Source organism: Camellia sinensis, chromosome 11 (genome assembly GCF_055761805.1).
Source record: "Camellia sinensis isolate YWXY chromosome 11, ASM5576180v1, whole genome shotgun sequence".
NCBI lineage: Eukaryota > Viridiplantae > Streptophyta > Magnoliopsida > Ericales > Theaceae > Camellia > Camellia sinensis.
In genome coordinates this window covers 136,029,147-136,101,235 of record NC_138971.1, presented here as the reverse complement: position 1 = coordinate 136,101,235, position 72,089 = coordinate 136,029,147, and the positions used below count along the sequence as shown (strand labels likewise).

Here is a 72,089-nt window from a genome sequence, read left to right as displayed (position 1 = left end):
TATTATGCATTATGAAATTGTATTTTTAAAACTAGCAATACACGTTTGCATAGTGCGTTGCACACTGGTCTTCTATGTGATAATCCATAGTTTTTGAAGACATGTCACGTTGGTGTTGTTATGTCGGTGTGACATAGGTGATCCCGCAATTAGTTCATCAATCTTAATTTACAGCGCATCCTTGAAAGATTAAATTGACGAAGCACACTTACCATTTGAAAAGTGTATGTTTTGCCTATGTGACATATGTCATTTGACACACGAACCAAATCTACACAAACCACAAACCACCACCTGAAGTCGCACTATCCGTCATGCATAACACAAATGACGTTGTAATGGAAATTACATGACCACATATTTCACAAACCAATCACATAACAACGTACCCACATTTCAAAATACGTTCACAAATGTGCCACCAAAGTGCTTAATGTAAACGTAACTAATGTGACACATGCCATCCATTGTTTAGTTGGATCAGCATTTTCGTTTGTAAAAAATGGGTTCACTATATACTTCAACAGTGAGAATAAATTTTAAATCGAATAAAATCGTTTAGAATTCACATAACAATATTGTTTACAAAGATTTAAAAAAATTTAGAACTTCTAGTCTTGGAAATTGTTGGAATTGTAATTTGTAGCCAAAAAAAACGAACATCGTTTCCAAACAAATGTGATTTTAACTATAATATTTTTTTACAAAAAAACTAAAAATGTGATTCGCCAAACAAACCTTAGTGTCATTGAACAATATGACCATATGAACGATAATGTGCTACATGAGGGTGACATATAATACACTATGAATACGAATGTGACACCATATAATATAAGACAATATGCAAATTGACATACACCAACAATGTCGAACATGATATAACAACATATAAAATAACGGTACACATGCTGATTTATCGAACAATACAATAGTATAAACGAGAATGTGAGGTGCAACGATTAATGTGCGACACACACCCAACATTAATGTGATAGCACATATACTGAGTATATGACAATTTGAAAATGTGACACATTTAAACACAATGTGACATTTGATATTTGAAATGTGAATCAAATCTGCCTAACAAAACTCATCACCCTCAACACCCTGTGACAAGTAAGAAACACTCCAATACATTCACATTCACACTCACAATCTAAGTAGTAGACATGAGAAGTCAAATTTGGTTAGAACAATCCACCATCGACACGTAACGTGAATGTCAAAACTAACAATTTAGATAACCTAGATATCAGATTAACCCGTATAATGTGCTTTACAAAAAATCTAAGTCAAATCTTGTATAATACTATTCAGATGTCAGATCGTCAATCCTCAATCATGTTAGTTATATTTTTCAACTCCCTTTGACAAGTAACAAACACTCCCATACGTTCACATTCACAATCTGGGTATTAGAGATGGGAAATCAAATTTGGATAGAATAATCCACCATCGATACGTAACGCGAATGTCAAAACCAACAACTTAGACAACCAAGATTCGTACTGACATTAACATTCCTACTCACATTACTAACTGAGACATACCGCCTTATTGTAACAAACAAGTGCACACAAAAAATTATGAATGAACCATTATAACATATTCCCAACAAAAATGTATGAATCCTCAAACCGGATTGACAATGCTACCCAAAATATCCGAAAACATGATAATAACAAAATTTATTTAATGTCAAACGTATTGTGCCATTCAAAAACTAAATAAACGTGAATTTAGACCCAAAAAAACAACGATGCACCCATTTGGCACCTTTGGAAGATTGTTCCGATTGTCAACTGTCATAAACAAATGACCTTTTTAGGTCGTTCACAAATGACTTCACCATAGTGGCTCGCATCGTCTTGCAGCTCTCTTCTTCTATTGACTTGTCCACATCTAGGTGATGCACAAGTTGCTTCATAATGAAGCATACTATAATTCCACAATCAGCCATGTCAAGAATATTTTAGACATTAGTAAATACATTAAAATGAACCACATGCAATGTATGGAAACATCAATGGCATTCATTACAAATAAAAATAATTCACACTTACGAGTCAGCTTTTTGTTGCGGACAATAATCAACCACTAAAAGTTCCTTCACCAAATCTTATGTTTCAACTACGCCAACCTTCAGTCTCCGCCTTATGTAATCCTCAAAGTATCCCTTCTACGTTATTGTCAAATTTATATTATCAAGTAATTAGTATTGTTGTCAAATATAAAATACAAAGACCAATGAAATTAACTAATTCACGTTTACTAACCAACAACCATGTTTCCCAGTAATGTTTGTCTTTCCTCCCACGTCTTGGTTTCATTGAGTTGTAATACATCCAAAAGCTGTCTTCGGTGTCATAAGCCATTAGTGTCCAATGGTTATCTAAGTGGATTGGGAATTGAATATATCTAGCTTTGAGGGCATAAGGGGCACAGACCGCCAAGTACCTGTCAAGTACATCTTTGACCATATCTCGAATTGTAGGATGCACGCATTCGATTTTGTGTTACATACCACAAACATAAAATGTCTAACAACAATTTACTAAACATCACATCTTACCAAACACAAAGTGTTGAAAATATATGATTTCTCCTCATTTGTGGCTCCAGGTGACATGATTTGCTACTCATACATCAGCATTTCCGCATACGCATTAATTACCTATGTGCACAATTAAAACATCTATGACTTTACTTGCCTCATATACATTTCTGTTATTAAATTGTGTCCGCATGTTCACAAGCTTCAGACATTGCAAAGATAATTAGGGATACCATACTTATATTGCCTTGTAACGTCAGTCCCTTAACGAGTGCCCGTATGTCATTGAAATAGACATAATTGGAACCATTCTACCCAGTCCAAACTTGCACACTAGCAATTCAACAAGACATCATTCAACACTAAATTCATGTACAAATGCAAATTGGTAATAGTAAGTTTGGAAACGTACCTATCCCCGCATTTCTCGTAAGTTTCTTTAAGCTTGTCTTTCTCTTGTGTTGATAACAACTTCCAAATCGGCAAGCGATTAGTCAAGTCAAATCGAGAAAATGTTCTCTCCGGTTCTGCAAGGTCATCAACCTCTATAATATCATCATGCATGATATGTTTATGGGCACACTCACCCACATTGACCACACCACCATCACATGGTTTCTTCAACCTTCCCAAAACCAAGGAGAACTCATACTCCGGCAGTTTGTGCTCCTTCCTATTTTTATTTTTAATGTTCCTCACAAGCGAGTTCTGCAACATAATTGTTATTCCACTATCCACCCCTCGTAACTCTGCATTCTTATTCACGTCAGCTGGAGACGACGCCGACAATGGCATAATGTCAAGTATGTGTGTCTCATAATGGTACATGTTCGGATGACTTTGTTTCATATCCTATACACTAGTAGTTGCTTGGGTGTATTCATGCACTGCATACTCTTCCAACTGATCCACGAGCTTGGCGTTTTTGTCGTTAAGCTCAACCACTAGTTGCTTCATTCTTTCTATCTCACAATCCTTCTAGTTATTGCACAGTGTGTATTCATTTGCTAACTTCCTACATTTTTCTTCGTTTGATACCCTCATTGTTGATAGTTGTGTCTCTAAATTAGATATGACATCACATTTATAGCGGAGTTCTAACTCGAGCACACCAATTTTACCCAATGCTTTATGGTATTCTTCAAACGTAGACGCACACTTACTACAATGACCATTACTATCAGCACCACCTCTGTTCACACCCCTTTCATGACGTATATTTTCTTTTACATTGTCGAGCCCATGGACACGAATACCATCAGTCGAACCCAAAATGCTGCCAACTACAATTGTTCCAATACTTGAACCTGTGTTCCCACCAACCCTACTACAATACGAACATTCGGCGTTTGCTCCAAATTCCTTCACCTTATTCGCCTTCGTGATGGTCCGTTCTATTGAACATGTGACGAATGATGCAGCCAAGTGTTTTCGTTCAACATGACTCATGTGCAACTCTCCTACTACAACTTACAAAAAAAATAAAATAAAAATATCACAAATATAAATTGCCACATCTCATATTTATGCTAACACTAACACAAATGCATACTTGAACATCATGCGGCTAATCGATATCCACAGATCTTATCTTTGTGACCAACTTGCTAAAATTTCATTTCATGCACCTCAGAAATCCATCTCTACGATCAGTTTTGATCAAGTTGGTGTGCTCACATATCCAAAATTGTATAACCATGGGCAAAAAAATTAAGTTGTCAAATTTATTCGAAACGAATATACGTACCAAAGCTACCAAAAAAAATAATAATTAACTAAATCTATAAAAAAAAATTTACAGAGCACTTACAAGCAGGGCAGTTACACATCCAATAACTTTCTCAAGCTTAGAGTAGAATCCCTTAATTTACTCCATCAATGTTGCGCATATTGTTCCCGCCCAATCATATGCTTTCATGTTCTCTAGATCCTCAACAACTCGGACAAATCCCTATCCCACGGTCTCACCCGAAGTGGTAAAGAACAACTTTCCACATAAGTACATGTGTGGGTCAATTTCCGACCACACTGCCAATCAAGCACTCAGCTGGAGAACACTGGCAGAATAGATTAAACCCGAATGACCTGTCACAAAAAGAAAAGATTCCGGCAGTGGCTCGTCCACTCGGGGGCACTCCGACGATCAAGTCAGTAAAATACCTCTCAAAAATAACCAATAGTGCTTAACTCACTAGACAGAGCATAAAAGACATACCTTAGACCCATGGGGGTGCCTCTCTTTTATAGCCAACACAATCCTAGTCCCAATAGAAGCCTAACTTCAATGGACTCAGGATTACTGCTAATCTTGGATTCCCAGTAGGATTGGAATAAACTCTCTAAGAGTTTTGTCTTAATCCAAACTGAAGTCTTCTCCCATTCTAGGACTCTTGTCCCTTATCCACTTATCTCAGATTTTGGCATTCTCGCAAATAACCTCGGCCTAGCCGAGATGATCTCGGCATCATGACCAGGGCATGTGGCACCTCGGCTGGCACTTCGGTGACACCTCGGCCACGTGTTGTCATTCAAAATTTATGTCCTCACAATGGCCCCTTAGGTTCTATTACCTCGACATCCTGAGGTGATGGAACCTATATCATTTCTTCCATTTAGTACGTCGGCGAAGCTCGCTTCATCATCTATTGCCGAAGTCAGAACTCGTCGGCTCAATATGACCAAGACCTAGAGTCTGCTTTCATCAATGCCTTAGAACCAACGACCAAGTTTGTTCAAGTTTCTCAGCCAAAATCGTCCTTCTAGCCGAGGTATTTGCTTCATTGAATCAAGAACTCCAAGAGTTCCAGAACGCGTATGAGCTGGCACGCACAGTATTTCAACCGTTCTTACCACGCGTCTTTCCCCTACTGGACCGTACCTGATATGCGCTATCAAGTTGCATCACTTTTGCGTGCGTTGTTTGAAAAGCACGTCATCCAAGGCACCATAATTGCCATTTTGCTGCCATTTCATGCTTTTGATCAAAATCAACTCTCTCTTCGTCTTTTCGCTTCTGCATCTTCGTTCTTGTTCAAACTTTCTCTCTCAAATCCTTTAATTCTGCTTTTGCGAAGCTTTCTGCAACCAGTTTCATTCTCTCCCTCCGGTGAGGCTTTCGTTGCACTTCTTTGCTTACTACCACCGTCTAACACTGATGTACTTCACACCAGCCTTTTTGTAATCTAAACAATCTTTCTTCAATGTTAGGCCGAAGTGCCTTCTTTCTTTTTCTGAATGCATTCTTTAATTTCTTCTTTCAACGTGGTTGTATGTGTCTTTTTTTTATTCTTGTATGATTTTATACTTAAAATAATTTGCATGTCTTCAAAATACACCTTAACTGTGCAACCTCCTCGGGGTGTAACACCTCGGTTGTGCCCACTAATCGGTTTATCTCAACCTCGGCTTAACACTTGAAAATATTATTTACAATATTTTCACAAGTGTTATTTACAACTCGATACTTCACTCTTGGCAAGACTTCTGTCTTCAAATTTCTTCCAAGTCTTGGCAATATGGTAATCTCGGCAAGTATGTAGATATTTCTTTCAACATAACCTTGGCTTAACTTGTAAATTTTTCTCAAAATTTCAACAAGTGTTAAACCAATCTTCTTTTAACATGACCTCGGCTTACTTCAACTTGTAAACTTAAATTTCAACAAGCGTTAAACGTGACCTCGGTTTAACTTCAACTTGTAAATTTAAATTTCAACAAGTGTTAAACACGTCCTCGGTTTAACTTCAACTTGTAAATTTCAATTTCAACAAGTGTTAAACATATCCTCGATTTAACTTCAACTTGTAAATTTCAATTTCAACAAGTGTTAAACATGACCTTGGCTTGAAAATTCCAACTCCCAAGCATCATTCTTTAACCCTTTGCCCAACTTAAGTTTCACTTGGGTTCTCATTAGGCACGTGGATTTGACCTCATCGCCGATGCAAGATTTGAACAAAGACTGGCTGAGGTTATTAACCTTGGTCTCTTTACTAAGGCACTTAGCTCCAATTTGTGTCTGATTTTGCCGATATGACAAGTCCAGGTTAACCCAACTTAGTTCAACTCTATTATATGCAAGTAAAGTTTCTACTCTGCCATATAATAAGTCTAAGTTATTCGTCATGTTTCAAACAGAAACATGGTAATAGGACTGGTCGGTCCTATCGCACAGATTTCAAAAATCAAACTAGCACTTTATTATTGCTTCAGCCATTATGCCCCATTACCGGCAACCTTTCTCAGGCTGAGGTCCCTAACTTTGAACTCTCTTGGGCCGACCTTCTTGTTGTAAGCCCTAACAAGTTGTTGCCGGTATGCCCCCAGCCGAATTGCTGTTCTATCGCAAGTTGCAGGTGGATTTCAAAGCATTTTCATGCTTTTTTACATAGGCTTCAGCTTCCTTTTGCATATAAGGCCAAAAGAATCCCTACGATATTGCTCTATGGGCAAGGGATCTGCCCTCTGCATGGCTTCCACATACTTCTTTGTGGACCTTATATAAAAATTCTTTAACTTAGGCCAAGCTCTTCTCTCCTCGGACTTAATCATCTAGGCCGAGATCTTGTCTTCTGGGATCTGGGATCTGCTCACTTGGGCTGAGCTCTTGTCTTCTCGTATCCAGTGTTATCTCGGCTTCACTTCGGCGAACCATTTCTCTTCTCTTGTTTGGACGCCTTTGTCCCCGGCGTGTCCTCCTCGGCTCTGGCATACTTTTCTATCCTAGCCATCAGCTTCTCCATGCTTTTTGGCAATGTCTTTGCCAGTGATTTTCAAAGCAGGCAATCATCCTTCAAGCCGTTTTTAAACGACACAACCGCCACCTCTTAGTTGCATCCTAGTATTCAGTTGAATACCTCATAATACCTTTTGGCATAGGCCCTAAGGGTTTCATCCTCGCCGATCTTCAGTGCCATTAGGGCATCCACCCTCAATGGCTGTAGGTTGTTTGTTACGAACCTGGCCACAAACATCTTGGCCAGGTCTTCCCAAGTTTTCATAGTTCCTTTCGGCAACTTGTGAAACCAGTCCGATGCAATTTCTCCGAAGGATGAGGGGAATGCCTTGCAGAGCAACGACTCGTTCCCGGTGCACAACGCCATCGAGTTCAGGTACAAGCCAACGTGAAAGTTGGGGTCTGACTTACCGTCGTAGATCTGGAATCTCGGCATGCTAAACCTCTTTGGGGCTTCGAATTTGTCCAATTTTACCGAGAACGGCGTTCTCGGCTTGACCGGGGAGATTTCCTCGGCGTCTTGTTGCTTCTTCTGTAGGTGATCCCCCAGATCTTCTTTGGTCCGTCCAGGAGCTTGGCTATCTCCCGACTTCAGCCTTTTCGGTGCACTACTCCCAGTTTTATTATGGGTCCTTTTGGACTTCCCTCCATTGGTTGCGTCGAAGTATAACTTCTGCCCTTGAACATGCCGATGCTGTTTAGGGTCGGCTTCCTTGGTGCGATGCATCCTCCTCGATTCTTCCCTTCTTGACTCTCCTCGCCCGACCTCCCTTGAAGGCCAGTGACAGTGTTTTTCAGTCCTGGTGTGCTGGGGGACTATAGGGACTGTTTTCTGCCCCTCTTTTCGGGCATCCTCCTTTGCCGCTGGAATCGGCGTATCTTGTAGTGGGAACGATGGCTGCATGATGTTATTCTGCATCATGAAATTGACCACTGTTTGTAGGTCTGCCAATTTGTTCACCATGGCCTTTACCTCATCGTCCCTCCGTAGACATCTTTCTTTCCAAACCTGGAGGTCGTCCTCGTTGTAATACCCGCTCTGGTCCATTTTCTTTGCTACGCCGCTCTCCTGGTCGACGTCATTTCCTTCATGATTCTTATCGTGAGTCTCTTTGTTGTAGTTGTCTTTTTCGATGTCAAGGTCTACAGGTTTCCCACTCCCATTAGGAGTGTCGTCCCCAACCTTCTCTTTCTGTCCGTCGTTGGCCATCTATTCTTCTTTCGTTCCCACAGACGGCGCCAAATTGTGTGGGTCAATTTTCAACCACACTACCAATCAAGCACTCAGCTGGAGAACACTGGCAGAATAGATTAAACCCGAATGACCTGTCACAAAAAGAAAAGATTCCGGCGGTGGCTCGTCCACCCGGGGGCACTCTGACGATCAAGTCAGTAAAATATCTCTCAAAGATAACCAATAATGCTTAACTCACTAGATAGAGCATAAAAGACATACCTTAGACCCATGGGGGTGCCTCTCTTTTATAGCCAATACAATCCTAGTCCCAATAGAAGCCTAACTTCAATGGACTCAGGATTACTGCTAATCTTGGATTCCTAGTAGGATTGGGATAAACTCTCTAAGAGTTTTATCTTAATCCAAACTGAAGTCTTCTCCCATTCTAGGAATCTTGTCCCTTATCCACTTATCTCGGATTTCGGTATTCTCGCAGACAACCTCGACCTGGCTGAGATGATCTCGGCGTCATGACCAGGACACGTGGTACCTCGGCTGGCACTTCGGTGACACCTCGGCCACGTGTTGTCATTCAAAATTTATGTCCTCACAGTACAAACACAGTACCTTTGCAATATCTTGGTGGTCCTGACTTGTGTTCCCCAATAATGTATCCATTAACAGTTCCTTAATGGTCTTCAAGTTTATGCGCGCTATGTTGGGACACCTCCGTTGGATAAAGTCAGTTGGAAGTCTTGGCCCATGTAACACATCTAAACTCTGCTTGCCACCATGGATTTCAAATATTAGCTGTATATCAATGCTCGTTAACTCAATGTGTTTCCCATCAATCATGAAAGCGAACTTCTCTGGAACAAATGTTTGAATGATCCTCATTACAATGTCATTGCATTTTTGGAAATCATTTTGATTTAACTCAGTTTTTCGCATTGCATCAAACAGAAGCCAGAACGGTGTTTTCTGAAGATGATGCAAATGCTCATCTTTCAGATTTGACGCTGCCACAACCTTCACAATTCCAGTGATGTTAGACCGGTAGTAAAATCTAGGTGGTTTGGTCAATGGTTGTTGAGGTTCGTATTTGACCTTCTTTCCTTTTCCAACACTGCTTTGCCTTACTACATTCGCATTCCGTGACAGAGATAGACACCGTCATCTTTTAGCAAATGTAGTCCCTTCACGGGTGTTTACTTTTGCATTGGACCCCTTTTGTGGTGTAACCTTAATTGTACCTCTTGATACACATGCCACAAACATTTCACATTTCGTATACAAACAAATGGCCAATAATAACTAAAGTGAATATGGAAATTAATAGCAGTATGTGACAAGATGAGTTAATATGTTCATTGTGAACATTGACATATAATAGGATAAGATGTGATAGTATGTGTTTTCAATTCACACCCATTGACAGACCCACACCATACATTAACATCCTAATTGGATGACAATATAATATTTCAAACACATTCAATAAGTATGCCTGAAGATATGTTTTTGCTTCATTCGATAAACATCAAAATTAATTACAACATTTTCACGTGTCATTACGTTTCACTTGTGTTAGATAAACATGCCTTTTCTTAGCTACACAATTTAATGCACGTTATTTTTTAGTATGAATGTTCTTATAAATCATGTGAACATAACCCAAAGGGCACAATACCGTTGTGATTGAAAGCACCACAATACTATTGGTTTATTAGGAAAAATTAAAAATGACGAACCTGTGTTTATGGGTGCTAACGTCTTCAGCACAAAAACAAACAACATATATATCAAATTTTACAAAACATTATGCAAATTGACATATACGGAACAATGTGTTACATGATCAGGCCCGGCCTTGAGATTTTTGGGGCCCAAAGCCAATAATTAACTAATAAATTTCTGGGGCCCTTCACATTTGTTTTTTTCATTGAATGAAAAAAAAAATAAAAAATAAAAGTAATGGACAAAAGATTTGTGTCAAAATCACAAAAAATACTTAGTATTACATTACAACAACTAAAAAGTATCGTTTAATCCTCGCTCTTCTTGTATTTTTAGAAGTAAATAAATCAATAATACTTGCATAATCTAATTTTTTTTGTAAAATCATTTTCAATAGATGACAATGGTAATTATTTTTAATGGGTCTTTCAATGTTTTAATGGATCAATTTATTTTAAGTTAATTTTGGCCTTCCTTAATTTCTTTTGGACTTAAAATATACTTAGGCCTCGTTTGGGAACAAGCTAATTTAGTAACTTTTTGACTATTTGGCTAAAATATGAGCTAAAAAAAACTAGTATGTTTGGGATGACTTTTTGGCTTTTTACGAAAAGATGTGCAAAAAGTAGAGAGAAAAGAGAATCTTTGACTTTTTGGTATGGGTTGTTAGCTTTTTGGCTAATTTAATAACTTTTTGACTAAAAAGTTCGGTTGCCAAACGAGGCCTTAATTTATTACACTAAACTATAATAGGAGAGGCCCCTTTTTTTGGGTCTATTTGCAATGGATAACAATGCTAATTTTTTTGAATGGGCTTTTTAATTTTTTAATGGGTCAATTTATTTTAAGTTAGTTTTGGCCTTCTTTAATTTTTTTTGGATTTAAAATATACTTAATATATTACACTAAACTATAATAGGAGGGGGTCCCTTTTTTGAGTCTATTTTGAGGGGCCCTAGGCCATGGCCTTGTGAGCCTATGCCTAGAGCTGGCCCTATACATGATATAACACAACATATAGCATAATGTGGCGCATGCCATTTTATCAAATAATGTGACAATAAAAGCCATAACATGAAGTGAAACGATTGTCGTGTAACACACCCCGAACACAAATGTGACCACATTTAATGGATATGTGCAACTTTGTAAATGTGATGTTGTGAGAGACAATGTGACATGGAAATTGAAACATGAACCAAATCTACCCAACACAAACAACAACCCGTAGGCGTATTATTTATGCCGCACAATACAATTGATGTTGATATGGAAATTACTCCACCACATATTTCAAAAATTAACACATAACTATGTACCCACGTACTCACACATGTTTACAAATATCACACTAAAGTATGCAATGTGAAAGTCAATAATGGGACACATGCCAATTTGTTGAATAATGTCAAAATATAAACGAGACTAAGCTGTGTGAATATTGATGTACAACACACTACCAACACAAACACAAACGTGACAACACAAAATGTGCAACTGAAACCACAACCACAACCCGATGTCGTGTTATGCACATTATTCAACTCACTATGACAAACAACTAGCATTCTCCTAAAAATTCACATTCACATTCACATTCAGAGTTAAAACATATTTTATTCATCCTGCGGAATACACTTGACGTTGTAACGAAAATTACCTCACCACACATTTCACAATTAAGCCGTAATTATGTACCCACATACCCATACACGCTTAAAATATATGACGGTAAAGTACTCAATGTAACCATGAATAATGTCACGCATGCCAGTTCATAAAGTAATGTGAAATAAAATATAAACAAAAATGTGCTACGTGAATCTTGACGACCAACTCATTACGAACACGAACGTGCCAACTTCAAATGGTGACATGAAACCACTGTAGGACAATCTTCACTGTATTTAAAAAGATTAAATTCTGTTGTGTACAAAACAACAACAAGAATAAAAGAAATAGAGAAAATGAGAGAATTTGTTTGATTACAAAAATCAAACTCAAAATAAAAATAAATAAATAAAACCACAGATTTTATTTTGTTACAAAAACAAAATTAAAATCTGATTAAATAAACAAATAAAAACAGAATTAAATTAAACAACTTACTTGGTTAATTTATTTGAATAACTTTTCTGATCAAGTCTAGTGTTTAACACTGTGTCCTTAAGACAGATTCGTCCTCTCCACGGTGCTTTCAGAATTTGGACGTCTATCTCCCAGGATGAAATGATCTACCACAAACAATAGCAGCACTACAAATTGTTTGCCTTACGAACACACTAAGTGTTTACACTCTTTCTTTCGGAAATAAAATGCAGCAAGATGAAGAATATAATTAGCAGAAGTGAAATACGAAATTTCTGAATGAAAAACATCAAATGAGGGTGGTCCTATTTATAGATGTAAAGGTGACTCTTGGTTTTGAATTGAACAGGTATGATACCTGTTGGTTTTGAATTCAAACAGATTTGAATCTGTTAACAATTCAAACAGATAGCAAAACGGGAAGGGCCCTGTTTGGGTGTGCACTAATTCCAAACTAGTTTATTTCTGTTTGAAAACGGGAAGGGCCCTGTTTGGATGTACAGAAAATCCAAATCAGTTTAATTTGAATTCTGGATTTTATGTTACCAAAAATAAAATTAAATTCAAATGTTTTTGGCCCAAAAAGATTAGAAGCCCAACCCCGCCCGCCCGAACGGACGGCGACGGCGGCGCGCGCGTGTGTGGTGATTTTTGGGTCCAATGGGTCTAGCCCATAACCTCTCCCTCTAAAACACTTGGGTACCCCTTGGGGCACACCCCAAGTATCTCACTCTAAGCCTTATAAACCCTTTCAAAACTTCCCACCAAATCAATGTGGGACAAGCCAATTTATCACCTTATGGAATTTCCACCAAAACTCCATTTCCATGGAGCACACTTTGGCTTCAATTTCCCATTCACTCGGTAATGGTTTTAAGCAACCAAATATACCACGTGAATCACAACGCGGCATAGAACGCGTTACCACTTTGACCTGAGTAAATCGACACTCGGGGCCCACCTAAAAAATAGACCGAACTTGAGGAAAAATTCTGGTTTTACCCAGAATTTTTCCCACCATTTCCAACAATCCCCCATATGAATGGAATTTGATGACAACGGAAATGCAACAATATGCAGACTTAACGAAAGAGTATAAGTCGAAAATATCTTGCATCAGGATAGGTAGTTTTCGGCCTTGAACCTTCCCTAGTGATAACCTATCGGACTTACTGGCTAACCAATGGACGCGATGCCTTGAATTGTTCAGCCGTTTGTGTAAGCCAAGACAATAGATTTCACACAAAATATTTTCTAACACATCGTGGTTCTCACTGTTGTGTTCATTTTGGCCTTGAACGCATCTGGTTTTCATGAGTATTTCTAGAGAATGTAGCCTTTTTCATTCTCATAGAACCGGCCCCAGCTCAACACTCATATAGGTGATTCTTATTGTGAGTATCTCCTTATACTCGTCTTGATTTTATACTTTAATCAAGATATAAGTAATCATTAAAAGCAAAGCTTATCCTTATACCCCTGCAGACAACATATGTTTGCAGATATCACTCTCACCATAGGAATGGGTAAGAATGTTAAGCCCTTGGTGATTTCTGGCGAGCCATACATAACTTAGTTGTCCCTTTGAACTTAGTTCTTGGGATCTCCAGTCATATAAGTAGGGTTACCATTATGACGACTCTTATGTAATAGGCTTTAATCCCATCCCCTTCGATGAACTATACACTAGCTCTTTTGTCAAACCTTTTGTTAACGGATCCGCAATATTCTCTTTAGATTTTATATAATCTATTGAGATTATTCCGTTTGACAACAATTGTCTTACGGTATTATGTCAACGACGAATATGTCGTGACTTACCGTTATACATGTGATTCTGTGCCCTGCCTATTGCAGATTGACTATCACAATGAATGCAAATAGCTGGCACAGGTTTTGGCCACATTGGAATGTCTTCTAAGAAGTGACGAAGCCATTCTGCTTCTTCTCCTGCTTTGTCCAAAGCAATGAACTCGGATTCCATTGTGGATCGTGCGATGCAAGTTTGTTTCCAAGAAACAGCAGCGCCTCCTAGAGTAAAGACATATCCACTAGTGGATTTTGAATCTTTAGTATCCGATATCCAATTTGCATCACAATAACCTTCGAGTACTGCTGGATATCGAGTAAAGTTCAAACCATGATCACGAGTAAATCGTAGATATCTAAGAACTCGAATGATCGCTTTCCAATGGTCTTCTCCAGGGTTACTAGTGTACCTACTCAATTTACTGATAGCATAAGCTATATCAGGACGAGTACAATTCATTAGGTACATTAGGCTTCCAATGATTTGGAAGTATTTTAACTGAGACACTGCATCACCTTTATTTTTCGATAAATAAAGACTGATGTCTACAGGTGTTCTAGCTAAATTCAAATCATCCTTGATAAATTTATCAAGAATTTTCTCAATATAATGAGATTGAGATAATGCATATCCGTCAGATGTTTTAGTAATTTTCATTCCTAATATAACATCTGCGACCCCCATATCTTTCATATCAAATCTTTTGTTAAGCATTTGCTTAGTTGATTTGATCATGTTTTGACTGCTTCCAATGATAAGCATGTCATCCACATAAAGACAAACTATTACATATCCTTGGTCAGTGTTTTTAACATAGACGCATTTGTCACATTCGTTTATCTTAAACTCATTAGTAAGCATTGCATGATCAAATTTTTCATGCCATTGCTTAGGTGCTTGTTTTAATCCATAAAGGGATTTTACAAGTCGACAAACTTTCTTTTCTTGCCCTGATACTACAAACCCTTCGAGTTGTTCCATATAGATCTCTTCATTTAGATCACCGTTTAAGAAAGCTGTCTTAACATCCATTTGATGTATTTCTAAATTAAACAACGCTGCTATAGAAATAAGCATGCGAATGGATGTTATTATTGTCACAGGGGAATATGTGTCAAAATAGTCCAGACTTTCCTTTTGTCTGTAACCTTTAACAACAAGTCTTGCTTTATACTTGTCAATTGAACCATCTGCTTTCATTTTTCTCTTGAATATCCATTTATATCCAAGAGGTTTAGAACCTGGTGGAAGATCCACCAATTCCCAAGTATGATTTTGCATAATGGATTCAATTTCATTATTAACAGCCTCTTTCCACAAAGGTGCTTCAGGACCTGTCATTGCTACCTTAAAGCTTTGAGGTTCATTTTCTAACAAGTATGTCAGAAAATCTGGACCAAAGGATTTTGATGTTCTCGCTCTTTTACTTCGTCTTGGTTCATCATTAGTTAAATCCTGTTGGTCGAGACTATTACTAGTCTCTTTTGTTTGATTGTCATTAGTCTCTTGACTTTGTGTACAATCATAAGTTCTTTTCTGTGAACTTAATTCCTGTCCTTTCTTGTAAGGAAATACATGTTCAAAAAACACAGCATTCCTTGAATCTATAATAGTGTTCACATTTATATCAGGTATTTCTGATTTATAAGTCAAAAATCGATATGCACTACTATTCTGAGCATAACCAATAAACACGCAGTCTATTGTTTTTGGTCCAATCTTAGTCTTTTTAGGAACAGGAACTTCAACTTTTGCCAAACACCCCCACACTTTTAAGTATTTGTAGGAAGGTGGTCGACCTTTCCACAATTCATAAGGAGTGCTGTTGGTTTTCTTGTGGGGTATTCTATTAAGAACATAATTAGCAGACAATATTGCTTCCCCCCACAAGTTCTGTGGTAAACTTGAACTTAGTAACATGGCATTCATCATTTCTTTGAGGGTTCTATTCTTCCTTTCAGCAATTCCATTTTGCTGTGGAGAATAAGGGGCTGTAGTTTGGTGAATAATGCCATGTTGTGCACAAAATTCATTTAATGGTGCATCATATTCACCACCCCTATCACTTCTAACCATTTTAATGGTTTTACCAAGTTGATTTTCAACTTCTGTTTTGTAGAGTTTAAACATTTCTAAGGCTTCATCTTTACTTCTAAGTAAATAAACATAACAATATCTTGTGCAATCATCGATAAATGTTATGAAATACTTTTTGCCACCTCTAGTTTGAATAAATTTTAGATCACATACATCAGTATGAATTAATTCTAGAGGTTCGGTTTTCCTTTCAACCGATTTAAATGGAGCCTTAGTTAGTTTCGCTTCTACACAAATTTCACATTTATGATTAGGATTAATTTCAAACTTTGGTATATAATCTAAACCAATTAATCTACGCAAAACATCAAAATTCACATGTCCTAATCTACCATGCCATAAATTTGACTCAAGAATATAAACAAAAGATGTGTTATTCTTATTCATAGCAACTTTCGGTACAACTGTCATTACATTCAACTTAAAGAGACCATCACTCATGTATCCCTTACCAACATACATACCACTCTTTGTTAATACAAATTTATCAGACTCAAATATAAGCCTAAAACCATTTTTACTTAACAAAGACCCAGAAACTAAATTCTTCCGGATGTCAGGTACATGCAGTACATTGTTGATGGTCAGTTCTTTCCCTGATGTCATCTTCAAGATCACTTTCCCTTGTCCAGCCACAGTAGAAGTAGAAGAATTTCCCATGAAAAGTTGTTCACCATTTGCAGCCTCATTGTAGGTAGTGAACATCTTCTTGTCTGCACAAATGTGACGAGTTGCTCCAGTGTCAACCCACCACTCTTTGGAATTTCCAACCAAGTTAGCCTCAGACACCACAGCAGAAAGGTTGATGTCATTCACTCCGTCAGAGATGTAATCCAATTCTGTTACATTGGCCTGATTGGTGGTCTTCTTACTTGTACTTCCATGATCCTTCTTAGGGCGGCAGCAGTCAGAAGCTCGATGTCCAATTTTGCCACAGTTATAGCATTTTCCTTTGAACTTCTTGCTACTATCACCTTGTTTAGGACCATCTCCAATAAACTTTCTCTTTTTGTTATGTGGTTTATGAACTTGTTCAACCACATTAGCCTTGGACTCAATGGGATTTTTCCATTCCTCTTTTCATCCTTTCGGTTATCTTCTTCAATTCTTAATCTTACAATCAATTCATCCATAATCATCTCTTTGCGTTTATGTTTTAAATAATTTTTGAGATCTTTCCAAGCCGGTGGTAACTTTTCCACTAAAGCAGCGACTTGGAATGACTCGCTAAGAGACATACCTTCTGAATGAATATCATGCAAAATTATTTGAAAACTTTGAACTTGAGATATTACCGTTTGGGAGTCTACCATAACAAAGTCCAGAAATTTACCGACGACAAATTTCTTCGTGCCGGCATCTTCTGTCTTGTATTTCTTCTCCAAAGAATCCCACAATTCTTTTGCTGTTTTCAGAGGACTGTATACATTATACAGCATATTGTCAAGGCCATTTAGGATGTAGTTTCTGCACAGGAAATCTGAATGTTTCCAAGCATCTACAGCGGCAACAACTTGCCGATCACTTTCACCCTCTTTAAGTGCTGGAGCCTCTTCATGGAGAAACCGGGCCAAATTAAGAGTTGTAAGATAGAACAGCATCTTCTGCTGCCATCTCTTAAATTCGGTACCGTTAAATTTTTCCGGTTTTTCTCCATGATTGATTGGTACATGAACATGGTTCTGAATAGGGACCGATGTAGGTGTAACAATAGGAGTACCACTGCCAGATGCAGTTTCAGTTGTAGTAGCCATAATCTCTGATTACAAAAAATCAGAAAAAATTAAAACACAAATTAATTTTCTAGTTACTAAAACTAGAAAATAAATTATAACAAAAAAATAATTTTATTTTCCTTGTTACTAAAACTAGAAAAATAAAATATCACAAGAATTTTCTGTAATACCAAATAATATTCTGAATTGTTAATGACACCAGTATCGTACTACTAGTTGTTGTCAAAGAAAAGAGACAGTATATTACTACTATCTGTCAAATAGCATAAATCACTATTTGTTTTTCCAACCAGAATATTAATTTGAAAACACAGAAAATTAAATACAATGAAGATCCCCAAAAAGGAGTCTGTCTTAAGATTGTAGGACAATCTTCACTGTATTTAAAAAGATTAAATTCTGTTGTGTACAAAACAACAACAAGAATAAAAGAAATAGAGAAAATGAGAGAATTTGTTTGATTACAAAAATCAAACTCAAAATAAAAATAAATAAATAAAACCACAGATTTTATTTTGTTACAAAAACAAAATTAAAATCTGATTAAATAAACAAATAAAAACAGAATTAAATTAAACAACTTACTTGGTTAATTTATTTGAATAACTTTTCTGATCAAGTCCAGTGTTTAACACTGTGTCCTTAAGACAGATTCGTCCTCTCCACGGTGCTTTCAGAATTTGGACGTCTATCTCCCAGGATGAAATGATCTACCACAAACAATAGCAGCACTACAAATTGTTTGCCTTACGAACACACTAAGTGTTTACACTCTTTCTTTCGGAAATAAAATGCAGCAAGATGAAGAATATAATTAGCAGAAGTGAAATACGAAATTTCTGAATGAAAAACATCAAATGAGGGTGGTCCTATTTATAGATGTAAAGGTGACTCTTGGTTTTGAATTGAACAGGTATGATACTTGTTGGTTTTGAATTCAAACAGATTTGAATCTGTTAACAATTCAAACAGATAGCAAAACGGGAAGGGCCCTGTTTGGGTGTGCACTAATTCCAAACTAGTTTATTTCTGTTTGAAAACGGGAAGGGCCCTGTTTGGATGTACAGAAAATCCAAATCAGTTTAATTTGAATTCTGGATTTTATGTTCCAAAAAATAAAATTAAATTCAAATGTTTTTGGCCCAAAAAGATTAGAAGCCCAACCCCGCCCGCCCGAACGGACGGCGACGGCGGCGCGCGCGTGTGTGGTGATTTTTGGGTCCAATGGGTCTAGCCCATAACCTCTCCCTCTAAAACACTTGGGTACCCCTTGGGGCACACCCCAAGTATCTCACTCTAAGCCTTATAAACCCTTTCAAAACTTCCCACCAAATCAATGTGGAACAAGCCAATTTATCACCTTATGGAATTTCCACCAAAACTCCATTTCCATGGAGCACACTTTGGCTTCAATTTCCCATTCACTCGGTAATGGTTTTAAGCAACCAAATATACCACGTGAATCACAACGCGGCATAGAACGCGTTACCACTTTGACCCGAGTAAATCGACACTCGGGGCCCACCTAAAAAATAGACCGAACTTGAGGAAAAATTCTGGTTTTACCCAGAATTTTTCCCACCATTTCCAACAACCACAACCACAATCCCAAATCATGTTACTTGCATTGTTCGACTCACTGTGACAATGTACACACGGTCTCTCACGAATATTTGGTCACATTCACAAATCTTAAAGTACGTCAAATGTGCCACATTCAACAACTTAATTTTTTTACTAAATGCAAACAACCAAACGACATCGTAGCACAACGTAACAATTTACAAATAGTCCCACTAATTCACGTTCACATTCAGAAATGGGATCATGTTAATATTCACAAAATATTCATATGGGGTCCAATTCCCATTTGTAACTTACTTACATGGGGTCACATTCACATTCAAAAGTAATTTACCATTGGATCACTATCACATTCAGAAATTGGACAACACATAACACAAGGACGTGGCACCAGTCACATCCAACAACCTACTTTTGTTAGTTAATGCGCACAACCAAATGACATCGTACCACAACGTGAACCCCCAAAAATCAGACTACCAAACACAATCATTTGCATGGTTCCAAAAATACAAATTAGCAAATAGACCCCATAACCGGCAACATAACAACGAATCATGCATAAAACACCCAATTTGACAACTCGCCAAACCCCGATCCTAGAATACCAACAACTAAGTCACATAACACACAGTCGACAACCCCCACATAAATACTATCTTCAAACTGAGAACTATAAAAATCTTTAATTCTCATAAAACTCACAATATATACAACTACCATTACATCTTTTGACTGAAAGAAACCGAAATTATCAAAAATCTCATATTTACATAAGCCCTAGTTATGGTTTGTTAACCAAAATCAAATGAATAAACATTGCAAAATAGGGGGAAAGCCTCACTTACGTTTTGGAGCCATCCTTCCTCGTTGTTCACCGGAGACGGTATTTCGTTGCCACCCGTCCCGTCAAACTTGGCTGTCGAATCGCGCCCCTTCTCCTCTCGGTGGTGGGTTTCAAAATGTTCTCAAATGAACCAGTAGTTTACATTAGAATAAAGACACAAAACATATCTAATTTATTTTGTTTCAAGCAGAAATCTTCAAATATCACGTGTATTTTGAATTTCAAATTCACATCCACATAAATATGATATATGATAACATTCAATTTCCTATATATGGTTTTGCCATTATTTATGATATTAACAACTAATTTTGAGGGTAAATGTGTCAACCAACTTCCCGCATGACTTATGAGAATTTACTTAAGAACATGTGTAGCATAAGTCTTTATAATAGTGCTTATAAATAATTTTTCCATTTGACTCTCAAAAACTATTTCGCAAAGGATGTGACATAATAAAATATCTATTTTTGATTTGTTATACATTCAAGCATAGTCTTACTAACATTATTGTGAGTTCATTAAGGATTAGTGTTTTGAAAAGAATATTATGCTAATTTTATTTTAAAATAAATTACTTGCCCCATCACCAAAGGACCACCGTCATTGTAGCCAATTGCCAGCAACCCAGCACCCTCGCGGCCGGCCCCTCCTCCCTGTACAATCCCAGCTCCATAACCCCAACCCTACCTCCCGTGACCCCATCATGCTGTGCATGCACAAGAGCCAGAGAGGATTCCATGGAGTGTGTGAAGGGGCTAGAGATGGCAGCAGAAATGGGTGGCGACGGCTAGGGTTAAGGTTGAAGTTAGCATTCGAGATTGGTACAACTTTCGCTTATAGAATACAAGATAGAAACAACTAAAATAATTTGGAAAAATAAATCATCTGAAAACAAGAAAATAAAAAGGAGCTTTACGCTGTTTTTGATTGGAGAATTTGAAGAGAGATTTAAAAAGGAAAAGGAAAAGGAAAAAGGTGCGTGAAATGAAATAAAATATATGTATGTTTTATTTACATTTCACTTACCTTTTTTATTTCTCTTTCCAAATTCCTTCTCAAATCCCCTAACCAAACACAGTATTAGTTTCTTTTACTTTTTGATGAGCAACTTTCAACATAGATAAAAATTGCACCACACAGACCCGAAAGAAGGTAGTAGAATAAAGCAAACACAAGCCAAACTCAGCAGCAATACTCTGCTTTTCCTTCAATTTATTCTCAACAAAGTTGAGCACAAAGCTAGTAAGTCGAGACAATATATCAGCCGATCATTGTTCATCCCAACATCCAAAATTGTGCATCATATTACATGTATAGATAATAGAATCATCACAAATAGCACTCAATTAGCTCACATTTCATTCTATTTTGTTATCTATTTATATCTCTCATAATCCAGGCAACGGAAATTGGGTTGTCAGATCCTCGACTCTTCTTCTCAAATCAGACACTCGGTCCATCAAAGAAAAATATGGAGATCCCACGAACTTCATGAAGTCTTGGAGCTTTGAACCTGAAACTGACCGCTTTGCATCAAGAGTTATCTGCACGCCCTCATGAATAAGATCAGCAGTTGCTATGAATTCCTTTTCAGTAAAACCTCTTGTGGTCATAGCAGGTGATCCAATCCGTATGCCACCAGGGACTAGAGCGCTTTTATCACCTAAGTAGTTCAACGCGGAATAGTTTAACAAGTATAGGAGGAAAATAAGGATAATCACAAGAGTTTTCATTGATAAAGGTCACCGTGGCAAGACTCACCAGGTACTGAATTCTTATTAAGAGTGATAGAGGCCATATCAAGAACTTTTTCCACCCGAGCGCCATCAAGGCCCTGTTTTCAAGTGAAAAATCTCAATCGACTCAATGCTGGTAATTAAAAACAAGTTCATCTAAAATATCAAAAACCTTAGACAATGACGACAAATGCATCTCAAGCTTCTTTAGAAAAACTGAATTACAACCAATATTTATAGCAATCCTAAACCTAATCTATAATAGGAAATAACCCTATACAATCAATCAAATATTCACAATCAACGTAATTGATATATTTCCATAATTACATAATATTCTCACAAGTGGGCCGTGCTAGACCATTTGCTTCGACTTGACATATCATGTTAGAACATTTTATTAGAATTATATCAATTAATTCAACAGCACTTCTTATATCCCCATGATCTCCCCACGATCTACAGCATAGCATCAATACAGTTATCAGAAACTTACTAATGGCCTGAGATCCACAAGAACCAAGTGGTTATCACTTCCTCCAGAAACAAGTTTGTATCCCAATTCGATCAAGCGGCTTGCAAGAGCTCTACAATTAGAAACCACCTACAAGATGAAGTAACCATGTTAAGTTACTAAATTGAAAAAACTACGCTAATTTAAGTCGGATGAAAGTTGTGCTATCTTTTGATTGTGAAAGTGAGAGTGAAAGTTGAATACCTCGTTTTGATAAGCCCTAAAATCTGAGGATTGAGCATATTTCAGGCAGACTGCTAGCCCCCCAATTGTGTGGTTATGAGGACCACCCTGTAAAGATAATTCATTGCCTTTCATTTTAGTTTTTTCTGTACTTTCTTTCTTTGGTCAAGAAAAAAAAAAAAAAGAAATTGCACAAGCTAAACGTGCATTCGAAAATATGTAGGTACATAGAGGGGTAAAAAGATTTGGAACTAATTTGCATGCATGATGACAGAGCGAAGGAAAACATCTAACCGACCTGTAACCCGGGGAAAACAGCATTGTTAATGGAAGATTCTAAATCAACACCCAGAACTGGATCCTTCTTGAAGAAGATCATACCACCTCTAGGTCCTCTTAGAGACTGCATAGAAACATCTCACTTTATCAGATTATGTTTATGCAGATCAAATTACAGAAATTAAGCATATTCCTCAATAGATATAGATAGATATTAGTCAAAGATTTTCCTTGTGTTCATAGAATCATTATAAACAAATTTTCTCCTCTTATAGTCACAGAATACTTTATAGGGCAATCTCATGAAGACAAAGAACCAGATGCACAAGTCTCCAACAATTTGAAAAGCTTGCAAAAGGAGAAGGGGTGGAGGAGGGGTAAGAAACCTTATATGCTTGTCAAGAGTTCGAACAAAACAAGTTAAACTAATTCTCATTTTTTTTCGTTATGCTTGATCATCTTTCAGAAAAGAGAACTGAGCTATAAATTGGTATGCTCCCACTCAAATGCGTGGCATATGAAATTACTAAGAAATCAACAAGACTAACAAGCATTTACAGAGCCCCACAGTTGCTCCACTTCAACGTATGGTTCTATATTGTTGAAGAATTAGTGTACAAGGTCAAAGTTTTATGTTCTGAAATTCAACTTTCTGATGTTAAATTGAATGTGAGATCATAATAGGCACCTCTAATGAATTTATGGATTTGATCCATCAAATGAATACATGTTATTATGTCCTGAGACTCAAAACTGTGATCCCTATAATGAAAATTGCACTGTTGAAAAATTCGTGCACAAGGTCAAAGTTTTATGTTATGAAATTCAATTTTCTGAGGTAAATTTGAATGTAAAATCATAATAGGAACCTCTAATGAATACATGGATTTGATCCGTCAAATGAATACATGCTATGTCATAAGATTCATAACTGCCATCCCTATAATGAAAATTGCACTGTTCTTTTATTTCCCGTTATCTGTGTAATATTATTCGTGCCTTTGTCATTCAAATCATCACACCTTTTCCTTAAGGATATGTACCCTTTTTCAGGTTATTAGGGAGCATTAAAGCCTTTAGTTAAAAAATTGCTTGAAATGAACAGATTGGAGTCAAATGATGCTAGATGGATAGGTTCAACTTTGGATCCACTTGATTGTACAGGGTTCAGTTGAGAGGCTGAGTCACCACACACACACGCCAAACCAGAAATCAGCCCCATTAAATTTTACACATCTTTTGCTTTGGAAAAAGAAAGTTCAACAATTGAAAAATACTCAACTTGATTCAACAAAGCCTTAATTCCAAGTACTACAAGTCCCCTACAATCCTTCTTCTGTGGTCAGATATATCCAGAGCAAGATTCTAATAATCATTTTAATGAAGTTTACATATTACTCCAATGTTCAACACTGCTTTGAAAGGGAAATAGAAAATTGAGGAATAATCTTTTACTTACTGATGAAGGTGGGTTAGGTAATTAGAGATGTATACAAACATATGAATTACATTAACATAACAGCTTTAGAAGTTGGATTGAAGTACAACGCTTTTTTGGTAAGTTGACGATACACTTGATGGTAGAAGTCATAATTATTAACAAGAGCACAGTCATACTGTCAAATTGTAGCATGCATAAGATGAACGATAACAAGGAAACATTGTCAAAACTATCTTGATAGATCTCATAAAGACAATGAATGCACTAACACAGAATTCAGAAGTTTGAAACATGGCGCGGTCACGAAATTGGAAAATGAGTAGGAAAACAACAATTGATGAATGGTTCGATCATACCTTGTGTGTTGTTGTTGTTACAACATCGCAGTACTCAAAAGGATCGGCAACCACAGAAGCAGCAACAAGTCCACTTATGTGAGCCATATCCATCATGAGAAAAGCACCAACAGCATCTGCAATCTTTAAATGCATATATGTAACCAATTAAACACTAAATATGAAAAGAAGAAAAAATTTACACATAGAAAGAAAATTTCAAATTATTTATTGCCAAGTAACAACTGTTGAAGAAAGTAATAAACAGACAAACAAAGAAAAAAAATACTAGAATTTGATAAAAGGCGCACCAAAAAAGTTCCATACCTTCCTCATCCGAGGATAATCAAAATCTCGAGGATAAGCACTAGCACCAGCAATAATGAGTTTTGGCCGAAAGAGAGTCGCTGTTTTCTCAAGCATGTCATAATCAACATGGCCTGTTTAAAAATTGAGATAAATTCATAATCATCTTCACGAGTGAACTTCTCGAAATCATCTATTCCATCTTTAACAAAAATAAATTGCAGAATGCAGTACCTGTAGATTCATCGAGTCGATAAGGCATGGATTCAAAATAAATGGATGTGCCTGATACCCGTCGTTTAGGAGTCATGAAACCATGAGACAAGTGTCCCCCATGGGGTAAGTCCAAACCCTAAGTCATTTTATGTGTTAAAATCTTAATTTAGGTCCAAAACTTTCAATACAAAGATATCTAATGACCATAGCCCAAATGAAGCAAAAATATAACTCACCATAATACGGTCATGTGGATTAAGAAGTGCAGTATAAACCTCAAAATTAGCAGGAGAACCAGACAATGGTTGGACATTTACACCCCACTTCTTCCCATCCAAGTGAAATGCAACCAAAGCCCTTTCTTGACAGAGAGTTTCTAGCTCATCAATGTACTCATTGCCACCATAGTACCTGATATACAAAAGTAAATAATTAACCCCAGATAATTATGATAAATGTAATAAACACATGGCCAAATGGTCTTCCCTCTCATAGGCAGAGCTTACCTTTTGCCAGGTAGTCCTTCTGAATACTTGTTTGTGAGGCAAGAACCAACAGCTTCCATCACTGCCCTAGATGTGAAATTCTCGGAGGCAATAAGCTCTAAACTTTTGAATTGGCGTTGCTTTTCTTTGTCAATAATTGAACGTACTTCAGGGTCAGCATCGCTGAGGCCATAGTCTACAAAGCTGCTCTCATTACCTGAACAACATAATTTTTAATATGCAACAGTTAGTCTGGGCAAGTTCTGCAATTTATAATTTGTAGAGATGGCACAAATGTATTTATTGTCATCTACAAGTTTTAAATTCTAAGTAAATCATAAGCATGTAGTAATTGTGAACCAACTGTGAAAGGAGACATTCAGAGACTTAGAGGTTCACTAGAGAGTAGCAAAACACCTCAGAGGCACCAGAAACTCAGGAGAGTGACTGAGATAGCAATGGAGTCCAACTGATGAGAGAGAGAGAGAGAGAGAGAGAGAGAGAGAGGCAGTGCAGAAACAGAGGTCGAGTCAGCACCAACAGACATTAAAGATTGATTGATGTGCCTTACAAACCATTGCCATCCTAATGTCTTTCAATCATTCGGCAATCTTTTTAAATTTACATCCAATTCCTGTCTGCAGTGTGTTCAGTATTTTATATTAAAAAAAAAAAAAAAAAAAAATAGCAATATTGATATTAACTATTTGGCACAGCCCAAAAAAAGATAATTGCAGTGGTCTTAACTAGTGAATATTTCAGACAGTACTAGTTTATACAATTTACAAGTATCTAATTGGTTGTTAATGTTCGCAATTAAAAAAAACAAAATAAAAAAACAAAAAAAAAAACAGTAGAATTTGAACTATAACAAAATAAATGGGCATGGCTCATCAAAATTATATTTGAAGAAATCAACAAACATTCAAGGTCAACACATCATCATCGATGATTTTTCCAAAAAGAACTTATCAAAAATGTTAAAGTATACAATTTGAACATGACACTAAAAAACACCAGCTTCTGCCTTCTGCTTTGGATGGGTATCATGACTATGCTTAATGCTTATGGTTATTAAGTTCACAACCTTCATAATTATATTAGAAGAAATTCTAGCATTCTTGTATGTCACCTTCAAAACAGAACCAATGACCCACCAAAGATACCCCTTCCATCCGACACTTTGTGCCCGCCTGCAAGGAGGTAGTTTGGAGTTGTGTGCTGGAGACAGAAACCTATATTTCACTAGAATTCTCCAGCCAACACTTGTCTTTCGGAAGCAAGAGTAGCACAGTTGAGGCTGCCAAAGTAGCCTAGTCACTACACCCACCCTTTGTACTTGGTAAAGCAAAGCACTAGCTCACACTATATTCAGCACCCATATATATCCCCAACAATTCCAAATATGAATTCACAGATGTTTGTACATGCACACACATGCATGAAATCAAAATAAGCCCAGCAAGCCAAAAATCCAGACTACAGGTCCATTCACATGGAGAAGAGCATCACCAGCACAAAATCTAAATAGGAAAGCATTGTTACCTCCAATTTCTGGCGCAGGGACAGACACAGAAGAGGGTGGCCTCCCAGTGATCAAGCTCCCTTCAAGTTGAGAAGATCTACAGGGTTTAAGCAAATTGAGTTTAGCCTGATGGTGAAATCCACTAAAACCTGACCCTTTTGGAAGGAAAGCCTTTGCCCAAATGGGCTGTTGAATGGAACCCATAACTGCAGTCCCACTACAAGCCTGCATAGTGGCTTCTAATATGATAACTCACAAGCTTCCTACATGTTAAAAGATATCAAAATTGAGTACAAGAATTATGCAAACAAACTAAAAACACATTAGAATCACTGAAAGTGCTTTGAATATACATTAAAAGAATATGATTTATTCATATATTCAATATTTATTCAATTATTTAATTTTTACCATAAGACCAACTTATATAGCTTGTATTGTACCTCCTCATGAATGCATAATAATCAAAGTATACCCAGAAAAAAATATTCCAAGAAAACTCAAATTCCCACATACCCAATTGAAGTAATAGAAGAAATATGAAGAACTGATAAAAGCAACCATCCAAAGAATTGGGTTTTTTTCTAGCAACTACTACTTTCTGTCGGAACAAACAGAGGGTGTAAAAGCTTTTTCAATGTTCAACTAATAATCAACAACATGAAATAAAACATTTAAAAGAAATATCATGAAAAAAATATAAAGAGGAGCAATAGGGCTGAGTCCGAACCTCCGTTTGGTAGCTCAAAGCCAAGAAAACTATAAACTCAATCAGCAAAAGATGGTCTCGTCTAAAATGCGTTGTCTTTGTTTTTTCTCTTTAAATTCTTTTCCTCTTTGGGTTTTGTACAGATGACGAAAACACAGAGCGACCAACTGAAACAGAAGTTGAGTGAGATTTGATGAGTAGAAAACCCTAGGGTAGAAGACCGCGAGCCGCTTAAATTTTTTTTTTTAAAAATAATTAATGCAATATTTAGGTAGAGGATTTGAAAAGGTATTTAGACCTAGTTTCACATCTCTAAAAAAAATTTAAAATTTAAAATTTAAAAATTTATTAAAAAAATTAAAAAGTTATCACTATATACATATTAAAAATATAAAAAATTTAATTTATTACATATTTTAATACAAAGACATGACTGGTACTCAAAATTGATGGAAAGGCTATCAAAGGAGAAAAAAAATTAGGTCTATATATTTAGGCCAAGTTTGGCATGTCTTGAAAAAGTTAAAAAGTCAAAAAATCACTATTTTATTTAAGTTATATCATCTTATTTAAGTTACATCACCTCTCTTACACATCATTTCAAACCCAACCCAAACCCAACCCATATTTCATAAAAAGTCAAAAAGTGCACTTATTTAGATCATCCCAAACAATCCCTTATTAAATTAGAGGGTAATGTTGGGCCAGTGGAGATCCACCACGGGTCCCGTTTTGATAATCTGAACCAGTAATGTGTAGAACTCGTCGAGTACTATATGTCTGTAAAAAATCACATTAATCGGATATGGATAGCTACATGATTAAATCAGTTTTGTATAAAAAATAAATGGTGTTATAGTTAACGGTTGACAAAAAACTAACACGATCAGATAGCTATCGATATCCGATCAATGTGATTTTTTGTTAGCATATAGTACTCCACAAGTTCTACATATTGAACGGTTCCGATTAACAAAACGGGGACGCGTGGTGGGCCCACACGGGCCGAACAACACCGTCTAATTCAAGCTCGAAAAGGAGACAACCATTTTCCATCTCCTAACAGTCGACTACACTGCCTAGGTACTGTACGAGCTACTCAATTACTTTTCCTATACAATTATTTATATAATTTTTTAATACATATTTTTTCACAAAAAGTTAAAAAGTTAACCTAAACATTCATCTTTTTTTTCTCAACTTTTTAATCCAAAAAGACAAAAAGTACACTTATTTAGGACACCCCAAACAACCCCTTAGAAAAGGAAAAAGAAAAGGAAAAATATTATGAAATTAGATAAAATGTAAATATATTTTATTAATATTTCACTTATTATTTTTATTTTCTTTTCTAAATCCCTGTATAAATCTCTAACCAAACATAACATGGAATTGAAAATTTTATTTATAAAACTCATGTATTATAGTCTCTTTGGATGATCTAAAGAAATATATTTTTTGACTTTTTATTAAAAAAAAATGTATGGAAAAAATAGAGAGATAATGTGACATAAATAAGTGTCCTTATATAGTGTTTTGAGAAATTGGTAAGAAGCTGACTTTTTGACTTTTTTAATATATTTTGTCTTTTTATAGGTAAAAAATGTGAGAGATAATGTGACTTAAAATGAGTAAAAAGCTAAAAGTTAGCTTTTTTTTTTCCTTCCCAAAACACCCCTATATAAGTTATGCCAAACACCCTATAAAATTTTCTAATGTTCTATCAAGTTTCATATGTTCAGACTTATATTTTAGTAGGGGGGTTTTTTTTTTTTCCATACTAAAATTATTGTGTGGACTATTTTACCTTTATAGACTTTTATTATATGATATATATATATACTAGTGTATGCCCGTGCTTAAAGGCACAGTATAAATAATGTTGAGATTAAAATGCAATTGTAATTTATACATATCATGTTCAAATTTGTAGAGTCTTGTCAGTTTTTGATAAAGATATTGAAAAAATATAAAGAAGTATTCTTCTTCTTAAAAACCTCATAAAGAATTAGCCTCTTTAATTCTACATCATTAGAGGTGGAATTAGAGAAGCAAAATTAGAGGATGAAACACACGAGGTTTAATTTCATTTTTAGACTTTATTTATTTTTAAATAATAAGAATTACCAAAAAATAGGAAATAAAAATAAACAAAAAATACTGAAACAATTCTCAAATCGGAAAAAAAGACTGAAACAATTCTCAATCTTACCTTGCGAGTGCGAGTTCGAAGGGTAATTTCAAACTGCAATTTCATACATAAATAGTATAAACAGGAGTACTAAGTTAAATCTATAATTTCAAATTTGTAATCTCATATTCTCCAAAAGGAAATCTTATGTCCTACATATTTAGCAATCATGTTTAACATTGAATCTCGTGATTTACAGTATAAACAGGAGTATTGAGTTAAAATCTATTCAGCTACTAACAAAATGTTGAAAATACAATTTTTTTTTTTTTATAAAAAAAATATGAACTTCGGTCACCAAAACCCCAAATTGTTTTTCCTTTTTTTTTTCCCCTTTAAAATCTCAGCAACCAAAAAATGCACCAAAAGTAAATTATCTGAAAAACACCTCTTCTTCGTGATTTTTGATTTCAAAATCAAAACAACAGTGACCAAAGCAACCAAAATCAAAACAAACAATCTTACCTTGCCAGTTCGAATTGATTTCGTACACGAAAAAGAAAGAGTTTTAACTCAGCATCAATCTTACATAAACTCAACAATCTCTAAGATATAAACAAAAGTAAATAAAGCTAAAATCAACTCAAAGCTAGAAATACATACACGCACAAACACCAAAAAAAAAAAAAAACTCACCTAATAAATATGACAGCATACACGAAAGAGGAAGAATTCAACTCAACATCAATCTCATATAAAGTGAACAACCTCCAATCCAAACATACTGTATAACCCACACTATAAAATGATGAAATAAAGCTCTTTCCACCTCAAAAACAAAAACCCAGAACTTCAGAGGAAGAGTTTTAACTCAGCATCAATCTTACATAAACTCAACAATCTCTAAGATACTTTAGGAATTCAAAATTTAAACAGAAGCAAAGAAACAAATTAATTGGCGATAACCCTCGATTAATTGGCACTTGAACCCCACTTTCAAATATGGCAGCAAGATAACAAAGAACACCCACAATGATAATCTAAGTCAAATCACACAATGAATTCCAATAAAATTACAGAATACAGATTCAAATATTACACTTGTATAAAAATCAAACAGCCAGTTTGGTGTGAATTTTTAATGTATCAACACTAAATCCATCAATCCACATATAGAATAGACACCATACACAAATTAACTACCATCAATATATCAACATAATACCAAACCGGCAACCATAATATAAACTGTAAAATTAAATATAGGCATTAGCAATCATTTTATGGTTCAGAAAATGATTGCATACAAATTACATACTCTCCAAAAAGTGTAAACAAATTACATTTTGTGGAGAGCCAAAAACAAATACATCGTTACAGTGCTGCTGAGAGAGAGAGAGAGTTAGAGAACCCTCGAAGATACACCGATACATAAAAACATGTACATATTTGCCTCGTAATAGCTGAAGAAGATACAACGTTTGATTGGAACAAAACCTAACTTGGATCATCATTCGTATATCATCATCAACCTGAAAAAGTGAAACAAAGAGAAAAAAGATTCATCAAATACCAATTTTATTATAAAAATAAAAAGGTGTTGTTTTTTAATGGATAAAGGGAAATGAGTGGTAATAAATCTTTCAACCCAATTTCCCATCTCTCTAAACACTCACTCCCACACCCCTGAGAAAAACCACCATTTCCCAATTTCTCGACTGCCAAACAAAACCTATTTCCAAATCCTTTGTTTTTTTCCAAATCAGTGGACTAATCACCAAAACCAAACACCAAGGATATGGGGGGTAGATGTCAATCCCATGTCCATTATTAGTAGGTTAAGAGAAAACTGTGTAACTATACCTTAGCATCATTCCAACTTGATGTAGATCAATTATAAATGTTGATTGTTCAGCATTCATAAATTTGTTTCCTATGGCACAAAATATCCTATTTTTTGGAATTCTAGTAAGTTCTCGTAGTAAAATATGCAAAAATGCAGTACCAAAAAAATTAATGACACCAAAAGGCCAGGGATATAAAAATCGAACTTGTCAGTCAAACCCACAGTAGCAACATCTGTAGGTACAAAACTTCCAATATGGGAAAGGAAAACAATTAAAGCTACCTGAAAGAAAAAAAGAAAAAGAAAAAAAAAAGTTATCTTTCAAGATGTGTCCAATAAATATTTCTATTTATTATGGATTAGTGCATTTATACAGAACATATATGTAACATTATTATAGCGATCCCGGTTCTCCCTTTTTGTATCCGTTGTATTCCGGACTTTGGTTCCGTGGAGTTGGTAGTTGTATCTACCTTGTTGTCGTCCTTTGATTCCATTTGTTTGAGTTATAGGTTATATTGGGCTTGGTTGTTACAGGTTGGTAGAGCTTTGGCTCCCATTGTTGTTGCCCAGTTTTTGTATGGTCTGCTCGAGCAGGTCATTCTGCGCTCGAGCGTGGTTTACACCCTTCCTGTATTTTGTGTCCCTGCAAAAACTTCTGCAGGTGTGTTTTCTACACTCAAGCGGGTTTACTGCGCTCGAGCGGGCTTTCTTGCGCTCGAGTGGACCTAGTTTTTTGTTCTTGACGCTCGAGCATTGTGTTTTCTGCTCGAGCGGGAATGTCATATAACAGAGGGCAGCTGGGCATTTTTGAATCATTTTTCTACTCTCTCTCTCTCTCTCTTACTTTTCCAAAACGCCATTTGAGAGCCTCTCTCTCTAGAACCTTGCCCTCTCTCTAGGTATTGATCTAGTAAGAGTTGTTTCCTCACCTTTGGCCTTTACAAAAAAGTTGTTGATCGTCGAGGGCTATCTTTTGATCCAAAAATCTCGAGATTTGGAGCATTTCCATTTTCTTCATCTTCTTCGTTGGGTGTCAACTTTTGAGGTAGGGATTCCTACTCACACTTATGGTCTTTGACATAGATTTTTGGTTATTTTGATAAAGTGTTGAAGTTGGCTAATTTTGGGACTTAGGGTTTCAAAATGTTAAAAGAGGGTTTTGTTATTTTGATTCTAAAATCTGTATTGTGAGTTTCAGGATAATGATATCGTTGTTGGTTGTTGATATTTAGACCATTGGGTCAATATTGGAAAATAGGGTAGAAAACCCTAATTGGTAGTATAAATCAATTGGTATGATTAATTTGGAAAAATTGTGGTTATATGGAATTGAGTTGGAAATAATGAAATTGGTCCATTATATAGTAGAATAGTGGAGTTGGATTTATTAATCGCTCACTTTTGAAAACATTGATAATTTATCTGTTGGAACTTTTATTATCTGTTTAGAAATAATTGCTTGGGCTACCGGTGGAGGGTAGTTTTGATTGTTGTAGACAATACATGATGATTAGGCATACTAAAACTAATCAATTGGATATGTCATAGAGTATGACGGTTGATAAAATACATTAACGTTATGTATTGATTGATTGTGTATATGACCTATGTGTATATACGTTGTGTGTGTGGGAGAGGAGATAGGGGATGTACTCCACGGTTTAGGGGAAGATAGGGGATGGACCTCTAAACCGGATGTTGTTTGGGAGGAGATAGGGGATGGACTCCACTAATACAGCTCATATGCTTGTCAGTTAACGTGTTGATATAGCTTATATGCTTATCTATGGAAGTGTTGATACAGCTCATATGCTTATCTTTGGAAGTGTTGATATAGCTAATATGCATATCTGTTGAAATGCGGATACAGCTTGTATGCTTATCTGTTGAGATGTTGATACAACTAATATGTTTATCTATTGTAACATGGGAAACGTTTAATATGAGTCACTGTCTCATATAAGTGGTTGGCCAGGTTCTGAGCCGTTGATGTAAATTGTGAAATTGATAAGAAATGGAAACTGAAATGCAACATGAACATAGTGGTCATGAAATGGAAATGGGTTATGAATTGATTTATAGAAACTGAACATTTATCAATTGTTAATGTCTTAGTTATTGCTCATACTGTGTTTAGTATATTTCTACTGGGCGTTGGCTCACCCTATATGGGACATTATTTTCAAGTACAGGTAGTATGCCACCTCCAAGGACATAGCTTGGATGATGATGAGAGTTGAAGACTGTTTTTGTTTATTTTGTTTGTATTACATGTATATCAAGCCAAGGGCTTATTTTGTGTAGAGTTAGTACTCTTTTTTTGTGTAACCAGGTGTTGACTTGGAAAGCTGTAAGCCCATAGGGCATTTCCTTTTGTTGTTAACATGTAATACTGTTGTAAGAACTACTCTGATGAATAGAAATGGTTGGTTTCTTTTATATCAATGCATGTCTAAAGTGATGGATTTTATGTATATTTTTGAGGGCGTTACAACTTGGTATCAGAGCATATCGGGTTCGAATACTTTGGGTACGTGGGAAGTGATTAGGATCACAATGGGTTTGTCTCGCTTGATAGAAACTTAGATGTAGTGTTATGTGCTTATATGATAACATATTTATGTGACTATGTGGGTATGGAATGTCGTTTCTAAGATGTTGATTGGATCCTTGGGTTTCTGAGAGTCTTGTTGGAAAAGCACTTGATCAATGCTGTTTCTAACCGGAACTCTATTAACGCCTTGGGACTATCATTATCCGGGAATGAAATTCGTAATTGCTTATGTGATTATGTGTTTACATGGAGTGAATTACAGTTGTCCATGCATTAGGACGTGAGTGTTATAGCTTCGGTACATTTGTGAATGTGCTAATGGTCTTCGCTACCTTTATTAGGATGTCAGGACAAGGACGTGGCAGGCATGGCAGGCGTGGTAGGCAGGAGATGCCTTTACCGGATAATATTCCGGCACAGCTGGAGGGAGTTGGTCAGGCCAATGTGGTCGAGCCAGTGGGTCAACAGGCTATGAGTGCTTTGGCCCGAGAGATAGCTGGAGCTTTGGGTATTCTCAGAGCTGGGAATCAGGAACAGGCCCACGCAGCTGAGGCAGGGCCTTCCTTCTTGAAGAGGGAATTATTCCGGTCCAATCCGAACGAGTTTGTTGGGGATCCGAAGGAGCCACTTAAGGCTGACGAGTGGTTGGAACAGATGGAGAAGACGTTCGAGATGCTTGGCATCGAGGACGGGGCTTTAAAGGTGACCTTGGTATCCTTCCAACTAAAAGGAGATGCGGGTCAATGGTGGAAGTACGAGAAGGGCAGTGTTGGTGGTGCATGGGAGGCGTTTATGAATGCTTTCCAAGAGAAGTTTTTATCTTCAACTGCTAGGGAGAAGCTGAGGAAGAAGTTTTGCCAGCTTAAACAGCAGGGCTTGTCAGTGGTCGAGTTTGAGGCAACTTTTACGAGTCTGTCCAGGTTTGCACCTGAACTTATGGCGTTCAAGGAACGCCGTTGCTTTGAGTTTGAGCGGAAGTTGAGGCATGGACTCAAGCTGAGAGTTGGAGGGTCCTTTATCCGAGAGTACAGACGTTTGGTTGATGCTGCAGCTCATATGGAGATTATGATGCTGGAGGAGGATAAAGGGCAGAGAGGCTCCAAGAGGAGCCAAGATGGTCAGGGTGACGGCAGGAGACAGAGGGGTTCTAACCCTCAGCAGTCTCAGGGTAGTTTGGCTAGATCGACCTTTCTAGTGCCGAGTGCGGGCTCTGGGAGAGGTAGTCAGGGAGGCTTGACTTGTTTTGCGTGTGGCCAGCTGGGTCACAAGTCTTCGGTTTGCCCGCAGAAGGGAGGGGGTCAGCGAGCTGCTTCTTCTTCAGTTAGACCTCAGGGCCAGAGTCAGGGCAGGGGCCAGCCTTTGTCTTGCAATCAGTGTGGTCAGCCTGGGCACCTGACGAGGTATTGCCCACAATTGAGTGCCACTTCAGGAGCGTCTAGTTCTAGGCAGACTTAGAGTTATCAGCCAGCTCAGTCTATGCAGGCCTCGAGGGCCAATCCGGGAGCTTCGTCATCCCAGTCAGTGCAGCAGTCTTTTGCTCCTAGAGGTGAGCAGGTGGATCAAGGGCCTACAGGGCGCGTGCATGCTGTTACCGCGCAGGACCTAGTAGCAGCTCCATTAGTAGTGAGAGGTACCTTTCTGTTTTGCAACTCGATTGCCAGTGTATTGATTGATACGGGTGTATCTCATTCTTTTGTATCTGCTGCATTCGCATCTGTGTTAGAGTTGGAGTTGGCACTATTAGCATCTCCTATTTGTGTTGTATCACCTGTTGGGGGTGAATTGATTTTGAAACACGGATGTAGAGGTTGTGATATAGAGGTCGCCGACCATAGGCTTCATTTTCCTTTTGTTGTCATACCCATGAAGGGTTTTGATGTTATTTTGGGTATGGACTGGCTATCATCATACTAGGCTATTATTGATTGCTACCGCCAGAGGGTCACTGTATGTACCTTGAGCAGGGAGTGTTTTCATTTCTTGGGGGAACGGGTTGGTAGTGTGTTGCCACCGATGTATGACCTGCGAGGGCAGAATAAGCTTAGTGGTCTACTTGCTAGCTTTATAAGTGGTGAGTGTGATGAGACCCAGATTGTATTGCCGAGGGTGGTTTGCGAGTATTTGGATGTTTTTCCCGAGGATCTCGTTAGTTTGCCACCTCACCGAGAGATAGAGTTCTCTATTGATTTAGTGCCCAGCACAGCGCCGATTTCTATGGCACCTTATCGTTTTGCCCCAGCTGAGTTGAGTGAGTTGAAGATTCAGCTCCAGGAATTGCTAAATAAGGGCTTTGTTCGCCCTAGTGTTTCGCCGTGGGGAGCACCGACCCTCTTTGTTAAAAAGAAAGATGGTGCCTTGAGATTGTGTATTGACTACCGAAAGTTGAATTGGGCTACGGTTAAGAATAAGTACCCTATGCCCCGTATAGATGATTTGTTTGACCAGTTGAAGGGGTCCCGTTGTTTCTCTAAGATAGACTTGAGATCGGGTTACCACCAGTTGAGAGTCAGGAAGGAGGATGTTCCTAAGACGGCATTCTGTATGCGGTATGGCCATTATGAGTTTCTGGTAATGCCATTCGGGCTTACCAATACACCAGCAGTCTTTATGGACTTGATGAACCGGATCTTTCGGGAATTCTTAGACCGATTCGTGGTCGTTTTCGTGGACGACATTCTTATCTATTCGCCTTTTGAGGAGGAGCACAAGGAACACTTGAGAGTGGTGCTTGAATTGCTTAGAGCCCATAGGCTGTATGCCAAGTTTGGAAAGTGTGAGTTCTGGTTAGGAGAGGTCAAATTCTTAGGCCATGTGGTATCCGGGGAAGGGGTGTCTGTTGATACATCCAAGGTAGAGGCAGTGCAAGATTGGACACAGCCTAAGAGTGTGTTTGAGATTCGCAGTTTTTTGGGATTAGCTGGGTATTACCGTCAGTTTGTGAAAAATTTCTCCAGGCTAGCTTCGCCATTGACTAGATTGACGCGGAAAGGGGTCAAGTTTGTGTGAAGTGAGACTTGCGAAAAGTCGTTCCAGGAGTTGAAAGTTAGATTGACCACCGCTCTGGTTTTGATTATTCCGGAGAGAGGATTGGGTTATGCGGTTTATTGTGATGCCTCACGAGAGAGTTTGGGTTGTGTGTTGATGCAAGAGGGAAAAGTGGTAGCTTATGGCTCATGACAGTTGAAAATACATGAGAAAAATTACCCTACACACGACCTAGAGTTAGCAGCAGTAATCTTCGCCTTGAAGATTTGGAGGCACTACCTTTATGGTGAGAGGTTCGAGGTGTTCTCGGACCACAAGAGTTTGAAGTATCTGTTTACACAGAGAGACTTGAATTTGAGGCAGAGGAGATAGATGGAGTTCTTTGAGGACTATGACTTTGAGTTGCACTATCATCCGGGAAAGGCCAATGTTGTGGCCGATGCCCTTAGTAGGAAATCCATTAGTGATGTAGCTTGTATAGTCATCCAGGAATGGGAGATGTTGGGTGCACTTGGCGAGTTTGATTTGCTTCTGGGCGAATCTGTTGAGGCTGCGGCCTTGTTTTCTATTGTTGCGCAGCCTACACTTGTGACTCGAGTGTTAGAGGCACAGAGAGGTGACCTTGAGGTAGAATCCCTCCGAGAGAAGATCTCCAGTGGGAAGGTTGAGAAGGGTTTGACGGTGTATCCCGACCAGAGTGTGAGATACCGACGCCGCTTGTTTGTGCCGGAGTCTTGCCGAGAGGAAGTACTCCGAGAGTTCCATCATTCACGCCTTGCGGTGCATCCGGGAGGCACTAAGATGTATCGGGATTTGGGTCGCCAGTTTTGGTGGCGGGCTATGAAGAGAGATGTGGCAGTTTTCGTGTCTAAGTGCCTTACTTGCTAGCAAGTGAAGGCCGCGCATCAGAGGCCAGCGGGTTTGCTGCAACCCTTGCCTATTGCTGAGTGGAAGTGGGAGCATGTCACTATGGACTTCGTTGTAGGTCTTCCGAGGACTCGGCAGGGTAATGATGCCATTTGGGTAGTTGTAGACCGGTTGACTAAGTCGGCGCACTTCATTCCTATGCGCGTGAGAGATTCGGTAGATCATTTCACCGACTTGTATATTCGGGACATAGTGAGATTGCACGGGGTCCTAGTGACGATCGTCTCAGATAGAGATCCTTGTTTTACTGCTAGATTGTGGCAGAGTTTGCAGAGTGCCTTGGGCACTAAGTTGACCTTTAGTATAGCTTATCATCCTCAGACTGACGGGCAGTCCGAGCGTATTATTCAGATCCTTGAGGATATGCTTCGAGGTTGTGTCCTTGACTTTAGTGGGACGTGAGAGAGGCACTTGCCCTTGGTGGAGTTTGCCTACAACAACAGTTTTCAGTCTAGCATTGGTATGGCACCGTTTGAGGCCTTGTATGGCCAACCGTGTAGGTCTCCAGTGTGTTGGGCCAACGTGGGTGATGCACCTTTGTTGGGTCCGGAGTTGGTTAGGGAGATGACGGAGAAAGTTGAGCTTATCCGTAAGAGGCTTGTTACAGCCCAGAGTCGCCAAAAGAGTTATGCCGACCGTAGGAGGAGGCCTTTGGTGTTTGAGGTAGGTGATCATGCTTTCTTGAAAATATCACCTAGGCAAGGTTTGATGAGGTTTGGGAAGAGTGGGAAGTTATCCCTTCGGTTTATCGGTCTCTTTGAGATCCTTGAGAGGATTAGGGAGGTTGCTTATCGTTTAGCTTTACCACCGCAGTTGTCCGGAGTGCATGACGTGTTTCATGTGAGTATGCTTCGGAAGTATGAGCCGGATCCGTCCCATGTGTTAGATTGGACCGACTTAGAGGTAGTTGAGGATGCCTCGTATGAAGAGAGACCGGTTCGGGTCTTGGATAGGCGGGATCAAGTCCTACGTGGCAAGACCATTCCTTTGGTAAAGGTTTTATGGAAACATCATGGAGTGGAGGAAGCCACTTGGGAACGTGAGTTGGAAGTCCACAAGAAATATCCAGACTTGTTTGTTGATGTGTAACCATACATTGGTAATTTTGTAATATCGTTGAACTTTAAGAGCATTATATATGTCTTAAGTTGTAAAATATTGTGAATGTTTTGGTTAATGGAAATTTGTTATGACATTGCATATGTTCAATGTGTTGTAGAAATGGAGATATATCATGAATGTTGAATATGATATAAAATTGTGAAACATGTATGTAGAAATTTTTGAATTTCGGAAACGCATGTTGTTGATACATATTGAGATATGTGGCGAATTGCCTCTTGAATAGAGATGGAAAGACCGGTAACGGATCGAGTTGTTAAATTTCGCATTGTAATAATGTTGGGAATTGAGAAAGTCTTGTTTTTGAAAAACCTGTATTTAATTTCGGGGACAAAATTCTTTAAGGGGGGAAGGTTATAGCGATCCCGGTTCTACCTTTTTGTATCCGTTGTATTCCGAACTTTGGTTCTGTGGAGTTGGTAGTTGTATCTACCTTGTTGTTGTCCTTTGATTCCATTTGTTTGAGTAATAGGTTGTATTGGGCTTGGTTGTTACAGGTTGGTAGAGCTTTGGCTCCCATTGTTGTTGCCCAGCTTTTGTATGGTCCGCTCGAGCGGGTCATTCTGCACTCGAGCGTGGTTTACACCCTTCTTGTATTTCGTGTCCCTGCAAAAACTTCTGCAGGTGTGTTTTCTACGCTCGAGCGGGTTTACTGCGCTCGAGCGGGTCGCGTTCGAGCGGGATTGTTGGAGCTCGAGCGGGTAGTTCTTTTTCTGAAAAGTTCTGGGAGATGAAAATCTACGCTCGAGCGGACTGGTTTTCGCACTCGAGCGGATGTGCTTTATTCTTGTGTCTTGGCGCTCGAGCGGGCTTTCTTGCGCTCGAGCGGACCTAGTTTTTTGTTCTTGACACTCGAGCGGGAATGTCGTATAACAGAGGGCGGCTGGGCATTTTTGAATCATTTTTCTACTCTCTCTCTCTCTCTCTTACTTTTCCAAAACGCCATTTGAGAGCCTCTCTCTCTAGAACCTTGCCCTCTCTCTAGGTATTGATCCAGTAAGAGTTGTTTCCTCACCTTTGGCCTTTACAAAAAAGTTGTTGATCGTCGAGGGCTATCTTTTGATCCAAGAATCTTGAGATTTGGAGCATTTCCATTTTCTTCATCTTCTTCGTTGGGTGTCAACTTTTGAGGTAGTGATTCCTACTCACACTTATGGTCTTTGACATAGATTTTTGGTTGTTTTGATAAAGTGTTGAAGTTGTGTAATTTTAGGACTTAGGGTTTCAAAATGTTAAAAGAGGGTTTTGTTATTTTGATTCTAAAATATGTATTGTGGGTTTTAGAATAATGATATCGTTGTTGGTTGTTGATATTTAGACCATTGGGTCAATATTGGGAAATGGGGTAGAAAACCCTAATTGGTAGTATAAATTAATTGGTATGATTAATTTGAAAAAATTGTGGTTATATGGAATTGTGTTGGAAATAATGAAATTGGTCCATTATATAGTAGAATAATGGAGTTGGATTTATTAATCGCTCACTTTTGAAAACATTGATAATTTATCTGTTGGAGCTTTTATTATCTGTTTAGAAATAATTGCTTGGGCTACCGGTGGAGGGTAGTTTTGATTGTTATAGACAATGCATGATGATTAGGCAAACTAAAACTAATCAATTGGATATGTCATAGAGTATGACGGTTGATAGAATACATTAATGTTATGTATTGATTGATTGTGTATATGACCTATGTGTATATACGTTGTGTGTGTGGGGGAGGAGATAGGGGATGTACTCCACGGTTTAGGGGAAGATAGGAGATGGACCTCTAAACCGGATGTTGTTTGGGAGGAGATAGGGGATGGACTCCACTAATATAGCTCATATGCTTGTCAGTTAACGTGTTGATATAGCTTATATGCTTATCTATGGAAGTGTTGATACAACTCATATGCTTATCTTTGGCAGTGTTGATATAGCTAATATGCATATCTGTTGAAATGTGGATACAGCTTGTATGCTTATCTGTTGAGATGTTGATACAACTAGTATGTTTATCTATTGTAAAATGGGAAACGTTTAATATGAGTCACTGTCTCATATAAGTGGTTGGCCAGGTTTTGAGCCGTTGATATAAATTGTGAAATTGATAAGAAATGGAAACTGAAATGAAACATGAACATAGCGGTCATAAAATGGAAATGGGTTATGAATTGATTTATGGAAATTGAACATTTATCAATTGTTAATGTCTTAGTTATTGCTCATACTGTGTTTAGTATATTTCTACTGGGCGTTGGCTCACCCTATATGGGACATTATTTTCAGGTACAGGTAGTATGTCACCTCCAAGGACATAGCTTGGATAATGATGAGAGTTGAAGACTCTTTTTGTTTATTTTGTTTGTATTACATGTCTATCAAGCCAAGGGCTTATTTTGTATAGAGTTAGTACTCTTCTTTTGTGTAACCAGGTGTTGACTTGGAAAGCTGTAAGCCCATAGGGCATTTCTTTTTGTTGTTAACTTGTAATACTGTTGTAAGAACTACTCTGATGAATAGAAATGGTTGGTTTCTTTTATATCAATGCATGTCTAAAGTGATGGGTTTTATGTATATTTTTGATGGCGTTACAATTATTATACAGAACTTCCAATGTGGGAAAGGAAAACAATTAAAGTTACCTGGAAAAAAAAAAAAAAAATTATCTTTCAAGATGTGTCAAATAAATATTCTATTTATTAAGGATTAGTGCATTTATATAGAACATAAATGCAACATTATTATTAAAACTTTGACACAAAGAGGAAGGTGAAACACTAACAAAACTTATACTTATAGTCGTCAGATAAAACTATTGAAGTATATAAATTTAAGCAGACACGAAATGATGAAAAACCAGAAAACCATGAACCATCAACAATTGAAGTATTTGCATGTGAGAGTATTTAATTAAAAACAAAAGCAGAGTGAAAGTTAGGTGGTTAGATGGTTAGAGCAACCCATATCAGTTGCTATCAGTTTAGAGCAATAATTACTTTGGGCTTTATTTTATTTTTTAGAGCAATATAGGAAGTTAGGTTGTTGGACATCAAGCCCATTTCATCAAAATTATTCGCAAGTTTGTTTTAAATTTGTATTATGAATACCATGTTCTACAACTTAAAAAAAAAAAACTTTTACATCATTAGGTGAAGTTTTGATATGGTGTTTAGTTTTTATTTTTTATTTTTGGTCACATAAATTTATTCTTAGATTAACAATCTAAATTAACAATCTAAATTATCGATTCAATTTGTAATTGTCAATTTCAATTCACATGAAAATTTCAAACACATTCAAAAAATGTATTTACAATATAAATTTATTTACAGTATGTAGCATATATGTATACTATAAACCCCTCTTAGAGCAATCCAAAACATAGAAACCCAATACATATAGATATAGAAATGAAAACATATCAGATGAATACACTATATGGGTATTTACATTCACTATATATTTACATTCAGATGAATACACTATATAGAAATGAAAACCCAATACATTCATATGGGTATTTACAGTATGTATGTCACGACCCCATTCCGCCCCTAGTAGAATGGTGCCATGATGGCCAATAATCCGAGATTACCCAAGGCCAACTTGCAAAGATTCACACACAAACAGAGTATACATATGGGGCCTACATTTGCGGAAGCAATAATTTAATTCTAATTAGTCCATAAGAGCTGTGCATAAATTAAATGAAATGACATACATCATATTGAGGTCTTACAACTTGAATACAAATGAATAAGTACATAATACATCTTGATCAAAAGGCTTCTCAAGCCGACATATGCAAAATACAATGAGTCACAAGCCAAGAAGCATAGTCTTCAAGGTGCTATCAAAAGTATGAATCCAAAACATCATGCGAAACGCATCTAGGCGTCACCGCCGTCCTGCTTATCACCTACATATATATATAGAGAGGGTGAGCTTGGATACTCAGTGAATGATATAATCAATAAAGGTTTTGCATGAATGATATTCAAGATCTCTTTTCTAAACAATACATAGCATACAATACAAAATCAAGGGATGACATAATCAAAGGTGCTACAAAAGTTTAGAGTCCCCTAGCACGTAGGGACTTGTGCTACAAATGCTTATAGTCCCCTAGCACGTACTGACTTGTGCTACAAATGCTTATAGTCCCTTAGCACGTACGAACTTGTGCTACAAACGCTTATAGTCCCTTAGCACGTACGGACTTGTGCTACAAATGCTTATAGTTCCTTAGCACGTACGGACTTGTGCTACAAATGCTTATAGTCCCTTAGCACCTACGGATTTGTGCTACAAATGCTTATCAAAACCGAAGCTAATACTTGATACACAAAATAGGGATAGTCATTCATGCTTAATAAATACTTTTCCAAAACAAGCAAAGCTTTATCAAAATTTTATAACATAGTTTTATTAAAAATACCACTCACATAGTTCTTCAAACATCGGGGTCAAAGCAAGAGTCCAAGTCCTAGAAACACATGACAAAGTCTATTGAATGCACTCTCAAACAAACTTCACATGAATGCAAATGATCTTGGTATTCGTTGAAAACTAAGTCGGACCAAAACAAAACACTGTTTCTCATCTCAGAAAACATAATGGGCACCAACTAGGTCTAGGCCGAGGTCCCACACCTCCTTGCCGAGGTGTGGTCCCGATGGCCACATTCAAGGAAATGAAGTCGGGAAAATTTGGGTTTCCCTCTGCTGAAGAACATGAAGAACATGAAAACATGAATGCTCAATCGAAATCTGGGATTTCATGCTATGAGTTCGAAACATGGACCTTGGTACCCATACTTGAAGATTTTATGAAAACAAACACAAAAACATGGATCTTAATGCAAACTTTCGGATCAAAACAAGACTTTTATTCAAGAACACATGGATATCACTTTCTCTTTCTAAAACCAAACTTTAAATTAATGCATGGCTTACAAATCGTGCTCGATCATGCAATGCAACTAGATGAACAATAAGAACAATAAGAGTAGATCAAGATTCTAACCTCAAGACACGAATCTAACGGCTCAAGGTGTGAAGATCAAGCTTGGAAATCTATTCCCTCTCTAAGAACTCCTTCTTCCTAGAGCCTCTCTCTCTAAAAGACAAGGATATGACACCAAATGATGTGTTTCTCAATAGCTCACTGACTTAACCCTCTGCTGGGACATGTGGCATCGGCTGGTTGGCTCTTCTCAAAAAGGTGACTGAGTGAAAAGACAAGACTATGACAAAGTCTGTTCAGTAAGCAAGATGGCATAGGCACTCCGGTAGGTAATTATCTCGGCTAAGGACAAAGCTTCGGCAAGTAAGGTCTCAATGATCTCGGCTAGGAAGGACAACACTTGACTTAGCTGTGCCACCCCTCGGCCTAGATGTGCCACACCTCGGTCTAGGTCATACCAATCCAGGAACAAGATCACTAGGTGCAAGGGTAACATCTTGGCCCAGATAATACACATCTTGGCCTTGGTGATGAACACCTTGGCCTAGGTAGTGACATCTCAGCCAATATGCCAAGGTGCGAGTGGAGGTTAACCAAAAGATTCCAAGATAGTCCTAGGTATAAAAGATTCAAAGGTGCGACCCAGGCTTAGGATGACCTCGGCTAAACTCACACCGAGTAAGGAGCAAAGCATGCAGTAACACTTAGCAAAACAAAGACAAGATTTGAAATGCAAGCTTAACAAGACAAAATCATATAAATGCATGAGAGCACGGCTAAGACGAAGTGAGGGTTGTTACAATGTAGCATATATGTATACTATAAACCCCTCTTAGAGCAATCCAAAAGATAGAAACCCAATACATATAGATGTAGAAATGAAAACATATCAGATGAAAACTGTCATGCCCCAAGCTCCGTGACAACACCGCACACTCATTTAAGTGAGCATGCAAGGCTAAGAGTCCAATACATAACCAACAATATAAAATACTCCAATTAAATCCTTAATAATCATAATGCTAAAATCCATAAAAATTGATAATTCTTATCATATGAAATTGTCCACCTAGACTACTAATAAAATCCATTAACAAAACAATAATCCAAGTACTTAATTCATAGTCCTACTCTCGGCACTCCCACAAGTAAAAATCCCGTGCAGCTCTACTCCTCAGAATCTGAAAAAAAAAAAAAAAGGGTAAGCTAGACATCCCAGTAAATAACTAACCATCACTGCTAGCTAGATCAAGTATACACAAAAAAAAAAAAAAAAAAAAAAAAAATAGTCGATAACCAATAAATGTAATTTTTGCTACAATTTAATAAATGACAATTATTTGTAAGATGGTTTCATAACTAAAAATATACAATGTACAATACAATTTAATTGAAAAGCTAACAAGATAATTCAAAATAAATTCGTTGTTCAAATCGATAGTTCGATATTCAGATGGTCCAATGATTTCATTCACAAAACCCAAGTCTTAATAACTACGGTCACTTAGCCCGTAACAAGGCCCAGAACCACACATAGGCCGGTGGTAAAGCCCCAAAAGAAACTAGTTTCTATGCCAATAAATAACCCTTATTGTCTAGGGTCTAAATCATAGTCAGACTAGAGTAATGTTCAAAATTCAAACAATACACAAATTAATCTTTCATAATAATATTCGATGTTGTTTTATACTTGACCCATATTTTATTTTAAGAGAACATGAAGGCTATAAATAAATATTTATAATTTTAAACGATTCAGTAAGAATAAAAATGAACCAACAGTGATAGAGGGTTACTTACCTCAAGCAGCTAAAATAATATTTCTCAAGCTAATCTCAAATTACCAAGATCCACCTCAATCTCACAAACCTAATAAAATATTACACCGCATAAACAATTATTATGTGCACCTATCTTTCTCTTCTTGTAACAACAATAGAATAAATTAACCCAATTGCCTATTAGGAACTCCCACAATTTAACATCAAAACAAAGCCATCACGCCCTCGGAAATTCTCAACCCATATTATTCTATTGTTATTTATATACATGTAAAAATTTGTAATAGCTTGTAGTCAATCTTGTATCCCACAAACACACCACCATTAAACCTAACCTATCACATATTAATCTCAAAATATAAACCACCCAAACGGAATGCAAAATACACTCTAAAATTAAGCAAAATCGAGAACCCCAACATAAACTGCATCAATATAATTATTTAATCATATATGCCCATAAAATCATCTATTGATATATTAACACTAAAATCATAGATAGGAATACAATAAAATAAATCTTACCTAAGTGATGAATAAAGCAAAACCACCACTCTTATGAATCCTCCCTCTTAATATTGGTTTTGGTTTCTTTTCTTTAATTTTTTTTTTCAAACCCTTGTTGAGCATCCACGACTCTCTCTCTCTCTCTTTTTTTCTTTTTTTTTTGTTTTTTGTTTTCTTCTCCAAGACAAAGCCACGGCATGATGGCAATTTTCACATAATATTCTTTTCTTTTTCCAAAATTGCAAAATTACCCACCGATGTTATAGAAATAATAATGTCATCTCATAATTAATTCCTTGATATTACTAAGTGACCCATATAAATTAATTTAATTACCAATCTATCTAAAAATAATAATATACAAAACTTGGGTTTTACGTCCTTCCCTCCTTAAAAGAAATTTCGTCCTCGAAATATGACATACCTGAAGTCTCAAAAAGTTATGGAGACTTTTGTTTCATTTCATCCTTGAGTTCCCAAGTTGCTTCTCTTTCTGAGTGATTACTCCATTGAACCTTAACATAGTGGATGACTCGAAGCCTCAAAACCTGTTCCTTCCTATCAACAATTCGTATAGGGCGTTCCTCATATGTCAAATCCTCCTTAAACTGCAACGGTGCATGATCAATCACATGACTAGGATCCGATATATACTTCCTTAACATTGAGACATGAAAAACATTATGAACTCCAGCTAGTGAAGGTGGTAGGACAAGTCTGTAAGCTACCTCACCAATTCGATCTAAAACCTCAAATGGCCCAACAAATCTAGGACTCAATTTACCACGAACACCAAACCTCATTACTCCTTTCATAGGAGACACCTTAAGGAACACATGGTCTCCAACCCTAAACACCAAATCGCATCTCCTATTATCTGCATAACTTTTCTGTCTACTCTGTGCAGTGCGAAGTCTCTCTCTAATAAGATTGATCTTGTCCACTATTTGTTGCACAATCCCAGGCCCTAACAACTTCCTTTCGCCCACATCATCCCAACAAATAGGTGATCTACACTTCCGTCCATAGAAAGCCTCATATGGTGCCATCTGAATGCTCGCATGATAACTGTTATTATAAGAGAATTCCACTAAGGCCAAATGCTCATCCCAAGAACCTCCAAGATCAATAACACAAGCCCTCAACATGTCTTCCAAGGTTTGAATAGTTCTCTCTGACTGTCCATCAGTTTGAGGATGAAAGGCAGTGCTAAAATTCAAACTAGTATGCAAACTCCTCCAAAGCATAGATACAAATCTGCTATCTCTATCAAACACTATGGTTATCGGAATACCATGCAACTTCACAATCTCCTTGATATACAATTTTGCAAACCTCTCTAGGGAGAACCCCACCTTAAAAGCAAGAAAGTGAGCGGATTTGGTCAATTGATCAACGATAACCCCACCTTGGGTCCTAGGCAACCCTGTCACAAAATCCATGGTAATATGTTCCCACTTCCACTCGGGAATAGGAAGAGGTTGTAACTTACCTGCAGGTCTCTAATGTTTAACTTGCACTTGTTGACATACCAAACATTGAGCAATATACTGAGCAGTTTCCCTCTTCATATTATTCCACCAAAAGTTCCTCTTCAAGTCTTTATACATTTTAGTGCTCCCTGGATGTACCGTATATCCTGAATTGTGAGCTTCTCTCAGGATTTCTCTCTTGAGCTTCAAATCATTAGGCACACACATCCTCTCTCCAAATCTCAAGGTTCCATCTTTATGCATACAAAATTCTATCTGTAGCCCTATTTCCATTTCAACTTTAAGTTTTTGCAACTGAGGATCTCTTCCTTGAGCATCTTTAATTCTATCAATCAATGTGGGTTGAACCCTAAGGTTTGCCAAATGCACTCCATGGTTGTGCCATCTAATCTCAATATTCAACCTTCGCAAGTCCTCTAAGATATTCTTTTGGTTAGTGATCAAGGTAGCCAAATTACTCGAGGTCTTTCTACTCAAGGCATCCGCCACTGCATTGGCTTTTCCTGGATGATAATTGATAGTAAAATCATAGTCCTTTAATAGCTCCAACAATCGCCTTTGCCTCATATTCAATTCTTTTTGAGTGAAAATATACTTCAAACTTTTATGATTAGTGAATATCTCACATTTCACCCCATACAGGTAGTGCCTCCAGATTTTCAATGCAAACACCACGGCAGCCAACTCCAAATCATGCGTAGGATAATTCTGCTCATATGGCTTCAACTGCCTAGATGCATATGCCACTACCTTATCATTCTGCATCAGGACACAACCCAAGCCCATCTTTGATGCATCACTATAGATGGTAAAACCTTAATCTCCGGACGGAACTATAAGTACTAGAGCAGACACCAATCGACTCTTTAGATCCTGGAAACTCTTCTCACAATCATCAGACCATTCAAATTTTACCCCTTTGTGTGTTAAACGAGTCAAAGGCATAGAAATTCGGGAAAATCCCTCAACAAACCTTCTATAATATCCTACTAAATCCAAGAAGCTACGAATTTCAGTAACACTAGTAGGCCGATTCCACTCCACCACCGCCTCCACTTTCTTGGGGTCAACAGACACCCCATCTTTAGATATCACATGACCCAAAAATGATACACTTTCCAGCCAAAAGTCACACTTCTTTAATTTAGCAAGCAATTTCTTCTCCCTTAAAATCTGCAACACTATTCTCAGATATTCTTCGTGCTGCTCTTTACTCTTCGAGTACACAAGAATGTCATCAATAAAAACTACCACAAATTGATATAAAAAGGGTTTAAATACTCTATTCATTAAATCCATGAAAGCTGCAGGCGCATTGGTTAACCCAAACGGCATCACTAAAAATTCGTAGTGCCCATACCTAGTTCGGAAGGCTGTCTTAGGTATATCTTTTGCCTTAACCTTCAACTGATGATAGCCAGAACGAAGGTCAATCTTAGAAAAGACTTGTGCTCCTTGCAACTGATCAAATAGGTCATCTATCCTAGGCAAAGGATATTTATTTCGGATTGTCACCTTGTTCAACTCTCGATAATCAATGCAAAGGCGAAAACTACCATCTTTCTTTTACACAAATAAAACGGGCGCACCCCAAGGAGAAACACTAGGCCTAATAAAGCCCTTATCTAGTAACTCTCGTAACTGTTCCTTCAACTCTTTCAACTCTGCTGGGGTCATCCAATACGGAGCCTTGGAGATAGGACCCGTACCGGGTATCAATTCGATGGCAAACTCAATCTCTCTATCTAGTGGCAACCCCGGTAACTCTTCAGGAAAAACATCGGGAAATTCCTTCACAACTAGAATATCCTCTAACTTCAATTCAGTCTCACAGGTATCTCTCACAGAAGCTAAATAGCCCTCGCAACCATTCCTTGACGACCGTCTAGCTTGCAAAGCTGAGATTACCAGAAGAGGAGTGTTAACTCCACTATCCACAAAACAAAATTCTGGTTGATTAGGAATCTGAAATACTACCCTTTTGCCTCGACAATCAACAGAAGCGTAGTTGGTTGCCAACCAATTCATTCCAAGAATTATGTCAAAGTCCCGCATATCTAAAACAGTTAAGTCTACAAGCAATTTCCTGTCATCTATACTAACCACACGAGATTTGCAAATTAAGTTAGCAACCATAACACCTCCTATCGGGGTTTCAACACATAAGTCGATCTCTCTAGGGACACATTTCCATCCATGTTTCTCAACAAATCCCATAGACACAAATGAATTTGTAGCGCCAAAATCAAATAACACATGTGCATAAACAGAAGACACTAAAACAGTACCTGACACCACCGTGTTGGAAGTCTGGACATCTTGTTGCGTGAGTGCGTACACTCGACCCTGAGTCTTTGGCTTATGACCTCTATTTTTCTTTTGACTTCCTGAAGACCCTTTGTCTGTTGATGCTCCTTTATTTGTCCATGTTTTCTGTTCAGTCTCACGCCCCTTCTGGTTAGGGCAATCAGCTATCCTGTGCCCCTGTTGCCCACAAGAAAAACAAGCCCCAGTATTCCAACGACACTCACTATCCCGATGAAATCCATTACACCTAGTGCACCGTACCCGATCGTTCTGCTTGTCAACACTACCACCTATAGTTTGACTTCCCCAACTCTCAATCGAAGAAGTGTTTTGTCTCTTAGCATTGCCCTTCGAACTGTTAGTTTGGAAGTTGGAAGAACTAGGCCTCTTCTTATAATTCTCTTCTTTCTTTTCTTGGGCTCTAGTGAGGCCACTCTCAACCAACAAAGCCTTATTCAACACTGCTCCAAAAGTAGGTAACTCGAAAGGAACCACCTGTTGCATAATGTTCGTTCTTAGCCCACCTTCGAACTTTCGTGCTCTGCTATCCTCGTCTGCTTCAAATGCTGATGCAAATTTAGACAACTTCGCAAACTCGGCTTCATATTCTGCAACCGTCTTATTCCCTTACTCTAACTTTGAGAATTCCCTCTGTTTTTGTAGACGAACACTCCTAGGGAAGTATTTCTCATTGAATGCATTCTTAAACCTTTCCTATGTATAGGGGTTGGCATCATGCTTATGTATGCGCTTCTCCATCTGCCACCAATCGTTAGCTATCCCTTGTAGCATAAACGTAGCATAGGTCACATTCTGATCACCCGTACACTCAAAAATAGGAAACAACTTTTCCATTTCTGTCAACCATTTTTCAGCCTCCAAAGGGTCTGTGGCTCCGTCAAATGCTAAGGCTATCTTTTTAAACTCAGTAATGTTACAACGTGGCCTCGGTTGTGGCCCAACACCTGGCTGCATCCGTTGTTATTGCTCCATAAGTCTAGTCAAGTTATTCCCTATGGTGGTTTGTTGTTGCACCACCCCGGCCAAAGTCTCAAGCACTTGAACCATTCCAATTGGATTAGGGATTGCAGCTTGTTCTTGCTGTCCCAACTCTTGCCCCTGATTTCCTCTGACTGCTTGAGAACCACTACCATTATTAGTCACATTCCCTCGCCGATTGTTATTACCAGTCCGTCGATTCGTTTGACCCTGGTGTGTATTCCAAGCCATATTTGCCAATGTCTCCTCATGTTCCATTGCAACCTATATGCATCAATAATAAAACCTCATCTTATTCTATTCTCAAGTCCCTATAACATGTAAATAAAATTAACATTATATCAAATTATAAGCGTTCGCAATACTACATCTACCCAATCTCACCACTATTCTATACCAGCCTTTAAAATTATAACCTGGCTCTGATACCACAAAATTGTCATGCCCCAAGCTCCGTGACAACGCCACACACTCATTTAAGTGAGCATGCAAGGCTAAGAGTCCAATACATAACCAACAATATAAAATACTCCAATTAAATCCTTAATAATCATAATGCTAAAGTCCATAAAAATTGATAATTCTTATTATATGAAATTGTCCACCTAGATTACTAATAAAATCCATTAACAAAACAATAATCCAAGTACTTAATTCATAGTCCTACTCTCGGCACTCCCACAAGTAAAAATCCCGCGCAGCTCTACTCCTCAGAATCTGAAAAAAAAAAAAGAAAAAAAAAAGGGTAAGCTAGACATCTCAGTAAATTACCAACCATCACTGCTAACTGGATCAAGTATACACAAAAAAAAAAAAAGAAAAAAAAAATAGTCGATAACCAATAAATGCAATTTTTGCTACAATTCAATAAATGACAATTATTTGTAAGATGGTTTCATAACTAAAAATATACAATGTACAATACAATTTAATTGAAAAGCTAACAAGATAATTCAAAGTAAATTCGTTGTTCAAATCGATGGTTAGATATTCAGATGGCTCAGTGATTTCATTCACAAAACCCAAGTCTTAATGACTACGGTCACTTAGCCCGTGACAATGCCTAGAACCACACATAGGCCGATGGTAAAGCCCCAAAAGAAACTAGTTTCTGTGCCAATAAATAACCCCCATTGGCTAAGATCCAAATCATAGTCAGACTAGAGTAATGTTCAAAATTCAAACAACACACAAATTTTAAATAAAATATTCGATATTTTTGGAATAAACATTTGGTACAATTTTCAGAATAGTTTCACAAAATATTCAAATAACTTTCATAATAATATTCGATGTTGTTTTATACTTGACCCATATTTTATTTTAAGAGAACATGAAGGCTATAAATAAATATTTATAATTTTGAACGATTCAGTAAGAATAAAAATGAACCAACAGTGATAGAGGGTTACTTACCTCAAACAGCTAAAATAATATTTCCCAAGCTAATCTCAAATTACCAAGATCCACCTCAATCTCACAAACCTAATAAAATATTACACCGCATAAACAATTATTATGTGCACCCATCTTTCTCTTCTTGTAACAACAATAGAATAAATTAACCCAATCGCCTATTAGGAACTCCCACAATTTAACATCAAAACAAAGCCATCAAGGCTTCGGAAATTCTTAACCCATATTATTCTATGGTTGTTTATATACATGTAAAAATTTGTAATAGCTTGTAGTCAATCTTGTATCCCACAAACACACCACCATTAAACCTAACCTATCACATATTAATCTCAAAATATGAAGCACCCAAACGGAATGCAAAATACACTCTAAAATTGAGCAAAATCGAGAACCCCAACATAAACTACATCAATATAATTATTTAATCATATATGCCCATAAAATCATCTATTGATATATTAACACTAAAATCATAGATAGGAATACAATAAAATAAATCTTACCTAAATGATGAATAAAGCAAAACCACCACTCTTATGAATCCTCCCTCTTCCTATTGGTTTTGGTTTCTTTTCTTTAATTTTTTTTTTCAAACCCTTGCTGAGCATCCACGGCTCTGTCTCTTCTTTTTTTTTCTTTTTTGTTTTCTTCTCCAAGACAAAGCCACGACATGATGGCAATTTCCACCTAATATTCTTTTCTTTTTCCAAAATTGCAAAATTACCACCTATGTTATAGAAATAATAATGTCATCTCATAATTAATTTCTTGATATTACTAAGTGACCCATATAAATTAATTTAATTACCAATCTATCCAAAAATAATAATATACAAAACTTGGGTTTTACAAAAACCCCTCAAGTTAGATATGTATAAACTATAAACCCCTCCAATACAAATGAATACAAATTCATATCATATATCAGATGAATATAGAAACCCGTATCACAAACACAAACACAAACACAAACTTTTGAATACAAATGAATACAAACTCCATAGTAGATACAAACCCAGATATTAGATGAATGAATGAAAGAGAAAACCATAGTGTTATTTTAGTCAGCCAGAGTGTTAACCAAGATTTGGGTATGTGCAAGATTTTGGTATAAACTAACTCAAATTCTAAACCCAGATAGACCCAGATATTAGACCAATAGATATGTATAAACCCAGATATTCTAACTGAAATTAGACCAACATATCAAACCCAGATATTCCAATATATCAAACTTAGATTAGAATGAGAGCCAAACTAAAATCAAACCCAGATTAGACCAACCTAAAAAAAGCCCCACCCCAACAAAGACATTAAACCCAAATCATAAAACTAAAATCACACCAAACTCATATTGTAATGAGCTTACAGGAGTGGTCAATCAGAGCTCTGATTTTGCAACTGAGCTGCTGGAGTGAACGACGATCGGTGTGAACCGAGCTGCAGGTCGGAGTAAGCTCTGATGAAGCCAGAGAGAAACACAAAGGCAAAAGCTGAGAGAGAAATGGGTAGATAAAGAGTTTAAAATTTGAAATCAAGAAGAAGAGAGGGAGAAGGGGTTGGTGGGGGGCAGACCTGTGAGAGACAGAAGAAGAGGAGTGTTTGATACACTTAGGCAGGAATAAAGGGAGTGTTTGAGAGACAGAAGCAGAGTGTTTGACAGACAACCGTTAGATGTTGATCAGGAAAGATCTCAACCATTGATACAAATGTATCTCTCATACATTTTCACACATTTTCAAAAACCTTTGTGCCTTATTATATAGATATATTTTATCATATATTTAGGAGAGAGAATATCAATTATTAGATATATTTTATTTGTGGTATACATAAAACATTATATATAGAATATAGAAGATTATTATTCTTAATATTTTCTTTACTTCAATATGAGAGATTCACTTAATCAAGAATCTTCATTCACCGTTATTTTGCATTAAGGCCCTGTCATGAAAGAACATTTGGAAAGAGAAGTTTAGTTGTAGACCGATAATAGAAATGACGATGGACTCGCAATAGAGATTATGGTAAACCGACGATAAACAATAATTTTTTTGCTATTGTTACACATAAACCGTAATATTTTCGTCGATTTGTATAATCATTGGTATTGTATAGTTTATTCACCGATATTATATCGACGTTGATTATATATAGATTTTTTAAAAAAGATACTTCAATATATATGAACTATGTGATATTTTTTATATATTATTTGATGATTTTTTGTATATTCTTTGTTACTATGCTTGTTATTTGAACAATCAATTTTTTGTTGCCATTAAACAATCAGAATAGTCTTTTTTTTCTTTTAATTTTGTTTTATATTTTCATGTTACAGTGTGAATGTTCACATTGGTATGAATTTAATTTTTTTAAGACTAGTTGTATGTTAATTGTGAATTGTGAACATTCACATTGTATTTTGGTATGAATTTAAATTTTTTTTTTTTCGAAACTTAATTGTATGTTTGTTGTTTTTGTTACTATATTTGTTGGTTGAACAATCATTTGAAATAGGCGATTTTTGATTTTTTCAATTTTGTCTTATTTTTTTACGTTATGATGTAAATGTTCACATTGGTATGCGTTTTTTTTAAAAGGTAGTTACATGTTAATTGTAAATTGTGAATATTCACATTATATTTTGATATGAGTTTTATTTTTTCAAAAATTAGTTGTATGTTCATTGTTTTTGTTATTATGTTTGTTAATTGAACAATCAATTTTGTTACCATTAAACAATCGAAACAGTTGATTTTTACTTTTTCTCGATTTTATTTTATATTTTCATGTTGCATTGTAAATGTTTGAATGAGTTTATTTTTTTTAAGGTTATTTTTGTTAGTTGTAAACTGTGAACATTCATATTGTATTTTGGTATGAATTTTATTTTTTCAAAGTTTAGTTGTATGTTTATTGTTTATTGTTTATTGTGAACATTCACATTGTACTTTAATATATGTTTTCTTTTTTCAAAAGTTAGTTATATGTTTGTTATTTACTGTAAACATTCATATTGTATTTTTGATTTTTGTTCAGATTTTTTATTCCGTTATTTTTATAATTTTCACATTATAAAAAACTTGAAAATTCATAATTTGATATTTTCTCTGTGGAACGAGAGAGTGATTTTCTCCATAGAATGAGAGGGAGATTTTTTTTCCTGTGAAATGAGGAACTATTGTTATTTTTTTATTGTGTATTAGTTTTAAAATGAAAACATTTGCAAAAATTAGAAAGGTGATTTAATCATATTACATTAAACAGGACCTAATAAAATACTCAAAAAAAAAAATGAGATAGATGGAATAAAACACTTAGAAATATGATTTGTCAAAAAATGATCGAAAATTTTTTATTGGCTAATTTTTATTGAATCATTAAAAAAATCTTATTATGTCTTAATTTACGTATTTCAAAAGGAAAGTTAATTAATCCATTTGAAATTTTAAATTTGAAATTTGAAAAGAAAAATTAACTAATCAGTTTTATAATTTAAATTCTCATACCATTAAAATATAGGAATCAATTCAAATCTTCCATAAATTTTTTTCTCGTGTTTAATTTTTTTAAATAATTAAAAAATCTTTTATTCGCTAACTTTTATTAAATCATTTTAAAAAAATCTTATTATGTTTTGATTTACATATTTCAAAAGGAAAGTTAATTAATCTATTTTAAATTTTAAATTTAGAAATATGAAAATGAAACTTAACTAATCAAAATAATTACAAAAATCCAACTCTAAACACTAATACACAGTGGTATAAATCAAATAAGAAACTTTCATTAATCAGAGTTAATATACAAAAAGGTGACACATGCGATATATATTCATAATCGTACATCCTGAATATACAACATGTGTTACAAGATGAAATAAGAAATGAAAGCTAAATAGATATTCATATGCCCTAATGGCTTACATCTTTCCAAAACCATACTTGGTTACAACAAACGGAGTCATCAGCTCAATACAAATAAAACCTTAGGCTTGAAAGGAAAGTAAGTACAAAATAAACAGAAATTGAGCTTTTAGCTCCACAGTTCTCCCAAACTAAGTCCTTGGCCATATCATCAGCGCCTGAAAATGTTTTTCCTAAGTAGGGTGAGCCAAAACCCAGTGGAAACAATCTAGCACAATATATGAATTTTTACAAAGATATAAGTATGATATGTATATACAATGCACATGATAAAATCATTCGTATTCTTACAAGATTATAATATGTCAAGTTTCATATTTCAAACCATTTTATCTTAATTCATTTCATGACAAGTCATTTCACCTCAATCCATGAGTCAAGTCCATTGTTATCCAGACAACCCTCAGTGGTTCTCTAGCCAATACAATTATTACACACAAACACTTCAAATTTGTAATTTTACAAAAATTTCGTCTGCGGGAATCGGCACCCATGTATACACGCGCAGTTTTTAAGATTTTCACCCTGGACACATAGGCCAACTTAATTCAATGGAATTCATCCCCTTTCTTCTCCCAAACATGGAGTGCATTTCATTTCTCCTCTCAAACATCATACATATACAATGTATTAAAACACAGTCATATTCAATGATAACCGGTAAAAGATTAGTTTCAATTCATCTAATCCTCATGCAATTTCTACAACAATTATAGCTATCCTCCATCGATAGCCCAAAACAAATATTTCTAAATAGATATACAATCTCCAAAACAGATAAATTACCCAAATTTCCATAGATGAGAGATAACAAGTATCCACTCCACCATTTATATAAACATCTATCCAATTTCACATTTCCAATACCAATTCCATTATTTGTACAAAATAATTATTTGAAACATTTTAAGGCAAAAATCCATTTTCTTCCAAAATCCAATCCATGTGTCAAAATCAACTAATTTAACACGACACATCATCATATCTACACCCATAACCATTCTCAATACCTTTATTTGAAAAGCCCTCTTTTGATTTTAAACCAAAACCCTAAGTTTGTCTAAAATCCTCCAAATCCCAACATTATTTACACAATCAAGGAATAACTAAGTTAAAAATCATAAGAGAGCATAGAAAATCTCTACCTTAAAGTTAGAAGACAAGCAAAGCAAGGAGAAAACTTCAAAGACGCCGAAACTGACTTTTGTTCGGATCAAAATGGAGCTCTTGAGATGCTCTACTTTTTTCCCAAAGACATTAGGGTTAAAAAACCAACGGATCCAGGTGAAAATGTAGAGAGAATGTGAGTTCTAGAGAGAGAAGCTCAAGATCTTGGGTTTTGAAATGTTTTAGAGAGAGAAAGAGAAGAAAAAGTGATGTAAAATGTGCCTTTTACGAACTAATATAGGCACAGCCCGCTCGAGCATAGGAAGTGACGCTCGAGCTTCAAACACAACAAATTGTTTGGCTCGAGCGCAAGAAGTGACGCTCGAGCGTAGAATACACACTCCCTATAGTTTTGCAGACAACAGACCAACGCTCAAGCTCAAGCTCAAGAAAGGCCGCTCGAGCGCAGAATATACTCTCCTAGTAATTTTGAAGACCTGCAAAAATACTAAGAGTTCACAAAGCCCACTTGAGCACAAAAAGTGTCGCTTGAGCGGAGGAGCAAAATTCTAGACAACAAGAGTTTGGAAAACTAAGTAACCAACATGTCCCAAACGCAACCACAACTATCAAATTTAAGGAGGTACAAGGGAAGCAAGAGGTAAACAACAATATAAAACCATGAAACCCGAGTCCGGGATACAACAAAGGTTGGGTCAAAATCGGAATCGCTATAACCTCCCCCCTTAAAGAATTTCATCCCCGAAATTTCAAATCAAGTTTTACAGTTATGTTTAAACCAAACACAATAACGATAGTTAATCAATTCCAATACCATGACCATTCTCCGATCATCCATTCTCATCAACTTGATACACAAGTTCCAATATTGAAAGTATAATCCACATTTTCCCAAAACATTTACAATGTATACATTAAATTCATGTTTCCAAAACATACACAACATATACAATGTTCTCATATATCCAAAACATATATAATATTTGATTAACATAATAACAATACAATAAATGTTCAAACATTAACAAACAAGTCCGGATACTTCTCATGGACTTCCAACCCACATTCCCTAGTTGCTTCCTCAACTCCGTGATGTTTCGACAATACTTTAACCAAGGGAATTGTCTTGCCTCGCAATACTTGGTCCCGAGTATCCAAGACTCTCACAGGTCTCTCCACATACGAGGCATTCTTATCTACCTCTAAGTCGGTCCAATCCAACATGTGCGATGGATTCGGCTCATACTTCTGAAGCATGCTAATATGAAACACATCATAAACCTCAGAAAGCTGTGGTGGTAAGGCCAAACAATAAGCTACCTCTCCAATCTGTTCAAGGATCTCAAAAGGCCCAATGAATCGAGAGGACAACTTCCCACTCTTCCCAAACCTCATCAAACCTCTCCTAGGTGATATCTTCAAGAATACATGCTCTCTTACCTCAAAAGACAAAAGTCTCCTCCTACCGTCGGCATAACTTTTGTGGCGGTTCTAGGCCGTAACCAACCTCTTACGAATAAGTGTAACTTTCTCCGTCATTTCCCAAACTAACTCTGTACCCAACATAGGTGTATCACCCACCTCGGCCCAACACACAAGGGATTTACACGGTTGACCATACAAGGTCTCAAATTGTGCCATGCCAATACTCTATTAGAAACTGTTATTATAGGCAAACTTCACTAAGGGCAAGAGCCTCTCCCATGAACCCTTAAAGTCAAGGACACAATTCCGAAGCATATCCTTTAAAATCTGAATGGTGTACTCTGACTGCCCATCAGTCTGAGGATGATACGCAGTGCTAAAGGTCAATCTCGTAGGCTCTGCCACAACCGAGCCATGAAACACAGATCTCTATTTGAAGCAATCGTCACAAGGACTCTGTGCATCCTCACTATGTCCCTAATGTAAAGGTCAGTAAGGTAATCTACCGAGTCACTCACGCGCATAGGTATAAAGTGTGCTAGCTTAGTTAATCTGTCAACTACCACCCAAATAGCATCACTACCCCGTTGAGTCCTAGGAAGGCCCACAACAAAATCCATCGTAACATGCTCCCACTTCCATTAGGCTATAGGCAAGAGTTGTAACAAACTCGTTAGCCTCTGATGTTCAGCCTTCACTTGTTGACAAGTAAGACATCTTGATACAAATACAGCCATATCTTTCTTCATTCCCTTCTACCAAAACTAGCGACAAAAGTTGTGATACATCTTTGTACCGTCCGGATGCACCGTAAGGTGTGAATGGTGAAACTCTTGGAGTACTGTAGACGTGCCTGAATGTCTCGGCTCCGCGCTCGAACGCGCGAAATCGTTTTTGTTTATTAGTTACTATAGTTCGGACTCAATGTCACGGTTCTAAATCTAATCTCACAAAGTGCAATGCAAGACCGCTAAATCACCAAAGAGTCCAAATCCGGTAAATCGTTTTGGAAAACTAATTTTAATAAAGAAGTGCCAAACATGGACTGTTTTGCCAGATACAGAGTCGCCACCTAAATGTTTTTGTTTTGGGAAATTTAGGAAACCCTAACTCGTGCCTAAGGCCACGTGTCCGTCATCACCAAAGTTGCCTCGGCTCAGGAACTTGGGTACGAGAGGGGAAGGTCATACAATGAGCACCCCTGCTCGCCCGATCAAAGATCGGCCTTTACTAAGCATGGTATTTTATTTTTGAAAACACATGTGTTCTTATTCCGGTTTATTAGCTAGCTTACTACGTGATATGCATAGCATACAAGTATAGACTAGATCGCCTAAATTGGAACAAAACATCTCATGTTTGTTTGTTTGAAAATGGTTTAAAGTTGCTACTCGCAAGTAGGCTAAGACGTGGATTTGCCACCCTCAAGTGGGCTTAGAAAACATGATTTTGCCACTCTCAAGTGGGTTTAAAACTCGCTTTTTAATGAATTGGTCCAATTCAAGCAATACAACCTTCACCCACAAGCATTCAGGCAATTATATCATTTAAGCAAATAGCCTCATGGCAAGCATGCTGTCATGGCAAGCATGCTGTCATGGCAATCAATAACACACATACAAGGATGCTAAAGCATAAACACTTACAGTGTACTCCGAGCCAAAACAACAACTAGTTAGTAATCAATGCATGATCCCAGCTATGTAAAGATGCCTAATGCAACACATGCAAAAATGCGACTAAAATAGGCTCGACTATTCTAAGATGGCATATGAAATGCAACTTGATAACATGCTGTTGAATACGTATTCAAGTAAATGTATTGAAATACAATGCAGTTTGTATGATGCGTCGAGTCCGATGCATGCAAGACAGATGAATGAATGCAAGCATGCAAGCATAAGGATACTAATCAAAACATGACCTAGAACTAACCATTGTAAGCGGTTAAGTAAAAGGGAGAAAAACATGGGGTTGGAAGACATTCACACACTCACGCACACTTATTACAAAATTCGCCCTCTCGACGGAGGGTCCGAATGAGTACGCTAAGCTAGCTATTCTAAGCTAATTAAACTAATTATTACATAATCAAATTGAATAACTAGCTAACACTAAGCTAATTATTACAACACTTTAACTAATTACCAAATTAGCTAGTTTAATTACAAATTTAAAAGCTAACTAACAAGTATAGCTAATTACAAATTACAAAGCCTCAGCTCTGTTCAAAGAGTTCGAAGATGCATGCTCGATCGCCTTGCTCAGAAATCCGTTACCATGCCTCATGTTGCCTCTGTTTGCACACTTCTGCACCTCTGAAAATTATGCCAACTTCTATGATGCTTCTGACCTACCTTAGGAACCATCTGACGGGTAGTCGGCCAAAATGTGCGGCCATTGGCCAAAGAATAATGGTCATCGACCAATTTTGAGACTATCGTCCAAATATTGTTAGCCGATCGGCATCCAATGTGGCTGGTCGGCCATTGATTCCTGCGAACTCTCCTTTTTGCTGCAACATAGCACAAACAGAGGCATGGCAGTGTATTTGCAAGAAAATGTGTGTGCAACTACACCCCTTATCATGTCTAAGGCTCAAAGGTGTGTAGTGGTCGGCTCTCGAGCCATCAATCACACATCTCGATGCATGATGGCCAAAAAGGCCGAGTTGCACAAATCAATATCTCATGAATGCACAAAAAACACATAAATGCCTTGACCTCTATCATGCTTGATCAAGAGGGTCGGCGACTGAGGATTGAGGCACGTTTCATCACTTCAAGTACGAAACGTCTCTCGTTCCTCGTGTTTGGACTAACACTATATCCAAACAAAATGCAATGCAATGCATGCACAACTTAACAAAGCTAATGGCATGTAAACAATGCTAATGCGATATGAGCATGCAAGTACCATGCAATGCAACATGATTGACTTAGTAATACTAACGGCATGTGAACAATGTAATGCAACATGATTGACTTATCAAAGCCAAAGGCATGCCAACTTAATGCAATACAACCTAAGCATGCAAACAAAGCCAATGCAACATGAGCATGCCAACAACCATGTAAACAATAAGTATGCAAACAACATATAATGCAAACAAACATGCAAGATGGACTTAAACCGGATATGGACAGACCTTAGCCATGCCCAAAATAGTGGCCATAATGTTGAAATGAAGGCACCAAAAGGCAAAACATGCATGCACACATATTGGTCCATAAGCTAGGCAACAATGCACAACCCTTAGAGGCACTCAAAGGGTGAAAGAAGTGGGAGCATGGCTAGTCTATATGCTCTGAAATGTCATGGTCAATGATGCCAAATCATATACATGTCACGAATTAAACATGCTTTGGTGCTCAAAACTCAAAGCTAACAAGGCCAATTGCACTACAACCATGTGAAACATGAAGCATATGGCCAAGGCGACCAAAAACAGTCCTAGAACATGTCAAAATGAGACTAAAGCATGCATGGACCAAAGCTAAAACATGCTAGCATGAAGGGCATGAGACATGAACTTGCAAGGCTAATAAGGAGTATTACACTGCACCTATCAAAACCAAGCATGAGGTGACTTCAACAACAAAAATTAGAGTTATATCAAGGCAAAATGAGACCAAATACACACTGATATGGCAGCTTACAAGCTTAGGCAAAATGGCATGCATATAGACCTATACTTGAGGCATAAAGAACCAAACCTCCAAAGCATCAAAAGAGTGAAAGATGTGAGTGTATGACCACACCACATGGACTGAAATCACATATGAAGTGATGCTAAATCATGAAAATGGTCCAAGCAATGCATGTTAGTGACTTGGAAACTCAAAGCTAACAAGCTAGAATGCACTATGGCTATACAAAACATGGCATGCATGACCAAAACAACATAAATCAGAGCTTAAGCATGCTAAAATATGGACAAAAGCTTCTTGGAGTTAAGCCAAAACATGCTAGAATGATGGTCTAAACACATGATGCATGTTAGGCTAGTGAATGGATTTGCACTACAAGTGCAAGGAGCATGCATGATATGATCAAACCAAGCCAAAACAGTGTTATGGAAGGTCTAAGAAGTCACAAAAATGAGCCTAAACAAAGCCATAAAGAAGTAAAAACACATGCTCATTTGGTTGGCCATCAACACTAGCAAGCAAGACAAGAGGAGAGGGGACCACCCCCTCCTATTTTGAGCCTCAAAACAAGTTTTCTACCATTGAAATTCCTATGGAATTTAGTGGTTTTAAGGCCAAAAAGAATTTGTTTAAAAAGCTTGAAAGTTAGCTTACAAGGCCTTACAAGCCAAGGAGCAAAAAAGAGGACAACTCCCTAGCCAACCAAGGCACAAACCAACACTTTTAGGACTGAAAAACAGAGGGAAAACAGAGGTTTTTGTAGTTCAACAACACCCCCAAAACAACCCCAAAGTAGTGTGAAAAGATGGCTAAGCAAGTATGCAAAATAAGCTAAAAGGGATAGAGTTCTTACCCTTGATGCACAGCTGTAAAACCAGCCCAGAATCTGAGCCAAAATCACCTTTTAGAGCTCAAACAAAGTCCCAAGCTACCTCAGCCCAAAGATGATCGACTTTGGTTAAAGGTCTCTTTGCAAAAGTGTAGGAAATTCTCACTTCTAAGCCTAAAACAAGAGGAGAATGAGAGAATTCTAAGGAGGGAGAGAGTTTTGCTCACAAAACTTCTAGAGAGAGAGAGGATTCTAGAGTGAGAAGCTCTCAAATTTTCTCTAAGCCTTTCAAATGTTCTAACCCCTTGAATATGAGATATAAGGCTCTCATATATAGCAAAATATCAAGTTTGGTTGAAATATCTAATTTGGGACAAGTGGTACAAGCTGGAAATAGCTGGAGGAGAAATATCTGCCAATTCTGGGCTTTTTGGACATTTTTGGCCGATCAGCCAACATTTGTGGCCGATAAGGTTCACTTTTGGCCGACCTATGGCCGATGAGGTCCAATTGTGGCTGATGCCCTTCCATAGAGGCCGATGGAAAAAATCAGTCCTGGTCCCTGACGTGAAGCAAGCCTAATTCCTTCATCTGGACTCCTTTTCAGGTCATTCTTGAGCCTAAACTGTAGCCCTGGAAGTATTCTTCCCAAATTTGGAAGCCTAACCTAAAAATTCCAAGTGTGCTAAGAGATATCCCTCTTTTAGTGAAGACTGCTCAGTTTCAGTCCAACCGGAATGATACCCAACTTCAACCAATCATATCTCCCCCATCCAGACTTGGCTTTAGGAGATTCTTAAGTGAAAAATGAACCCCCGGAAGTAAGATTTCCAACGGTGGTGGCCTCATATCTGAAATCCAAGTATTCAAAAGGATAGGCCTGATTTAGCGAGGGTTGCTCGACTCTCTCTTAACGATTCATGCCCAACTCCTTCTCCAACTGGGTTTCTTCCCTCTCCTCTTCTTTTCTTCAAATCCAAACCCCTAAGAAAGGTGTTTTGAAAGATTTTTCAAATATTTCATCTCTCTTTCATTCATTTCCACTTTGTCCTTGCTCGGTTTACCGAAAAGCACAACATTTGACAAAATGCCAGCCTCGGAACATCGCAGAAACCTTTTTCAAAATATTTTGAAAGAGAGGGTTTTAAGATGTAAAATCTTTTTGGTCCAAAAATGAGGTGTGTGGTTTGGATTTGACTCTCTCCTTGCTTGAGAAACCGAACCTTTGCACTGCACAACTTTCAACACCAAGTAAACTATCAGTAGCGCCCAAGTCTGAAAGTCGGTAAAAAATGAGGTGTCTACAGTTGCCTCTCTTTGACAGAACTCGTAAGTCATGAAATGACGGGAGTGAATGTCAAAGTCCAGAGACGATCCATTTTTGACAAGGCCGAAGACTTGGACAAACAAACAAAATACAGATAAATAAATAGTTGCGCCCACAGGCTGCCTACGTATCCCTTTGCAAGGAATCAAACCAGCGTAGTTCAGGGGCAGGATGCAACATGATACACAATGCAACAAAACAATGTAATAATATACAATGTATTTGAATCATCAAACCACAAGCAGTACAATACCAGACAAATATCAAAAAGGGATGGAGATGCAAAATCAAACTACGTGTAACATAGAAAAGGTGCCGGAGCGCTCTAACCACAATTCTCTTAGTGGAATAGGTGTATGCACAGACAAAACTATGTGTTTCGCAGAAAGAATACAAGTAATTGGGTGGCATGATATAAGTGAGGAATGATCTGTTGAGGAAAGATCGTGATCCTACATGCTAAATGCAACAAAACAAAATACGATGCAATGGATGCAATGGATGAAGTGAATAAGAAGCACGGCCAAACCACATTTTGCCTAAAAAAAAGGCATAGACACAAAAACAGACCATGTCTAACACAGAAAAGGTGTTGACACCCTCAGACCACAATGCTCTTAGTGGAATAGGCGCGTACATATAATCACAGAACCATGCTTCAACGAAGGAAATGCATGAGCACATTCCAGACTAAGCTTAACATGGAAAGGATGCAGAAGATACAATGGATATGCAGTAGATGCATGCGGTAGATGCTATATACAATGCAACATACGTAACAGATGTGATGCAATAGATAATAGATGCGATGTAACAGATAGTACAGTAGATGCAAAGGGTAACATACTCTAACCACGCTGGAATCATGAGAAGAGGAAAAATAAATCCCAAACACGCCGAAATCGTGTGAGGAAATGAACACTCAAATCGCGCTGAAATCGTGAGAAGAGGCCCAAAAACAAACACTTAGAGTAAACTAAGAATCAAAAACCGTACGAGATTACGTTTCACGCATCCCGAGATACTCTAATCACATTGAAATCGTGAGAAGAGGAAAAAAAATTCCAAACACGCTGAAATCGTGTGAGGAAGGGAACACTCTAACCACGCTGAAATCGTGAGAAGAGGTCAGAAATTGCTCGGGCTCCCGCTTCACGCGTCCCAAGATAAATTCTAAATGCGTTGTAATTGTGAGAAGAGGTTCGAAAAATTGCTCGGACTCGCGCTTCACGCGTTCTGAGATAAATTTCAAACACGCTGAAATCGTGTGAAGAAAAGAACACTCTAACCACGCTGAAATCGTGAGAAGAGGTTCGAAAACAACCGTCTAGGTGCACACACAATACAACCTGAGATAAAGTCCAAACACGCTGAAATCATGTGAGGAAAGGAACACTCTAACCATGCTGAAATCGTGAGAAGAGGTTCGAAAAACCGTTCGGACTCGCGCTTCACGCGTTCTGAGATAAATTCCAAACACGCTGAAATCGTGTGAGGAAAAGAACACTCTAGCCACGCTGAAATCGTGAGAAGAGGTTCGAAAACAACCGCCCAGGTGCACGCACAACGCAACCTGAGATAAAGTCCAAACACGCTGAAATCGTGTGAAGAAAGGAACACTCTAACCACGCTAAAATCGTGAGAAGAGGTTCAAAAAATCGCTCGGACTCGCACTTCACGCGTTCTGAGATAAATTCCAAACACGCTGAAATCGTGTGTAGTGGTTCAAAAATAACCGCTCAGGTGCACGCACAACGCAACCTGAGATAAAGTCCAAACACGCTGAAATCGTGTGAGGAAAGGAACACTCTAACTACGCTGAAATCGTGAGAAGAGGTTCGAAAAACTGCTCAGACTCGCGCTTCACACGTTTCGAGATAAAACACGCCCAGGCTTGCGCATCACGCGTCCTGAGATAAATTCAAAACACGTTGAAATCGTGTGAGGAAAGGAACACTCTAACCACGCTGAAATCGTGAGAAGAGGTCCGAAACAACTGCCTAGGTGGGCGCACAACGCAACATGAGAAAGCCCCGGGGGACAACGATCCTAAACACTGCTCAGCATAAAAGGATAAATGATTCGAGATAACACAAGATGCAAATAAATGCAATAAGTGCGATGATACGAGACATGTTACAACATGTTACAAGCTATGTAGTGCATGATGCTTAGGGAATGCAAGAAACAAACAAAGCGGTGCTTTAAAAAGCACCTCATGGGGTGAGTGGCGGTGATCCGCTCTACTTTGACGGGGATCTCCCCTTGTATTCTTCGAACACTTACCTTCAACTTATAGTACAAAGGTTCTGAAATGCTGGCAAGAGGTAACTTCTGCATGTAGAAACCACAAATGCCATTTTCCTTCCTGATCATATTCACAACTTTCCCTATTCTCCAATAGGGTGACAGACTAGGTTGGTTCAGTATCCAGAATTAAGGCGCATACACATGCTATCTCAATCTATGGGGTTGCCATACAGATTTCAAGCCGAGGATACACCCCCTGGGTATTTAAACCAGACTTTAGTCTCGGAAATTCCAAACCTTTGTGTTCTAGGCGACAGCCATTCGAACTCTAGTTTCCACCGTCGCAGTTGATCTCCTAGGAACTCATTGCAAACACAGCCAAGATAACTCTGGCGGGGAATGGTATTCAGGGAGAGCACTTCTGATTGCCATTCTGGCTTTGAAGCAGGCTTAATCTTGCGCTTGAGGTAGAGGCACACTCATACTTCAAAGCATTGACAAGGCCTGACGAGGTGCATACAGAATGCAATCCCGGAATTTGCTGCTGTTGAAACATACTAAGATGCTCCAAATTTTCCTTCTTTTCTTTTGTTTTGCAGTCTGGAACCTATATAGCTTCAGATAGGTCCTGATTTTACTGTTCTGACATGACTTGGGTTGAACCCTGCAGTTTTATGAAAGAACAAATCTTGTTTTGCACAAATATGGAGAATAGCACAGTACTCTGAACACAAAACGGTTTTATTTTTGAATTTAAAATGAGTTCTTAGCTGGGTATTGAGCCTACAACTGACCACAGCCAAAACAACTCAACAAAGAGGAAAGATAAGGTAAACAGCCTAAACTCATCTAATGACACTCAAAACGACTCAAGATGAGAATCGAGACAAACAAAACACACACACAACACTCGGGTGTGTTCCACAAGCAAGAGACCTCTCGATTGACGGGGAGCCCAGTTTCTTCGAGTATTGTTTCCCACCCTTTTCTCATTTGTGATTCTCACATCACTCTGACACTCAATCTCTATTTTTCTGAAAAGCCCTTTTCTCACTTTTCTTTCCACGCACATCTCTTTATTCTTCAATCTCTCTTTTTTTTATCCCTCCCCTGGGTGGTTGATGGATAAATAGGAAGTTGCGGGCTCTTGCCCCCAACATTCTGCTAGATTCTTATTCTTTTACTCAGAACAGTGAGCTTCTCCTGTAGAGGGGTTGTGGTACGACTAGATGTGCAGCAGATCAGCAACTAACATTGGTTGACGATGCGCTTGGCCAGGTCGGATGTGATCAGACCTGCCCAGATGAGGGAGTGGAATATCTTGATCCATTCCAATTCGTGCTTCGCACTTAGCTTGATACCTCACTACTTGGAGGATGAGAGAGCTTTCAGCCCTTTGTTGTTAGCTTCAGTGGTGCCCTTTTCAGGAAAGTAGAGTGCCCTTTCTGGTAAGCATGTTGACAACGGGGAAAAGACAGAAAACCTGACTGAACTGTGCCCCTAGATCATCATTTTGACCATTTTTTTTGTTTTGATTTTCTACTAAAACAATTTTGACCAACATGAGAGTTAGATTAACACACTTGTTCAACTTTTTGATTCAAAATCATGCAAGTCAAGCTATGAGCACTGAAAATTTTCCTTTTTCGGATCCAAGAAATGGTCCAGTTTTGGAAAAATGAAATAATTTTCGAGAGAAAATTAGTCAACCTCATTAACAATTCTCAAAAACTGCTTTTACAAATGGCCACTGCTCAACCAACACAAAATTTACTCTTGAGATGCACAACCTCAGATCCAAAACAATGGAAAATTGCCCCTTGTCTAAATGGCACTGCACAGCAACAGAAAGTTGCCCCTTGTTTGAATAGCACCACAGCGCACTGTAATCAATCCTCAAAGTGATGATCACAACCAAACTCTCGGATACAAAGAAGACAAAGATGATCAGAACCATTACATGGACACAATCGATTTGGAAGTGTTTATGGCTGGACTTCAGAACGAAGTTGCCTACGTATCCCACAGATGGGAATCAAGCTTTACGTAGTTCGGGGTATTAACCTCTTCTTTTGCACTCTAACTTTTGCCAAGGCTGCCCTTTCGGGTTTTCAACCTTGCGAGCTATGTTTTTCTTTTTTTTTCTTTTTTCTTTTCTTCTTTTCTTTTCTTTTCATTTTTTTTCTTTTCATCTTTTCATTTTTTGCTCTAACTTTTGCCTGGGTTGCCCTTCTGGGTTTTCGGCCCAACGAGTCTCTTAAGGGTAAAAGTGTAGCTTGTCCATGTCGAATGGTTTTAGGATCTTGTAGCCATCTGAATCTAGGAGAATAGCTGCTGTTCGCTAATGATATAGGAGTCCATCCAATGGGGTCTGAATTGCCCCCAGTGTTGCGGATAGGAACTTGGTTGTCTTTCAGCAAAAACTCTCTTTTTTCCTCCCTCTTGGGATTTGGCATTCTTGCGAATTTTCGTTAGCTTGAGAAATGTCCCCAATTTTTTACTCTTCGAGCGCATCTGACATTTTTGCCCCTAGTTCAAGGGCTGCTTCTCATCCAGCTTTGCAAGCTTTCTTTTGATCATATCTGATATTCTTGCCCCTAGTTCAAGGGTTGCTTCTGATCCGGCCATACGAACCTTATACTGTGGCTGACCATTGAACATTTTGAATCCAAGTTCAAGGTTTGAGAACAAAAGGGGGTCGAGTCTCGAGGCTGAGAGCAATCCTCAAGAGCGATTCCACACAGGTCTTCGCAGGACGACACAAAGCATTTTTGAAATCTTTTAAGAAAACGACTAGTCGCTCGCGCTGAAGACAATGTAGAACCAATCTGGATCAAGCCAGGTTCCTTCTCAGTACTCGCATTAACAAACATGATCTCATTTATTAAGGGCTTAGCATGCCTCTCTTTCCCTCAATTGATCAAATTTTTGCAAATCCAGAGGAAATCCTCCCTCTTTGTTTTCATCACAGTGTTCAAAAGGTTTTGAAAAACTTAGGTCAATGCAATGATTTCAAAGCACAGAAAAATAGGTGAAAAGCATTACTGTCTCATTCAGATCTTCTGGCACAACTGGCTTAAGGCAGAAACAAACTCAAGAGTGTGAAAATCACTACTGTTTCATTCAAATCTTCTGGTGCAACTGGCCCCATGGCAGAAACAGACTCAAAAGAGTGTAAAAGACAAACACAAAACAAGATAGTGATGTCCGAGGTAACACCCCCGAAATCACCTGACTCTAACACAACAGGACTGACTCAATACAACAAGACAGGCTCAACTGACTCAGTACAAAAAGATTGACTCAATACAATACAACAAGATTGACCCAATACCCAAGTCAGAAAGTAAAATAACCAGCATTCACAAATGCTCAAAACAGTGCTTGCCATCCCCATATCTGGAGTAAACAGAGTGCCATCCGCAGGTGGTTCATCTCCTGATCACATAATCACATTATCCCCCAAGTTCACTGATCCAGTACCGATAGACTTTGCAGGACCCGGCGCGACGATGACCTTGTTATCAATCAGATCTTGTATTTCATGGTGAAGACGAAAACAGCTGTCAGTGCCATGGCCGACTTACTGATGAAAGGCATAGTACTTGGCCGGATCATGGGAGAGAAGAAATTTATTCGGTAATGGCCGCGGCGCCTGGGGCTTCAAATGCCCTTGTCCGATAAGGATTTGGAAAGCTTTGGACAAAGTCATGTAGAGGGGATTGAAAACCCTCTGGCCTCGGGGAGGGTACTTCGAGGTTTGTGGAGTTTTGCTGGATGCACCAGCAAAGGGATTTGTAGGCGCTGACTGGGTTTGTTGATCTCTTCCGAGTGTAGGATTAGAGCTGAAATGAACGTTTCTGGTACAACGGCCCTTCTTCCGGCTTGCCCCTTGATTCAAACTGCTCTCATTCTGACTGGCAAAAATGTCATCCATAACTTTTGCAACAACTGCAATCACTTGCTGTTTGTTCAGCCCTTCGACTTTCAAAGCCTCAACAGCCCACAGAAGGTGTTCATGGGGACCAATGCCTGCCCCTACCTTGTTCTTACCACTTGCCTCCACTTTGCCAAGGGATTGGCCTTCTTCAAATGCAGCCCGTCCCAAGATTAAGGAGCTTTTTGGTGTGAAATTTCTAGTATGTGATGTGGTCAATGATGGAGCCAATATCCCAAAGGCTAAATCTACCACAGTTCTCTGAAGATCTTCAATCATTCTCATTAGCTCAGAAGTAGTGGGTTCATGAGTTTGAGATGATTGGGGTTGGGGTTCAGGTGCATTCATCATGCATAAATCCATGCTGTCTGGAATGAACACCTCAGGCTTAGGTAAATGGGCTGGAGTGATGTATCTACTGGGGTCATAGGTGGATGACAGTATATGGATTAGATTGAGATGGAAAGGTGACGGGTCAGTACT

The 72,089-nt window shown here is 37.7% G+C and overlaps 2 protein-coding genes across 2 annotated transcripts; both read right to left on the bottom strand.

Moving 5' to 3' along the window:
• Window positions 1-21,556: 21,556 nt before the first annotated feature.
• Window positions 21,557-28,389, bottom strand: LOC114257873 (serine hydroxymethyltransferase 3, chloroplastic). Its single transcript, XM_028197694.2, has 12 exons — window positions 28,125-28,389; window positions 27,415-27,657; window positions 25,891-26,086; window positions 25,621-25,795; window positions 25,403-25,520; window positions 25,190-25,302; window positions 24,884-25,006; window positions 23,106-23,210; window positions 22,829-22,915; window positions 22,607-22,714; window positions 22,136-22,208; window positions 21,557-22,037 (listed from the first exon to the last, which is right to left on the bottom strand). Exons 2-12 carry the CDS (start codon window positions 27,623-27,625, stop codon window positions 21,763-21,765), a joined length of 1,584 nt encoding a protein of 527 aa, XP_028053495.2. The 5' UTR covers window positions 27,626-27,657; window positions 28,125-28,389; the 3' UTR covers window positions 21,557-21,762.
• A 3,006-nt stretch (window positions 28,390-31,395) lies between these two features.
• Window positions 31,396-51,214, bottom strand: LOC145802652 (uncharacterized). Its single transcript, XM_082895412.1, has 7 exons — window positions 49,993-51,214; window positions 49,377-49,650; window positions 48,443-48,788; window positions 47,459-47,959; window positions 32,240-32,362; window positions 31,680-31,766; window positions 31,396-31,482 (listed from the first exon to the last, which is right to left on the bottom strand). Exons 1-7 carry the CDS (start codon window positions 51,212-51,214, stop codon window positions 31,396-31,398), a joined length of 2,640 nt encoding a protein of 879 aa, XP_082751538.1.
• Between the last annotated feature and the right edge of the window lie 20,875 nt (window positions 51,215-72,089).

Excerpts from the sequence above, each read along its gene's own strand:
- LOC114257873 (XM_028197694.2), bottom strand. The coding sequence starts at position 27,625 with ATGCAGGCTTGTAGTGGGACTGCAGTTATGGGTTCCATTCAACAGCCC. Across the intron at positions 25,521-25,620 it reads ATCCACATGACCGTATTATG|GGTTTGGACTTACCCCATGG; the intron begins GTGAGTTATATT and ends AAAATGACTTAG. Across the intron at positions 22,038-22,135 it reads TAATAAGAATTCAGTACCTG|GTGATAAAAGCGCTCTAGTC; the intron begins GTGAGTCTTGCC and ends TGAACTACTTAG.
- LOC145802652 (XM_082895412.1), bottom strand. The coding sequence starts at position 51,214 with ATGCAACAGGTGGTTCCTTTCGAGTTACCTACTTTTGGAGCAGTGTTG. Across the intron at positions 47,960-48,442 it reads AGTATATTGCTCAATGTTTG|ATGGCACCATATGAGGCTTT; the intron begins GTATGTCAACAA and ends GCGAGCATTCAG. Across the intron at positions 32,363-47,458 it reads TTGTTGATAGGAAGGAACAG|GTAGCTTTAATTGTTTTCCT; the intron begins GTTTTGAGGCTT and ends TTTTTCTTTCAG.